This window comes from Microcaecilia unicolor, chromosome 12 (genome assembly GCF_901765095.1).
Source record: "Microcaecilia unicolor chromosome 12, aMicUni1.1, whole genome shotgun sequence".
Lineage (NCBI taxonomy): Eukaryota > Metazoa > Chordata > Amphibia > Gymnophiona > Siphonopidae > Microcaecilia > Microcaecilia unicolor.
The window spans coordinates 105,838,655-105,909,652 of NC_044042.1; the positions used below are offsets into that span (position 1 = coordinate 105,838,655).

At 44.3% G+C, this 70,998-nt stretch overlaps 1 protein-coding gene across 1 annotated transcript; it reads left to right on the forward strand.

Moving 5' to 3' along the window:
* Nucleotides 1-23,408: 23,408 nt before the first annotated feature.
* On the forward strand, nucleotides 23,409-60,423 carry COL1A1 (collagen type I alpha 1 chain). Its single transcript, XM_030220859.1, has 51 exons — nucleotides 23,409-23,619; nucleotides 25,741-25,935; nucleotides 26,915-26,946; nucleotides 27,056-27,091; nucleotides 27,211-27,285; nucleotides 27,402-27,467; nucleotides 28,263-28,307; nucleotides 28,634-28,687; nucleotides 28,979-29,032; nucleotides 30,025-30,078; nucleotides 31,550-31,603; nucleotides 31,735-31,788; nucleotides 31,911-31,955; nucleotides 32,455-32,508; nucleotides 32,866-32,910; nucleotides 33,539-33,592; nucleotides 35,926-36,024; nucleotides 36,122-36,166; nucleotides 36,274-36,372; nucleotides 39,040-39,093; nucleotides 39,205-39,312; nucleotides 39,527-39,580; nucleotides 41,226-41,324; nucleotides 41,734-41,787; nucleotides 41,897-41,995; nucleotides 42,736-42,789; nucleotides 44,598-44,651; nucleotides 44,739-44,792; nucleotides 44,910-44,963; nucleotides 45,850-45,894; nucleotides 46,011-46,109; nucleotides 46,696-46,803; nucleotides 47,128-47,235; nucleotides 48,173-48,226; nucleotides 48,331-48,384; nucleotides 51,156-51,263; nucleotides 51,376-51,429; nucleotides 53,257-53,310; nucleotides 53,731-53,892; nucleotides 54,433-54,540; nucleotides 54,901-55,008; nucleotides 55,264-55,317; nucleotides 55,426-55,533; nucleotides 55,913-55,966; nucleotides 56,084-56,191; nucleotides 56,763-56,816; nucleotides 57,036-57,143; nucleotides 57,245-57,527; nucleotides 57,823-58,013; nucleotides 58,112-58,354; nucleotides 58,858-60,423. The coding sequence occupies exons 1-51, from the start codon at nucleotides 23,538-23,540 to the stop codon at nucleotides 59,002-59,004; spliced, it is 4,338 nt and encodes a 1,445-aa protein (XP_030076719.1). The 5' UTR covers nucleotides 23,409-23,537; the 3' UTR covers nucleotides 59,005-60,423.
* The last annotated feature ends 10,575 nt before the right edge of the window (nucleotides 60,424-70,998 follow it).

Consider the following 70,998-nt stretch of genomic DNA (forward strand, 5'->3'; position numbering starts at 1 on the left):
CATAAGTTACAGAATACTAGTTCTTATGCTCATCATTGGCACCACTAATTGGAAATTGCGTGTATAAGTGCTAGGCGGTATTCTATAACATACACAGCAACATCCCTTAGCACGTAAGTGCAATTTAAGGGGCAACAACATGAGTGGGGCATGTCACGGTCGTGTCTCAGAATATTTTACAGGCCGACCAAAACTGAAATTGCAGCCAAAATTCCTCACCTGGTTTCGGCCGAAACCAAAAGTGAAAATTCCAGTTTGGTTGTGAAAAATGTGCACCAGCATCCCTCATGCTAAACACACAGGGGCCGAAATCCAGGCCACGGGAGACAGCTTCGCTAACTCCTGCAGTGAGGCACTGAATTCCTGGGAGTTTTGGCCACTACGAACATAGCCGGTTAAGCCGAAATTCATCGGCTGACTGGCTAAATTATAGTGGTCAAAGATGGATCTGATATTTATGTGGATCTATCTGGCTGCTAAACTTAGCAGGTCAGCCGATGAATATTGGTGCTAACCGGCTACGTCGCGTGACATAGCTGGTGACCAGGATAGCCGCTATATGCTAATGTTCAGCCAAGATAGGTGGCTATTTAACCAGTCAGGAGCCGTTTCTGCCAGTTAAATAGCACTGAATATTGGGGGTGGGGGGGGGGGGGGGGGGGACAGTATCCAAGCCGGAACATAATAATTTAAATTATGAAAGACTGTATTTTTACCTCCAAGCAAAATAACCACCCCACACATGGACCACAGCTAATAAAATCTGAAAGTTAAAGCCACAGCGCTTTTATGACTGACTGACTTTGTGCCACACTCGAATGACAGCGAACACCATAACTCCACAAAGATTCCTAAGGAACTTATCATCCCAAATGTACAGATTTAAATTCCTGCTAAAATATTGTAGCACGTCTTATATTCCGCCAGAACCGATATACTCATATCACCCCTCTCCTCAGGTCACTTCATTGGCTTCCAATCAGATACCGCATTCAGTTCAAGCTTCTCCTTCTTACCTACAAATGCATTCAGTCTGCTGCCCCTCACTACCTCTCTACCCTCATCTCCCCTTATGTTCCCACCCAAAACCTCCGTTCACAGGACAAATCCCTCCTCTCAGTACCCTTCTCCACCACTGCCAACTCCAGGCTCCGCCCATTCTGCCTCGCCTCACCCTATGCCTGGAACAACCTTCCTGAGCCCCTTCCCTGCCCATCTTCAAGTCTTTGCTTAAAGCCCACCTCTTCAATGCTGCGTTCGGCACCTAACTCTTACCGTTCAGTAAATCCAGACTGCCCCAATTTGACAGCCCCTCTCGGACTGACTGTTCACTTGTCTTTTAGATTGTAAGCTCATTGAGCAGGGACTGTCCCTATATGTTAAATTGTACAGCGCTGCGTAACCCTAGTAGCACTTTAGAAATGTTAAGTAGCAGTAGTAGTATATAAATTATTGTGAAAGATCATAACTGCATTACTTTCAATCACAGTAGAAAAGGAATACGAAGAGAAGGCCACCCCTCTCCTGGGGCGACCTTACATTCCCTGGTGGTCTAGTGGTGCAATCAGGGCAGGAGCGATGCCCCAGTCATGGCAGCCATTTTGAGAGCAGAGCCCGAGTGGGCAGGAGTAACTGGAGATCACTCCTTGCTCCTGACCACTCGGGCTCTGCTCTCAAAATGGCTGCCATGACTGGGGCATCGCTCCTGCCCTGATTGCACCACTAGACCACCCAGGACTGTAAGATAGGTCGGGGGGAGGGGAGAGGGAGACAAACAGGACTAAGCACAAATATTTGGCTTCCACCGAAAACACATGGTTATTTTTGGCAAAAACATGGCCGAAAATCAAAATAACCTTTTGGCCAAAAATGGAACCAGGCAGAAACAGGATTTGGGGCCGGTTTCGATGCTGTAACCGACACTCAAACCGAAACTCAGTCAGCCTCTAGTGCACTTCAGGGCAAGATTAGGTGTCAACAGTGGCAACTGCCATTAACTTGACCTAACTGTTGGCATCTAACTTCAGTCTTGCCAATGCCCACTTACAGTAGTATTTTATAATGGAATCTTGGCACCATGAAGCCATTATACATTGTCACTAAGTGCATGGCATTAGGGCACCTAAATCTTGGTGCCAATTTATAGAATTGCCACTTATGTGCAATATATGCACGTAAAACACCTTTGATAAAATAAACTCAGGGACTCAGACACAACTTTAGTACAGACTTGTTTTGGGTGCAGTTTCAGTGAAGCATGGACAGAGTTATGATTTATGCATATATATTATAAAATACCCATGCTCACATGTGCTTTACACTTACTCCTGAGAAGGGGTCAATCTCTGCAGCTTCATTATAGGCATAAATTCCAGCAGGATTTGTGCTCTGTATTTTCCAAAAAGATGGCCGGCCATCTTTTTTTTGATAATACGGTTGGGGCCGTCCAAATGTCAGAGATGGCCGGGTTTGAGATGGCCGGCCTCGGTTTTTGCCATAATGGAAACCGAAGCCGGCCATCTCAAACCCAGCCAAATCCAAAGCATTTGGTCATGGGAGGGGCCAGGATTCGTAGAGCACTGGTCCCCCTGACATGCCAGGACAGCAACCGGGCACCCTAGGGGGCACTTCTAAAAATGTTTTAAAAATACACAAATAGCTCCCAGGTGCATAGCTCCCTTACCTTGGGTGCTGAGCCCCCCAAACCCACTCCCCACAACTATATACCACTACCATAGCCCTAAGGGGTGAAGGGGGGCACCTACATGTAGGTACAGTGGGTTTTGGAAGGCTCCCATTTACCACCACAAGTGTAACAGGTAGGGGGGATGGGCCTGGGTCCGCCTGCCTGAAGTCCACTGCACCCACTAACAAGTGCTCCAGGGACCTGTATACTGCTGCGATGGACCTGAGTATGACATTTGAGGCTGGCATAGAGGCTGGCAAAAAAAGTTTTAAAGTTGTTTTTTTGAGGGTGGGAGGGGGTTAATGACCACTGGGGAAGACAGAGGAGGTGATCCCCGATTCTCTCCGGTGGTCATCTGGTCAGTTCGGGCACTTTTTTGGGACTTGGACCTGAAAAAAAAGGGACCAAGTGAAGCCGGCGAAATGCTCGTCAAGGCTGGCTTTCGGGCGAAGCTGACCATCTCAACGCATGCCCCCGTCCCGCCTTCGCTACCGTGCCGACACGCCCCCTTGAACTTTCACCGGCCCCACGATGGAACGCAGTTGAAGCCGGCCAAAATCGGCTTTCGATTATGCCGATTTGGCCGACTTCAGATCGCCGGCCATCTCCCAATTTGTGTCGGAAGATGGCCGGCGATCTCTTTCAGAAATAAGCTGGATAGACTTCAAAGCGAAGGAATGCCTTGATGGTTAGAACAATGGGCTGAGATCCGGGACACACCTGAATGTAGACCACTTCAATAGCCTTCAGGCTTGGTACAGTAGGTATTTTCTTGTCCCTGGAAAGCTCACAGTTTAAAAAAAGAATCACAAACAGCTAAAGTGGGATTTGAACCTGGTGCTAAATCATTAACCACTAACTCTTCAGATCCAGTGTAAGTCTGTTAGAAATGTTCATTGTTACTGAAGCTGACATAGAGCCTGGTATCCATTCTCAATTTCACTTTCAGGGGAAAGAGAGGGAATTGCCTAGTCCTTCCGGTGGTGCTCAATCAGAGCACCTTTCTGTAACCTGGATGTACCAAGCACCAGGTCTAAATAACAGCATTCATCTTTTCAGACATGGGCACCTCATCCCCTTATAAGATAAGAGATGGACATCCATATTTTGGCTTCTCCCTAGTCCCATACCAAGCATGCCCAGACCAAGTCCCTTTGTTATATGGGCGTAATGCAGTTTTGCACATCCATATCATTGCTTTTTAAAAGCAGAAATTGGACATTTAAATGTCGGGATTTAGACATCCATAACAAGAATAACGTTTCTAAAATGACCACCGTGGAGGAGCATAATCGAACGAAAACGTCTATCTCCATGGGCGTTTATCTCCGAGAACGGGTCCGTGAAGGGGCGGACCGAACCGTATTTTCGAAAAAAAAAATAGATGTCCATGTTTTATTCGACAATTTGTGAGCTGGGCGTTTTTGTTTTTCAGTGATAATGGAAAATGAAAGCGCCCAGCTCAAAAATGAATAAATCCAAGGCATTTGTTCGTGAGAGGGGCCAGGATTCGTAGTGCACTGGTCCCCCTCACATGCCAGGACACCAACCAGGCACCCTAGGGGGCACTTTTACAAAAACAAAAAAAAAAAGGTAAAAGAGCTCCCAGGTGCATAGCACCCTTCCCTTGTGTGTTGAGCCCCCCAAATCCCCCTCAAAACCCACTGCCCACAAGTCTACACCATTACTATAGCCCTAAAGGGTGAAGGGGGGCACCTACATGTGGGTACAGTGGGTTTGGGGGGTGGTTTGGAGGGCTCCCATTTACCAGCACAAGTGTAACAGGTGGGGGGGGGGGGGGGATGGGCCTGGGTCTACCTGCCTGAAGTCCACTGCACCCCCTAACAACTGCTCCAGGGATTCTGCATACTGCTGCCAGGGAGGTGGGTATGACATTTGAGGGTGAAAATAAAAAGCTGTGAAACATCATTTTTTGTGGTGGGAGGGGGTTAATGACCACTGGGAGAGTCAGGGGAGGTCATCCCCGATTCCCTCTGGTGGTAATCTGGTCATTTAGGGCACTTTTTGGGGCCTTATTCGTGAAAAAACAGAGTCCAGGAAAAGTGCCCTAAATTCTAGCTACAAACGCATACTTTTTTTCCATTATCGGCGAAAGGCGCCCATCTCTGTTCGGGTGATAACCATGCCCCAGTCCCGCCTTCACCATGCCTCCGACACGCCCCCATCAACTTTGTACGCTTCCGCGATGGAGTGCAGTTGAAAACGTCCAAGTTCGGCTTTCGATTATACCGCATTATTCGTTTTTGTGAGATAAACGTCCATCGCCCGATTTAGGTCGGAACTTGGGCGTTTTTCTCGTTCGATTATAAGCAGGATAGGCACCTATATGGATCTTTATAAAATACGTATCCTGTTGTAAAATTATTCTCTGTGTATCTGTGCACCTCTTTCTCATGCATCTGTATCCCCAGAAAATTTTATAAGCGTATCTATCTATCGATCCAGTGGTGTAGTGAGGGAGGATGGAACCCAGGGGTGGAAGGACAATGGCACACCCCCTACCCCCAGCGATGGAAGAGTCTCTTAACTCTACTCCCCCCCCCCCCCCCCCCACACCCGTACCTTTTAAATCTTATTCTTCACTGGCAGCAAGCAAGCAGTGGCGTTCCTAGGCTGCTTGACACCCGAGGCGGATCGCCGATGCGCCCCCCCCCCGGGTGCAGTGCGGCCCCCTCCGGTGAAATTCCCCCCCCCCCACCAATGAAATTACCCCCCCCCCCCCCCACCGGTGAAATTACACCCTCCCCCCCGGGGTGCATTTTTACCAGCTGGGGGGGTGCCGCGCGCTTGTTGGCCGAGTCTGCTCGTTCCCTCCCTGCTGCTCCCTCTGCCCCGGAACAGGAAGTAACCTGTTCCACGCAGAGGGAGCAGCAGGGAGGGAACGAGCGGACTCGGCCAACAGGCGTGCGGCACCCCCCCAGCGGCGTGCACCCAGGGCGGACCGCCCCCCTCCCTTGGTACGCCACTGCAAGCAAGGACTCCTTACCTGCTGTTTGCACTGGCTCGAGCCTTCCCTCTGACATAAATAGCAGCTCCTGTGAACAGGAACTTACATCAGAGAGAGGGCTTAGGGCAACACAAGCAACGGGTAGGAGTCCCTGCTCATTGCCGGTGAAGAATAGGATTTAAAAGGTAACGGGGGGTTACTGCCCAATTGGTACCTATCTCTCTGTCTAAATATCCTTCTGTTCTGAAAGGACGGACTCCACCTTAATCGGGATGGAACCAGGCTGCTGACACTAATATTTAAAAAGGAGATAGATAAGCTTTTAAACTAAAATGGAGCGGGAGAAACAGAGGCATAGCCAGACACCCAATTTTGGGTGGGCCTGGGCCCAAGATGGGTGGGCAGAAGAACTCCGCCTTGTCCCACAAGTGACTTGGTCTCTCCCTCTCTCGCCTGCATACCATATGGAGGGGCATAATGGAACAGAAACGCCTATCTCCATGGGCGTTAATCTCCGAGAACGGGTCCGTGAAGGGGCGGACCGAACCGTATTATCGATAAAAAATAGACGCCCATGTTTTATTCGCCAATGTGTGAGCTGGGCGTTTTTGCTTTTCAGCGATAATGGAAAAGGAAAGTGCCCAGCTCAAAAACGAATAAATCCAAGGCATTTGTTCGTGGGAGGGGCCAGGATTCGTAGTGCACTGGTCCCCCTCACATGCCAGGACACCAACCGGGCACCCTAGGGGGCACTTTTACAAAAACAAAAAAACAGGTAAAAGAGCTCCCAGGTGCATAGCACCCTTCCATTGTGTGTTGAGCCCCCCAAATCCCCCTCAAAACCCACTGCCCACAAGTCTACACCATTACTATAGCCCTAAGGGGTGAAGAGGGGCACCTACATGTGGGTACAGTGGGTTTGGGGGGGTTGGACGACTAATAAGCATTAAGCAGCACAATTGTAACAGGTAGGGGGGATGGGCCTGGGTCCACCTGCCTGACGTCCACTGCACCCCCTAACAACTGCTCCAGGGACCTGCATACTGCTGCCTGGGAGGAGGGTATGACATTTGAGGGTGAAAATAAAAAGTTGTGAAACATCATTTTTTTGTGGTGGGAGGGGGTTAGTGACCACTGGGGGAGTCAGGGGAGGTCATCCCCGATTCCCTCTGGGGGTAATCTGGTCATTTAGGGCACTTTTTGGGGCCTTATTCGTGAAAAAACAGGGTCCAGGAAAAGTGCCCTAAATTCTAGCTACAAACGCTTCCATTATCGGCGAAGGGCGCCCATCTCTGTTCGGGTGATAACCACGCCCCAGTTCCGCCTTCGACACGCCTTCGACACGCCCCCGTCCACTTTGTCCGCATCCGCGACGGAGTGCAGTTGAAAGCGTCCCAAATTCGGCTTTTGATTATACCGCGTTATTCGTTTTTGTGAGATAAACGCCCATCTCCCGATTTAGGTCGGAACTTGGGCGTTTTTCTCGTTCGATTATAAGCTGGATGGTCTCTCAAACATCCTCCCCCCCCCCTCGCATACCTTTTAAATAGATTTTCACCGGCAGCGAGCAGCAACTAATACACACTACTCATGTTGGCCTTACAGCATGTATCAGTCATTACTTGCTGCAGGTGAAGATCTATTTACAAGGTATGCAGGAGGGACAGTTGTTGGAAGTTTTCGACTGGTGGGGCTTGGGAAGAATGTCTGCCAGCCACATCATAAGTGTACTGCTACTGAATGGGCCTGAGCTCACCTGGGCCCACCCTTGGCTACGCCACTGGGGAGAAAGCTGACAGTCGCCCAGGGGCATGGCTCAGTGTGGATTATCCTTGAAGGATACTACTGAAACAGGACATTTAGGGAATCCCAATAGAGAGGTTTCAACAATGGTGACAGAAAGCCAGGAGTGTTTAAGGAGAGAGCAAAGTAAAGGATGCAAATTATCCCCATCAGCTTCTAAGCAGCTTGTAAATGCAAGGAAAAACCACAATTTGAAGTCTGTATACAAATGCTAGAAGCCTAAAAAATAAGATGGGAGAGGTACTATTACTACTACTATTACTACTCATCATTTCTATAGCGCTACTAGACGTACGCAGCGCTGTACACTTGAACATGAAGAGACAGTCCCTGCTTGACAGAGCTTAAAATCTAATTAGGACAGACAAACAGGACAAATAAAGGATAAGGACAAAGAGTAGCAAGATTCCAGAACCCCAAAGAGTAGTAACATTCCGGAATCCCAAAGACTACTACTGCTACTACTTATCATTTCTAAAGCGCTACTAGACGTATGCAGCACTGTACACTTGAACATGAAGAGACAGTCCCTGCTCGACAGAGCTTACAATCTAATTAGGACAGACAAACAGGTCAAACAAGAGATAAGGGAATATTAAAGTGAGGATGATAAAATAAGGGTTCTGAACAAGTGAATAAGGGTTAGGAGTTAAAAGCAGCATCAAAAAGGTGGGATTTTAGCTTAGATTTGAAGACGGCCAGAGATGGAGCTTGACGTACCGGCTCAGGAAGTCTATTCCAGGCATATCATGCAGCAAGATAAAAGGAACGGAGTCTGGAGTTAGCGGTGGAGGAGAAGGGTGCAGATAAGAGAGATTTACCCAGTGAATTGAGTTCCCGGGGATGAATGTAGGGAGAGATGAGAGTGGAGAGATACTGAGGAGCTGCAGAGTGAATGCACTTATAGGTCAATAAGAGGAGTTTGAACTGTATGCGGAAACGGATAGGAAGCCAGTGAAGTGACTTGAGGAGAGGGCTAATATGAGCATAATGACACTGGCGGAATATTAGTCGTGCAGCAGAATTTTGAACAGATTGAAGAGGAGAGAGATGGCTAAGTGGGAGACCTGTGAGAAGCAAGTTGCAATAGTCTAAGTGAGAGATGATAAGAGTGTGGATGAGGGTTCTGGTAGTGTGCTCAGAAAGGAAAGGGCGAATTTTGCTGATATTATAGAGAAAGAAACAACAGGTTTTAGCAGTCTGCTGAATATGTGCAGAGAAGGAGAGGGAGGAGTCGAAGATGACCCCAAGGTCAGGGCCGTGCCGATGCGGTAAGCGGGGTAAGCACCACAGGAGGGCGCCCACCTCTGGAGGGCGCCGCCGCAGTGCTTACCCTCGCCCCGCGCCACCGAGGCCTTTAAATCTTTTACTTGCAGTCGCAGCAGCGTCAGAAGAAGGCGGACACTGAGGGAACCAAGAGCGCGAAGGGAAGGGAGACGTCGGCAGCGCTCCACTTTCACAGACGCTACTGCGACAGCAAGTAAAAGATTTAAAGGCCCCCAGGGCACGCAGCGATCATCTTCACGGGGGGGAGAGGGGCGCCAACAGTTCGTCTGCGGGGGGGGGGGCAGCATAGACCCTTGGCACGGGCCTGGCCAAGGTTACGAGCTGATGAGACAGGAAGGATGAGAGTGTTATCCACAGAAATAGAGAATGGGGGAGGAGGAAAGGTTGGTTTAGGGGGAAAGATAAGAAGCTCAGTCTTGGTCATGTTTAGTTTCAGATGGCGCTGAGACATCCAAGCAGCAATGTCAGACAGGCAGGCTGATACTTTGGCCTGGATTCCTGCTGAGATTTCTGGTGTGGTGAGGTAGATCTGGGAGTCATCAGCGTAAAGATGATACTGAAAACCATGGGATGAGAACAGAGTATCAAGGGAAGAAGTATAGATGGAGAAAAGAAGAGGTCCCAGGACAGATGCCTGAGGACCACCAACTGACAGTGGGATAGAAGTAGAGGAGGATCCACCAGAGTATACACTAAAAGTACACTGGGAGAGATAAGATGAAAACCAGGAAAGAACAGAGCCCTGAAATTCAAGTGAGGACAGCGTATCAAGGCTGTGATCAACAGTGTCAAAAGCAACAGATAGATCGAGAAGGATGAGGATAGAATAGAGACCTTTGGATCTGGCCAGGAACAGGTCATTGGAGACTTTAGCAAGCGCTGTTTCAGTTCAATGAAGGGGATGAAAGCCAGATTGAAGTGGATCAAGAATAGCTTGAGATGAAAGAAAGTCAAGGCAACGGAACAGCACATTCAAGTATCTTGGATAGGAAAGGGAGGAGGGAGGAGGGAGATGGGGCAATAGTTGGAAGGACAGGTAGGGTCCAATGAAGGTTTTTTAAGGAGTGGTGTGACTATGGCATGTTTGAAGGCATCAGGAACAGTCTAAGTGGAAAGTGAAAGATTGAGGATATGACAGATAAAAGGGATGACAGTAGCAGAGATAGTGTTAAGTAGATGGGTGGGAAGGCACTTTGAGGAGAGAGTTCAGTGTGGCAAAGGGACGTTGAGGGTTTGAGCCAAGAGAATTTGTCAACTGGATGTAATAGTCCTGTTTGGCAAGTAAAAGAGCAGACTGGAAGGAGGTCAGCAATAATTTGAAATGTATGAAGTCAGCATGGGCACGAGATTTTAGCCAGAGGCATTCGGCAGAGCGGGCACAGGAATGTAGGTAGTGGATTCTAGAGGTCAGCCAAGGCTGGGGTTTGGTTCGTTTCACAGGATGGGGAATGGGAGGAGCGAGAGTATCCAGAGCAGTATTATAGGAAGAGACAGCCTCATTGACAGTCTTGGATAACATAGTGGTAGAGAAGAGATTTGAAACACTGGAGGACAGAGTAGAAGGGTCAATAGCCTGAAGATTCCTAAATGTATTGGTTAAGATTGGACGGGACTTGGGAGGAGGGTATTTAAGTGTGAAAGTTATCAGATGATGGTCAGAGAGGGGAAGGGTTGAGGCACAGAAACTGGAGAGTGAGCATTTTGAAGTAGATATAATAGGCACCTAAGAGACCTAGTGGAAGAACAAATGGCTAGAAATGTAAGAAGGGGAGACAAAAACTTCTTCAGGTATATTAGTGAAAGGAGAAAGACAAAAAAGGGAATTGTAAGACTAAAAGATACAGCGAAACGCTATGTAGATAATGATGAAGAAAAAGCCAATTTGCTAAATAGATACTTTTGTTCTGTTTTCACTGAAGAAAATCCTGGAGAAGGACCGCGAGGGACTGGCAAAAGTACACCTGAGAATGGAGTGGATAAAGCACCGATCACAGAAGAAAGTGTGTATCAACAACTTGGAAAGCTAAAGGTGGACAAAGCCATGGGACCGGACGGGATCCACCCCAGAATACTGAGGGAGCTCAGAGAGGTTCTGGCGGGTCCTCTTAAAGATTTGTTTAATAAATCCTTGGAGACGGGAGAGGTTCCGAGGAATTGGAGAATGGCGGAGGTGGTCCCTCTTCACAAAAGTGGTGATAGGGAAGAAGCTGGAAACTACAGGCCGGTAAGCCTCACTTCGGTTATTGGAAAAGTAATGGAAGCCATGCTGAAGGAAAGGATAGTGAATTTCCTGGAAGCCAATAAGTTGCAAGATCCGAGACAACATGGTTTCACCAAAGGGAAATCGTGCCAAACAAATCTCATTGATTTCTTTGACTGGGTGACAGGAGAATTAAATCAAGGACGTGCTATGGACGTAATCTACTTAGATTTCAGCAAGGCTTTTGACACAGTTCCCCACAGGAGGCTCTTGAATAAACTAGATGGGCTGAAGATAGGACCCGAAGTGGTAAACTGGATTAGGAACTGGTTGACGGGCAGACGCCAGAGGGTGGTGGTGAATGGAGTTCGCTCGGAGGAGGGAAAGGTGAGTAGTGGAGTGCCTCAGGGATCGGTGCTGGGGCCGATTCTGTTCAATATATTTGTGAGTGACATTACCGAAGGGTTACAAGGTAAAGTTTGCCTTTTTGCGGATGACACCAAGATTTGCAACAGAGTGGACACCCTGGAGGGAGTGGAAAACATGAAAAAAGATCTGAAGAAGCTGGAAGAATGGTCTAACGTTTGGCAATTAAAATTCAATGCGAAGAAATGCAAAGTGATGCACTTAGGGAGTAGAAATCCAAGGGAGACGTATGTGTTAGGCAGGGAGAGTCTGATAGGCACGGACGGGGAGAGGGATCTTGGGTTGATAGTATCTGAGGACCTGAAGGCGACGAAACAGTGCGACAAGGCGGTGGCCGTAGCTAGAAGATTGCTAGGCTGTATAGAGAGAGGTGTGACCAGCAGAAAAAAGGAGGTTTTAATGCCCTGTATAAGATGTTGGTGAGGCCCCACCTGGAGTATTGTGTTCAGTTTTGGAGGCCGTACCTTGCGAAGGATGTTAAAAAAATGGAAGTGGTGCAAAGAAAAGCTACGAGAATGGTATGGGATTTGCGTTCCAAGACGTATGAAGAGAGACTTGCTGACCTGAACATGTATACCCTGGAGGAAAGGAGGAACAGGGATGATATGATACAGACGTTCAAATATTTGAAAGGTATTAATCCGCAAACGAATCTTTTCCGGAGATGGGAAGGCGGTAAAATGAGAGGACATGAAATGAGATTGAAGGGGGGCAGACTCAGGAAAGATGTCAGGAAGTATTTTTTCACGGAGACGGTGGTGGATGCTTGGAATGCCCTCCCGCGGGAGGTGGAGGAGATGAAAACGGTAACAGAATTCAAACATGCGTGGGATATGGATAAAGGAATCCTGTGCCGAAGGAATGGATCCTCAGAACCTTAGCTAAAATTGGGTGCCAGAGCTGGTGATGGGAGACGGGACTGGTGGTTGGGAGGCGGGGAATACTGCTGGGCAGACTTCTACGGTCTGTGCCCTGAAAAAGACAGGTACAAATCAAGGTAAGGTTTACACATATGAGTTTATCTTGTTGGGCAGACTGGATGGACCGTGTAGGTCTTTTTCTGCCGTCATCTACTATGTTACTATGTATCAGGGTACAAATTACATCACAATGTTAGAGAGACTCGAACTGGAGGGAGATTGCACTATATGTTAAAGAGGGAATTGAGTCAAACAAATAAACATTCTACATGAAACAGATGTGAAATTCCACGTATGAAGGGGAGAAAGAATAGACAGATGGAGAAATTAGGAAAGTTGGTAAATAGGGCAACACTGTCGTAACGGAGGATTTCAATTACCCCAATATTGACTGGATGAATGTTGCATCAGATAGCACTAGGGAGATAAAATTCATAGGCATAATAAATTACTACTTCTTGGAGCAACTAACAAGTGGAGGAACTAATTTAGATCCAGTCCTTAGTGGAATGCAGGACATAGTATGAGAGGTAACGATGATGGATCTTCTGGGAAACAGTGATCATAACATGATCAAGTTTGAGCTAATATCTGAAGTGAAATCACTAAAGAAACCTACTGTAGCAGCATTCAATTTTCAACAAAATAGTTTTCTTTCAAATGCAATAGTTAATTCCATAATAAATTCAGCAACTTATCTTATCTTCCCTATCCCAATACAGCATTTTGTACTTATCCTGTACCGGAATTGGCGAATGCCTTCACAGTAATATGTAAGCCACATTGAGCCTGCAAATATGTGGGAAAATGTGGGATACAAACGTAACAAATGAAATAAATAAAAGGGCGACTATTATAAAATTAAGAAAATGGTTAACAAGAAGCTAAAACGATCAGATGCAAAGGTTAGGAATTTAAATCAGGCATGGACATTGTTTAAAAACACCATTGTGGAAGCCCAGACCAGATGTATTCCATGTGTTAACAAAGGTGGAAAGAAGGGCAAACGACAGTCAGTGTGGTTAAAAGGTGAAGTGAAAGAGGCTATTAGAGCCAAAAGAACATCCTTCAAAGAATGGAAAAAGGATCTGAATGAAGAGAATAAGAAGCACTGGCAAGTTAAAAGCAAAGCATTGGTAAAGAAGTTGAAAAAAGAATATGAAAAGAAATTTTCTACAGAGGCAAAAACTCATAGTAACAACTTTTTCAGGTATATCAGAAGCAGAAAGCCTGTGAGGGAATCCATGGGACCATTAGATCATGAAGAAGAAAAAAGGACACTCGGGGATGACAAGACATAGTGGAGATAGCTGAATGAATTCTTTGCTTTGGTCTTTATGGATGAAGCTGTAAGAGAAATGGTTTTCAAGGCTGACGATGTGGAGGAAGAAAGAAATCTTGATGAACCTGGAAGACGTGGAGGGGCATAATCGAACGTGAACGCCTATCTCCATGGTCTTCTATGTCCGAAAACGGGTACGTGAAGAGGCAGGACAGACCGTATTTTCGAAAAAATGGACGTTTTTCAGCTGGGCGTTTGTTTTTTTTAGCGATAATGGAAACTAAAAACGCCCAGCTCAAAAACGTCCTAATCCGAGCCATTTGGTCATGGGAGGGGCCACAATTCGTAGTACACTCGCCCCCCTGACATGCCAGGACACCAACTGGGCACCCTAGAGGTCAGTGCGGTGGACTTCAGACAAAGCTCCCACATGCATAGCTCCCTTACCACGGGTGCTGAGCACCCAACCCCCCTCCCCCAAAACCCACTACTCACAAATGTACAACACTACCATAGCTTTTAGGGGTGAAGGGGGCACCTACATGTGGGTACAGTGGGTTTTGCAGGCCTCCCATTTACCAGCACAAGGGAATGGGCCTGGGTCCGCCTGGCTGAAGTGTACTGCGGTACCCACTAAAAGTGCTCCAGGGACCTGCATACACGCAGGCCTCTAGGACTAGTTGCTGCTATATAACATTGGCACAGCAGTTGACACCTGAAGACTAATCTCTCCGAAAACGTCCTTTATTGGAATAAGCATGCTTACTCACTGTTAACTGCAGATCAGAGGTTGTGCCCCACTGGCAACGAGTCTCCCTGGTACTGAGATGAGCAGTAGGTCAGAGCTGGCAGAATGCTGTACAATGCCCTCTTTCAGCCACATTCAAGGTAAGAACTAAGTTCTGTAACTTGGCTAACACGTGAAAGGGATCTAAAACTGGCTTACAAAAATGGCCACTACCTCATGGACTACTGGAAACAAAACAGGGCACACTTTGACCCAGTAAGCAGGGGGAAAAGCACCATGGGAGTAGAGCCTACCAACTACCAACATCGTGAGCATTTGCCACAAGCTAGTGGAATCACGGAGACCAATACCCTACACCCACCACAATGCATTGCTGATGTGACTCTTCAGTGCTCATAACAGAAAAGGTGTCACACTCACCCGAGAGCCACATCAGAACCAGGGAAAGGCTGTCACAGGATAGAACACATTCTGCTGTCATAGAGGTGGGTACGGCATTTGAGGCTGGCATAGAGGCTGGAAAAAAAGTTTGTAAAGTGCGTATTTTTTGGTTAGTGACCACTGGGGGAGTCCGGGGAGGTCATCCCCGATTCCCTCCAGTGGTCATCTGGTCAGTTAGGGCACTTTTTTGGGACCTGTTCGTGGAAAAAAAAGGGTCCAAAAAAAGTGACCCAAAATCGCGGTATAAACGCCCATCTCTCCTCAGCCGATAACCATGCCCCAGTTCTGCCTTCACCACGCCTCCAACACGTCCCCATCAACTTTACCCATTTCTGCGACGGATTGCAGTTGGAAACGCCCATAATCGGCTTTCGATTATACCGATTTGGGCGCCCACGGGAGAAAGACGCCCATCTCCCGATTTGGGTCGCAATATAGGCGTTTTTCTCTTTCGATTATATGCTGGATACTGAGCCAAATCGACAAATTAAAAAGTAGCAAATCATCTGAACCAGATGGTATGCACACTCATGAAATTGCTGATCTGCTGTTAATGATCTGTAATCTGTAGTACATGAAGATTGGAGTGCGTCCAATGTAACGATGTTTTTAAAGGGTTCTAGGAGTGATCTAGGAAATTACAGTAAGCCTGACTTGCGTGCTGGGCAAAATAGTGGAAACTATTATAAAGAATAAAATTAGGGAACACATAGACAAACATGGTTTAATGGGAGAGTCAGTATGAGTTCAGCCAAGGGAAGTCTTGCCTCACCAATTTGCTTCATTTCTTTGAAGGTGTGAATAAACACGTGGATAAAAGTGAGCCGATCGATGTAGTTTATCTATATTTTCAGAAAACATTTGAAAAAGTTCATCAAGAGAGTCTCCTGAGAAAATTAAAAGTCATGGGATAGGAGGCAATGTTCTGCTGTGGATTAGAAATTATTTATTAGACAGAAAACAGAGGGTAGGGTTAAATGGCCATTTTTCTAAATGGAGGAGGGTGAATAGTGGAGTGCCACAGGAATCTGTACTGGGAATGGTGTTAGTTAACATATTTGTAAATGATCTGGAAATTGGAACAATGAGTAAGGTGATTAAACTTGCAGATGACACAAAACTATTCAAAGCTGCTAAAACACATGCGGATTGTGATAAGTTGCAGGAAGACCTTAGGAAATTGGAAGCACCCAAGAAAATACGTCGGAAGCATTGTAGAAAATACATTGGAATCTTCTGCCCAGTGTACGATGACGATCAAAAAAGCAAGCAAGATGTTAGGAATTATTAGGAAAGGGTTGATAAATAAGACCAAGAATATTATAATGCTTCTGTATCACTTTGTGGTGTGACCACACCTTGAGTACTGCATTCAGTTCTGGTCACTGTATCTCAAAAAAGATATAGCGGAATTAGAAAAGGTTCAAAGAAGAGCGACCAAAGTGGCAAAGGGGATGGAACTGCTCTCGTATGAGGAAAAGCTAAAGAGTTTAGGCCTCTTCTCTTCAGTTTAGAAAAGGGACAACTGGGAATATGACTGAGGTCTACAAAATCCTGAGTGTTGTAGAATGGGTAAAAGTGAATTAATCTTTTACTATTTCAAAAAGTACAAAGACTAGGGGGACGCTCAATGAAATTACGTGAAAATATTTTAAAACAAATAGAAGGAAATATTTTTTCACTCAAAGAATAGTTAAACCCTCGAACTCACTGATGGAGGATGTGGTATCAGCGGTTAGCAAATCTGGATTTTAAAAAGGTTTGGACACGTTCCTGCAGGAATGGTCCATAGTCTTTTATTGAGATAGACACAGGGGAAGCCATTGCTTGCCATGGGATTGGTAGCACGGAATGTTGCTACTAATTGGGATTCTGGAATGTTTCTCCCAGGTACTTGTGACCTGGATTGGCCACTGCTAGAAGCAGGATACTGGGCTAGATGGGCCATTGGATTGAGCCAGTATGGCTATTCTTATGCTCTTATTTATCTATCTATCTATCTATCTATCTATCTATCTATCTATCTATCTATCTATCTTTTGTCATCATGCCTCCCTTCTCTGGGGCAGGTGAGATATCGGTCAGCGCTGGGCGGTCCCAAGACACGACTCCACTCCTTCTATCTTGGTGAGGTTCATTTATTAACTCAAAATCAGGTCCATTCATAAACTCAAGTATTTTACATTTATGCCTGGGTGTAGTCTTTCAAAGCCCTGAGCATTCAGTCACTAAGTTCATATAGGCCCCGCCTAGGGCAGCCTTAGCAAAATGGCTTAATTCAGCCTCCTTTTGTCCTGGTTGCTTAATCCACCCCAAAAAGTTATAGAATTCTTGGAGGGAAATTGATTCATAGGTACAAAGCAGGATCCTGTATTGGCCCCCCCGCAGTCATTAGTATGGTGAAATAAATCCCTACGCAGCCAAAGTTCAGTTATCCCTCAGAATATAGTCCTTCTGGAGATGAAGTTCATTCATAACCAACAGTTCATCGCTTTCAGCTCAAATCCCTTTTCCTTCACCCCCTATATGAGTAGAGGTTGAAGGGACCCCCCCTTACTATACCAGCACAAACGCCCGGCATCCACCCACCTGGGTCAGATTTGAACCATTCAGTGTGTGTCTTTCCCTCAGGAACAGTTCTCTCAATGAGCCCAGCACTGGCTCTAACCTTTCAAATTCCAAATCTTACACTTCTGAGCCAGGTTAAAAAGCAGGGCTGCTGTAAACCCTCTCAGTTTTTCCCCTTTTACCTTGGCTAGTGCAGGTATATCTATAAGCTCAGGCTCAGCCGCTTCACCTCCCTAAGGGCTGCCAGTCCACGGGTTCTTCCCTTTGTGTCTCCTCCAGCTGCCTCAAATCCCCCTGATTAGCCCTCATGAACCAGCCAGCACTCTCCCCACCAGGAGTCTGGGAATATCTCTCCTGGCAGGGTCAGGTGTTCTATCCCGGGGCATCTGGGAACTGTAGTCTTCCTCCCTCTCAAGGGAAATGGGAGTTCTATTCCTCTGGTGAGGGGCGGGTAATCTACCTCAGGGAAGCTGGGATTTGTAGTAAACCTTGCCCTTCTGTCTCCTCTCCCTAGCCATTTTCCTGCCTATTTCCCTAGGCTCCTCACATTATCTATCTCACATTATACATGGGCAAATATTCAGCGAATGGCAGTCATCAATTTTTTAACTACTACTGGCTTTATGTGGATATTCGATGCCAAGTGATGTCTGGGTCTGGGCACAGGCACTGAATATCTGGGTATGTGGGGATAGATGGCACTTTTTCAGTTAAGGGCCAATATTTAGCCCTTAAGCAGAAGTGAAACTAGACAAAGATAGGACTGTGTTTTATGTGGTCCAATTTGTCTGGTTATCTTATCCGCTTAAGTGCTGAATATTGCCACTTAACCTCATAACTGCTAACTCTGCTCTGATTCTGTCCCCGGACCACCCACAATATGGCCCTTTTCAGTTTATTTATTTATCAAATTTATATCCCACTCCATCCACAGTTCTGGGATTAGGTGGTTAGAGGAGATAGTCAGCGATAGTATTCAGTTAGGTGCCACTGAATATCCCCAGATGGGCTCCCACCCCCACTTTCCTGTATAGAATCTAGCAGAACTGGGATTATGTGCAATTGGACACAAGCCACAGAACTGGTGTAAACTCCAGAGATAGGCATGCAAGTTTATTTATTTATTTAGATTTTGCTCACACCTTTCTCAGTAGTAGCTCAAGGTGAGTTACATTCAGGTACACTGGATATTTCTCTGTCCCAGGAGGGCTCACAATCTAAGTTTGTACCTGAGGCAATGGAGGGTTAAATGACTTACTACTACTTAACATTTCTAGAGCGCTACTAGGGTTATGCAGCGCTGTACAGTTTAACAAAGAAGGACAGTCCCTGCTCGAAGGAGTTTACAATCTAAAGGACAAAATGTCAAGTTGGGGCAGTCAAGATTTCCTGAATAGAGGTGTAGTGGTTAGGTGCCGAAGGTGACATTGAAGAGGTGGGCTTTGAGCAAGGATTTGAAGATGGGCAGGGAGGGGGCTTGGCGTATGGGCTTAGGGAGTTTATTCCAAGCATGGGGTGAGGCGAGGCAGAAAGGGCCGAGCCTGGAGTTGGCGGTGGTGGAAAAGGGTACTAAAAGGAGGGATTTGTCTTGAGAGCAGAGGTTACAGGTAGGAACGTAAGGGGAGATGAGGTTAGAGAGGAACAGCAGTGGGATTTGAACCAGCCACCTCTGGATTGCAAGACCAGTGCTCTAACCACTAGGCTACTCCTCCACTCCAAGTTACCATATTCTATAAGTTACACATGGAAGTTTGGGTCCTGCCCTTGCCCCACCTAGACATCCATCTGTCAAATATATGCAGATATTTATGGAATCACTTTTTTAGTCCTTCATAAGTCTAACATTTGTGGGGGTCCATGAAATATACAATGTAAAATCCAACACTAATGACGTGTCCTGAATAACAACAGCTCACTCGTTGATACTATAGTTGACCTCAGCGGTAGCTCATTTCACACTGATCACTCAATCTGTTAACTTTTTACTTTTACTAGCAGTGTTTATGAAAAATTATATTTACTCTGTTTCCAATTCTGTTTCGTTTCATGTGGCTCCCCAACAATCATTTATCAAACATTAGATTAATATCGGGACCCAACGCCAACATGGGCCATGTTTTGCCGGTGGCTGCATCAGGGTGCGGTCCCCTCAAGTTTGGGTCCAAAACATCTAGTTCGTGTGTTAAAAAAATCAATAAGGAGGCAAGTGAATGTGTATACACCGGCATTCCATGAGTGCTACTACTACTACTACTATTTAGCATTTCTATAGCGCTACAAAGCATACGCAGCGCTGCACAAACATAGAAGAAAGACAGTCCCTGCTCAAGGAGCTTACAATCTAGTAGACAAAAAATAAAGCAAACAAATCAATTAATGTGTAGAGGAAAGAGGAGAGGAGGGTAGGTGGAGGCGTGTGGATATGCATGTGTATATACCGGTATTCTATAAGCACAAGTGCACATATGAATGCGGGAGGTGGTGGAGATGAAAACGGTAACGGAATTCAAACATGCGTGGGATATGCATAAAGGAATCCTGTGCAGAAGGAATGGATCCTCAGAAGCTTAGCCGAAATTGGGTGGCGGAGCAGGTGGGGGGAAGAGGGGTTGGTGGTTGGGAGGCGAAGATAGTGGAGGGCAGACTTATACGGTCTGTGCCAGAGCCGGTGATGGGAGGCGGGACTGGTGGTTGGGAGGCGGGAAATACTGCTGGGCAGACTTGTACGGTCTGTGCCCTGAACAAGGCAGGTACAAATCAAGGTAAGGTATACACATATGTTTGTCTTGTTGGGCAGACTGGATGGACCATGCAGGTCTTTTTCTGCCGTCATTCTAATCATTTTGTACAGTATGGGTATTTTGCTGGTGCCTCAATGTTAGTACCTTCTGAATAGAGTTTACTCTGTCTTAGCTAAAGCTATGAACTGGCGTGTGAAAAGCTTGCAGCTGTAGCTTTAATCTGGTTTTACTTCACATGCATTGTATAAAACTAAATCTTACAAAAAAGGTAGGTACAATAAATCATTACATCCTCAGGCAATAATGTAACCTTTTTCATCCTTTAATATAGATAAAGTTTAGCTACACTTTCCTTCCAGGCAGCAGTCAATGTCTGGGTCAGAAAGGGATTTTCCCCTTCAATGTTACAAGGGATTTTCCTAGTGATGTGGCCTTGAATGGATTTGAATAAAAGATACATGTACATAAGTACATAAGTAATGCCATACTGGGAAAAGACCAAGGGTCCATCGAGCTCAGCATCCTGTCTACGACAGGTGCCCTTGGCCTGGATTGGCCGCTGTCGTGGACAGGATGCTGGGCTCGATGGACCCTTGGTCTTTTCCCAGTATGGCATTACTTATGTACTTATGTACATGTATCTTTTATTCAAATCCATGCTCTGGCTCCAGGTGAATCTGGGAAAAGCTAATTCAGATAACTAAATACCATTTTTCTTTTTGTTTGACCTAAAACAGTTTGGGAAGGAAGTGTGAGTCGGAAAGTTTTTTTTTTTCCCCTAACATCAGTAAGATGTGTTGAGCTTGTTCGGTTTCTGCTCCATATTCAGAAAGAAAAACACAAATGTAAGATTTCATAATAGGGACCCAGTTTTTTCAAAGAACTGCCTCCTTCCCTCCGCAAAAATGCAGCATCAGCTTTTCCAAATAGTCTGAAACAAGAATTCCCCTCTAGGTTTTATAATACATGTATAAAATGGGGGGGGGGGGGGGGGGGGGGGGGGGGAGGGGGAGAAGAGGGTGCTTGCACTGTCATGTCAATTCTGATTTTAAGAAAATATAGTTTAGAAGGGGAAAAGGAACTCCAGTTTTCAGAAGTATTGCTGTCATGGAGTTTTCTTTCAATAAGATTCCTCAATTATCTTCTCCAAAATGTCTAAAATCTGTATATTCAGCTCAGGAAGTTCTTTATTCATTCTTTGCTTTTTTTTTTTTCTTTTTTTTAAAGGGAGCTGATGGTTTTACCAGTTTTTCTGTCTTTCCCTGGCCTTCTTAATCAATTACTTAAGAAATAAAAAAGCATTCCTGACATGGTCTCAGTGCAAATCTGAAAATGGTGAGGTGGCAGGCTTTTATGCATGCATATGGATGTCTAAAATTACATTCTTTTCTTTGCTGTCATACAGAAAAAGTTGAAGAGGCATCTTTAAATTGGCTAGCTCCCAGCTTTTTCGAGTCAGAAGGGAAAGCCACGATTGGATCGCTTCCTCTTGCAACGTGTCTCGGGCTCATAGATACAGTTTTGAGCTGTGGCCAAATCTAGATTTTTTTTTCCTGAAGAGCAGACCTGTACTTTGGCGGAGCTGCCTTTTTACGTTTAATTACAGCCCCGTGCAAAGCAGAGGTCAGAATCCGATTTCTTTCTGCCCTCCTCTCCAACGTGTCCTGGTCTCCCCCTCCCCCCCCTCCAAAAATAAAAAATAAAGACTTTCAAAGAAAATTAAATTAATACCTTTTGTTGGGACTCTTTTTTTTCTCTAGAGAGACAGAAAGAAAAAATGTCTTTGTGGTACCTGAGTGATGAGAATGCAAGTTCTTGGGACACTGTTTGTGTGTGTGTGTGTGTGTGTGTGTGTGTGTGTGTGTGTGTGTGTGTGTGTGTGTGTGTGTGTGTGTGTGTGTGTGTTTTAAAGGCACTTCAAAATTTTAAGCTACAGAAGAGGTGGAAATTATGCTCAAGGAAAATGTTGCATTTCTGCTTATCTGTAATGGTTAGAACCTTCAGTTCTAAGAAACAATACATATAGATAGATAGATACACTGAATTCTTTATTGTAAAAAAAAATAATTGTAAATTCTGCATTGTATGGATACTCTAAAAATGCACTGTACCATTTTTTTCCTTTACAAAAGAACCAGCAGTCTGCCATTGTCTGGTAAATATGTATTACTGGTTGTAATTATAGACTCCATAAATTGCATAGTATATGTGTATTATTGTCACTGCTTCCCCCCCCCCCCCCCCCCCCTTTCCAACGTGGCTCTTTTTTTTATATAGAGAACTAGGGACTGTTGCCAAATTTGGGGAAAATTGCAAGAATGAAAATGGATTGTTATAGCCCCCCCCCCCCCCAAGTTTCAATCAAACTCTGCAGGTTTAATATGCATTGTTATGGGATTTATTTGACAAAGATTCCATTCTATTTATTTTCCTTTTTGGATGAACGATAGAGTATTTTTTATATAGATTAGCTATCCCAGTTTTTATATATTGAAAATAATTCGGTTATAAGGGTAGGTTCCCAATGTTCCCGAATTTTGTAAGGTAGGATACAACCTGCAGAATTTCTAAAGAATCAAATGATAAAACATTGGGGATTTCATAACAGAAAAATCGGATGCCCTCAGTCGCAAAACGTTTAGCAACGAACGTTCGTTTGTTTCACACATAAATGCAATTGTTGTAATGCCGCATTCAAAGGTACAGATTGCAATCTAATCACTTTATATATATATATTTTTTTTTTTGCTACACAAAACAAAGATTTAGAGTGACGCACTAAAATTAAAATATTACACTTAACACATTAGACATTCTGGAGTTCCTTAAAAGCAACATTCAGCATTAAAAATATACATTACGCGCCTAAAATAACGTTTATTTCACATTTATTCCAGATTTAGGCGGCGCTGGAATTCAACCTGTTGTATATGCGTCCATAGATACGCTCGGTCTCTCAGCTATACGTATAGAAGATTTACTCCCGCAATCGAGACCTCGACCTTAAACTTCATAGAAGTAACCCCCCGAGTCCCTTTCTGTGACTTTAAAACATCGTGCTGTGTCTTTCAATGAATTCTAAGCCATTCTGCATACTTTCCTGCAGCACCATCAGAGAGGTTCAAGTCGTAGACTGGTCCTCTCTCCATGTGACTTGACAGGAGTTTAGATGAAAGGGGGGGGGGGCTGACTTTTCCCTCCAACTCTCTGCATAGGACTTTGCAGCTGGGGTTACCTGATTGGCTGAGGGGATGGTCCAGCTCCCTTCCACTCTGAGAAGCAGGCTGGTGTGGTCCCCACCTCTCTGGGGTGCAGGATCGTATAAAAGAGCTGCCCAGACGGTGCAGAGTCAGTAGGAAGTTTCTGCTGGGGTCTGGATTGAAAGTACACCGCTGGATGATCCCGTGCATGACTGGACTCTAAGAGAACCAAGGGGCCCAAAGAGTCTACATGCCTAGTAACTAGACATGTTCAGCTTTGTGGATACTCGGTTTCTGCTCTTGCTAGCAGCCACAGTCCTACTGGTTAGAGGTCAAGAGGAGGAGGAAGGTAAGACCAAGCTGTTTTCTTCACCTTTCAAGCCTGCTATATTAACCATTATCTGTGATTTAAAGTAATAACAACAACACACAGCCTGAAGGTGCCTGGGACGTTCATATATATTAAGGTGCATATTTTAGGATGGTCTAAGAAAAAACCAGCAAAGTTTCTGGGGAGTTGTCTTTGCAAAGCTTATAGCCTCAGATTTATGCAAGGGAGTCAGGTTTACATACTTGCAGAAGGACGTAAGTGTGTGTGAAAAGTGGCAATAGAGGAGGGTGGGGGGGAAGGAAACCTTACTTGCCAAAATGTATTTGGAGTGAGAATTTGCAACTCAACTTTGATGACGGTTGTAAGATGAAAAAAAAATATCATTTTCTCTTTAAGCAAACCATAGTTAGTAACTGCAAAACAATGGGAAAAGGGGGGGGGGGGACGATTAGAAAGACAGTTAGCCAACAGCAAAGAAAAATGGGTGTGTTGCTCTCTTCAACGTGCCCCCTTGGGGCTTCCAACAAGTTACATCAACTAGAAACTCTCAGATATCTTTGCCGGATTCTGGAGGGGCGGGGATTAGAAGAGGGGGCGGGGAGATGAAGGGGGGGGGGGGGTGCTGGGAGCCAGAAATGAATGCCAGGATGACACACGCATGTATCATTACAAAAAAACACTAGGGGGGGGGAGTAAGATATTGCTATAGACTCTTCAAGATAATAAAAGCCAAGAAAAGGGGGGCAGCAGGGGGTCAGGGGCTGAGGCTTCCTTCTTCTATTGGAAGACATCTGCTAAAGCCATTAGAAAAGAAAAAGAAGAGTCTCAGATGATTTGCTGGAAAAACACGAAGTAATACAGTTTAATAGACTATAAAGTACAAGAGTCTAGACTTCACCAGACACGATGGTTGCTAAAAAGCTTCATTGGCGTTTATGCCTAGTATTTGTGATTAGTTAGACAATAGCGCCACCTAGAGGAGAAAAGGGAGACGGCGCTGATTTGTTCTTTTTAATCCTCTGATGACCTCATGCGCAATTTAAATCCTGTTTCAAGATACTTTGTTTAAAGTATGATTTATTTTTTGAAACTGCTGATGGTTCCAAGCCTTCTAAAGCCATAAGGCAATGTTTTAAAAAGTTTCCTTTGACTAAATTCATTGCGCTGTTTATAATACTTTTTCACTTTACTGAAAACTAGAAGTTATTTCTACTCCTCAATTATAATTAAATATTTTTACCAGGTGGTGGCATCTTTTTGCTTTGATAATCTGAGTAGCAATATAGAAAAGGACATTTGTGCTTTTTAACATTTATGATAACAGAATTCAATCCATCATTATAAAATGGGCTTCAATCACGCAGTTAAATATTTTTTCTCTACTGTATTCTAAAAATAATGTTTCTATATTTTGAGTTATAGGGGCATTTTAAATACTAGGTATATGTTTCTAGTGTACATGTGCTCAGAAAACGTTGATACATTTTTTCCTGTGCAACATTGCTTAAAGAGGATAGATTAAATGGATTCTGGACCATCCCACCTAAGCTGGTCCCATCCTGGACAACCTTGGGTCCCTACCATGCCACTTTTATCTGTTCTGTAGGGCTCCCTTTGGTTTCCCTGAGAATTCCTCCTACCCACTAGCTCATACATGGACTTCAGCTCACAACTATAAATCTCAAATTCCTTTCCAAATCAGAGCACTGCAGCAAAACCCCTCCTTCCACCCTGTCCCCTTCACCTATATGCATTCCATCTGTAAAGGCTGTAGGATTTATTGAGCTTTATTATGGCTTGTGCTTACTAATGACAACTGGCTGGAAGTCTTGTCTAAATTCCAAGTCACTGGAGAGATTGGTAGTGGAGCTTGCTGGCAACTTTTCCTCTGTCCGAGATCTTTGTTGATTAGAAACAGATTGACCGCAGAGATTCTGGGAATTATTCTGGCTGCTTTTTAAAGCGGAGGCGGAAAAAGCAGCTCTGAGGCTTGGATATGGGAAAAAATCCGCTGCTCCCCTTCAGCACATCATTCATGTTTTGCCTCTGCAGCTAGGGAGCAGTGTTTTACAGGTGGGGCAACGTGTCAGGGGAGCTCACAGCCTGCACATCTGCTCCTCACCTTCTCTTCTTCTCTAGTTGAAATAGGAGACGAATGCAACTATAACGGCCAGATCCACCCTCATAGGGACGTATGGAAAGCTGATCTCTGTCAGGTCTGTGTGTGCGACAATGGCAAAGTCATCTGCGATGAGTTGATCTGTGAGGAAAACCTGGACTGCCCCAATCCTGAACTACCTGATGGAGAATGCTGCCCCTCCTGCCCAAGCTCTGGTACTGTAACAGTCTGGGGTTGAGGGATGGGGGGGGGGGGGGAGGAATGCAGAAGATGTGGAAGCTAGCGCTGCATCAGGGGCCCAGGGCACTTGTTTTTTTCAAGTGCACTGGGGCGACTAGATGCCTTTCTGTAGGAGATACAGATCCTATTAATTGGTTAAAAATTGTATCTTTGGTTTCTCTTTTAAGAGGTTTATAAATGTTGATGTCCTGCCATTGCATAGTGGTTTACAATCGATAGATAACGTAATAAATAATGCAAATTCAAGCAACTCAACCACAGCTAGCGCTGGGCATTTCAGGACTAAGGTCCAGGCTTGCCCTCTCTTATCCCCACAAATTCTCTGCCTCATATCTGTGCACCAGAGTCTCTTTGGTGTTCACCAATACTGTAAGGCTACTGCCCTCTACCAGACAGACTGACTCAAGATCCAGCCCTTCCAGCATCTAAGAAGTCTCCCCTTGAAGAAACATCTGGATATTTTTATTAAGGGGCCCTTTTACTAAAATGTACTGCATAATAACAGAATTAGCTCACGCTAATGGCTAATGTCCGTTAGCACACACTCTTAGCTTTTAAATTTCTGTTCTGTGAGCTTTGTTTTAAACTACTCTAGGTCCCTATAGACACAGAACATGATGGCAGATATGACCATAAGACCCTTCGAGTTGGCCTAATTAGTGTGCCCAGTGGAAAAAAATCCAGTTATGTAATTTCCTCATTTCTAGTTTTGATCCTTTAAAATATATTTTCTGCCTTTCAAACTATGCAGATGGTTCAGTGGTACTGTCTTTGTCACACCAGCAGGGGGCGGGTGAGACATGTTGCATGATGGTTTTGGTGAAGATATGGGATAAAGACAAATGCTAGATTTTTCAATGCCTTTTCCTATTTGGAAGCCAAGCACAAGACAAGTTTATCATTAGAAAAGTCTGATAAAGGCTAATCTTAAATGTTTACTTATTTTGTCCACAGATGCTCAATTTTCAGAAGCAACTGGAGTTCAGGTACATGAACTAATGTATTTTGAAGTCCGTTCTTTAGTTTAATGTTCCTTTAGAAATATTTGTATTTTGAAAGTGGCATTTTAATTCATTATTTTCCATCTGTCTACAGGGTCCCAAGGGAGAGACTGGCCCCAGGGGAGAAAGGGTAGGTATCTGTTCAGACCTGTTCCCATCAAGCCATGTCTGGGTCAACTGCTGCTCCGTTAATAATATTCCTTGTGAGGCCTGGTGTTTGATAGGCATGTGCTGTCTTCTCCTTTTCAGGGACCAGCTGGCCCACCTGGTAGAGATGGCAACCCTGGATTGCCTGGCCCCCCTGGCCCTTCCGGCTTTGGCGGAGTGAGTTCTGTTTTACAATCATCTTCAAACAAACAGAAAGCAGACTCTTTTCTTCTGTCTTGTCTGGTCGATCAGAAATTCTCCATTGTAACCAAAGTTTTTTCTGTGCTCTACAGAACTTCGCTCCTCAATATGGCTTTGACGGTGAAAAATCTGGTGGCGTCTCCATTCCTGGCCCTATGGTAAGCTTTTCTGCCCTCTTCAGAGGTAGCATAGGAACTGGTGTGGGAAAGAGTCTGATAAAATGGAGAGGAAGGAAGTAGATTTGCACCCGGGAGAGCTGGAGGGAAGACATTCCATCTTGATCTTAGTGGTCTTGACATCACCAGCCACAGGAACTTCAATGATTTTAATCATTTAATAAATTAAGCTTTTCCTGGACATGACAAGACAAAATGTTTTCAGAAATCTCTGTACCAATGCGTTGTAAACTCAAGAGATCACTGAAGGCAAAGGAGGAGGCTTTGTGCAAACCCTAGGCCTTGGTGAAGAAGCAAGCAAGAGCATAGCTGAGGAAAAGTATCATAGAGTTCTTTGCAAGCTTTGTGCTTTCACCCACTCAGTAGTAATTAAGTCCTCAGGACCTTGGTACTGAATGGTAAGGTCATATGAAAGTATATATTGTATATATAGTTAGGCTTTCAGAGGAAGCAAAGTGGCTGTTACATGATAGATAGACCTGGAGAGTAAGCAAGATGCCAGCTGCCTAGTAGTTAAGCTTTCAGAGGAAACTAAGTGGCTGCTCTCTGGTAGCAAAGGAAATGGCTTCTGTGCAGTAACTAGGCCTTCAGAGGAGATGAGGTGGTTACTTTCTGACAGCTAGGCCTGAATACTAAACAAGATGGCTGCTGCTCAGTCCCAGAGAAGAAACAAGATAGCTGCTGCCTGATAGCTACAGTAAGCCTGGGCAATAAATCAGAATACTGTTGCATAGTATACAGTAAGTCTAAGTGCACCTATTATTTCTTATTTTTCAGGGTCCCATGGGTCCCCGTGGTCCTCCTGGCCCTGCTGGTGCACCTGTAAGTAATTTCTTGTCTTCTGCATAAGTAACTCACACATCATTCTGTCTGTAAAAGCTTTTCAAAAACTCATTATTCCATGAATAAATAAATATTAGTTAAACCTGATGGAAATATAGAAGACCTACCAATTTGACTGTAACTAATATTTGTTATGCAATTGTATATGTAAATGATTGTTTTAAAGGGAGTGTGAGTCAGTGGAGCATAGACCTATGGGTAATACCCTGCAGAGGCAAAAACAGCAACTTCCTGTGCATCCAATGTATAATGTACCCAAGGCATCATCGTTAACTTTGTTTTTTCCTCTCTCCTCGATTCTTTAGGGACCTCACGGCTTCCAAGGTCCACCTGGTGAGCCTGGCGAGGCTGGCTCTGCTGTAAGTAATCTCCAAGATTTTCTCCATCTTCCCTGCACTTAGCTGAATCGCATCCACAGTGGTGTGCGGCAGGGTCCCTGTACAAAATGGCTTCCTTTCCCTAGCATCCGCCACTCCTCCAAGCGTGGCTCCCTGTGGATTTCCAGCCCCAGGCTAGAAACTCTCAGGGGCCCAGAGGTTCATTAGTATATGATCTCAAATTTCAGGATTCTTAGGTCTTCATGAAGAGCCTCACCGTTTGTCTGAAAGCACCCTTCACCTTTAATATAAACATGCTTTTCTTTGTTCTAGGGTCCCTTGGGTCCCCGTGGTCCCCCTGGTCTACCCGGCAAGAATGGAGATGATGTAAGTAAGCTGTGAAAGCTAGAAATGCCTCATTAAACATGTGCACCTGCAGGCAGGACACTTATGCAGCAGAGTAATAGAGGTAGAAGATACTTGCCGCAGTAATTCAAAGACACTTGTATGGTTAGTTCCATAACTGGGCCCCGTGTACGAGCTTGTTGGGCACTTATATTCCTTTATAGAATACTCGCATAACCAGATGTCAACATGGCTTAGGCCAACCATAGAGCTGGTACACATGTGAGTGCCTTAAGCGTCACAGCCACCCACCTAACATAGGATTCTGTAAGTTGGAGCCCCGCCTTTGCTGTTCCCATGCCCCGCCTCTGTGCACGCCCACCTTGCAAATACATGCCATGTAAATTAAGTGAGTTTTTGCAAAAGAGCTCTTAGGCCGCGTGCTGCATGTGTACGTACGCACATTCGCAAAATGGCTCGTATTGCAAAAATTGATGCATATAATGTGCACAGAAATGTGAACCCCTGGTTTATAGAACTGCCCTTTACTGATGACTGCTGAACGTATAAGCACCTTATCCATGAATTTTAAGCAATTCTCTCTGACCACTGTGGCGCTGTCCATCTAGAGTGAGGGCTTTTCATCCAGCTACTATCTCTACGGCTATGCAGTTTATATTAGGGCAGAAAAGATGCTGTCCTAGCTTCCACCCCTTTGCGGTAGAAGTTGGTGCTGGTGAGTGCTCTGGTCAATGTTCTAAAATCCAGTGCATGCCTCAGGGTTTAATATTGGCCCATTGTCTTCATAAACCCTACAGATACAGGGTAGAAGTAGACTATGTGATACTTTTTGTCCTACAATGAGCATAGAAAATGCAGAAAAACAATAACCCAAGGAGAAGGTTCTCAAGAGTTGTAGTCAGCCAAGAATTAGCCGTTTTAAAAGAAAGCATGCTCAGTTTTAAGCAATGAGGTTTGGCTTCTCTTTCTCAAGAGCAAAGGCTAAAGCAAAGATTAATCTCTTTCTTCAAAAGGGTGAAGCTGGAAAACCCGGCCGTCCTGGTGAGCGTGGTGCCCCTGGTCCTCAGGTGAGTTGCCTCTTATTGTCCCTCTCAGAGGTCTAGCTTCCAGGGGTGATGCTGGGTGAAGGACAATGGGTGTGTCAATGGGGAAGTTAGGGGAGGCATAGACGGAAATTAGAAACCTAGGCCTTGGATGATAGTAAGCAATCTGAAATGAGACTGCTCATTTTCAGACACACATATCAAGGGTCAATATCACAGTTGCCTGTGTTGTAGCACAGTTCATTCTGCTTCTCCCGTTTCCCTCCAAGAAGTTAGAGTTATTCATAGCAAACATTATAGCAGCAAGCTAAGAACCAGGGAATCTATGGTTCAAATCCCACTGCTGCTCCTTGTGACTTCGGGCAGGTCACTTTTCCCTCCATTGCCTCAGGTTCAAACTTAGGGGTCCTTTTATTAAAGCTTAGCCTGTGCTAAGAGCCATGTGGCCCATGTGCAATACCACTTAAATCCTTATATCGAAAACGATTTCTCAATAATTGATGATCTAACATATGTTACATTTCAATCTATCACCATAATTTATTCTTCCTTATCATGCATGTATGCACCTTAATGCAATACCAAATGTAATTCTGTTTCCGGAAATGGCAATCGCCACTACGGCAAATGTAAGCCACATTGAGCCTGCAAATTGGTGGGAAAATGTGAGATACAAATGCTACATATAAATAATAAATAAAAATAGGTATAAATACAAATACTCATAACTGTTAGCGCACACTAAGTTTTAGTAAAAGGGCCCCTTAGATTATAAGCCCCCTGAGGAAGGGACCCACCAATTTACCTGCATTTCGAACTCACCTTCAACTCAGATTTGGAAAGGATAATTAAAACTATGCAGCCTCCACAGAAAAGAATCCCGATCCATCTGTTTACTTCCAATTAACTTTATACTTCCCATACCTCTATGCCAGGGGATCTCAACCCAGTTCTTGGGACACAACCAACCAGCCAGGTTTTCAGGATACCCACAATGAATATGCATGGGGTAGATTTGTATGCAAACATATCTGATGCATATTCATTGTGGTTATCCCGAAAACCTGGCTGGCTGAGTGTGCCCCGAGGACTGGATTGGAACCACTGCTCCTTGCCAGTCTGCATTGTCATTTCCTCATTATGAGGAAGGTTCCTGTCTCTACGTAAGAGTGGAGGAGTAGCATAGTGGTTAGAGCAGTGGGCTTGATATCCTGCGGAATGTGGTTCAACTCCTACCACTGCTCCAGTCACTCTTTCTCCGCTCCTCAGGCACAAAATTAGAGTATGAGGTCTCCAGAAACAAGGAAATACCCAATGTACCTGAATATAACTCACCTAATGTCCAACATGTGAACAAAATAAATAAATTAGGCCTTTTGTTCTTTGTAGTCATTATTAAGCCCCCTGTTTCCTCTTTTGGGTAACTGATTTCCTGTTTCCTCTCTAACTTTAATTGGTCTTAAAATTCCTCTCTTTTCCTTCCCTTCTTTTTTAGGGAGCTCGAGGTCAACCTGGAACTGCTGGTCTCCCCGGCCTGAAGGGCCACAGAGTAAGTTTTCATAATAGTTTTAATGCAAGCTTGAACAGACAACAATATGCAAGCTTTGGGTGGAATGGCAGACATCTTGTTTTCTCATCCTAATGGTGGAAGCTAACCTCTTTCTTGTCTCTCCTTTGTAGGGTTTCAATGGTCTTGATGGTGCAAAGGGTGATGCTGGTCCAGCTGGACCTAAGGTACAGTAATGCATTTTTGTTAGGGGTGGGGCATTTCCACTTGGATCACAACTAATATATGTTTCCTCTGCATCATGGAGAAATACATTGACCCTCACTGCTTTTCTGTTCTTTGTATTCAGGGTGAGGGTGGTAGCCCTGGTGAGAATGGCGCTCCCGGACAAGTGGTGAGTAATTTAGCTTTGTCAGGGACTACTGGAAAAGGAGTGGTTCTGGGGAGCAAGAGCAGAGCGGCAAAGGAAGATGATATGGCATCAGCTTTAAGACAATGAGAAAACAGAGATGATAAGATGTGCGTGTGTGTTGTGTGGGAATGTTTTGTATATGTGCATACAGAGAGCATGAGAGAAAGAGGTTTGGTGTCAGACTGAGCTACAAAATAGTCTGCAAAAGTTTGGTCTTAGAGCCAGCAGCGAAGTTAGGGGTCAATATTTGGGTGGGTGAGGGCTGGGGCAGGGTAACTTACTACTACTACTACTTGACATTTCTAAAGCGCTACTAGGGTTACGCAGCGCTGTACAATTTAACATAGAAGGACAGTCCCTGCTCAAAGGAGCTTACAATCTAAAAGACAAATGTACAGTCAGTCAAATAGGGGCAGTCTAGAGGTTTGGCCTTTGTCTACTATCCAATTATTGTTAAGCCTTCTTCCTGTCTACTCTGTAGGGTCCTCGTGGTCTTCCTGGTGAGAGAGGCCGTCCTGGTCCCTCTGGCCCTGCTGTGAGTATTGACATCATCATACTGACATTTTCCTTCCGGGTCAGCACCGGTCATGGCCTGAACTCATCCAGCACAACTCCAGTGCTCAACTGCATTTTTCTAAACATTTCTTAATGCTGTAAAGTTATGTATGTATTTATTAAGATTTATTTACCACTTTTTGAAGAAATTCTCCCTAAATGTACAGCAAAAGTAAGACAATTACAGCTGTAAAAATATTCCATAACAGTAAACATAGTATGGTACTTAAAACGTCAACACAACACACATCAAAACATCTCTGTAAGACAGCATAGGATATGAGAAAATGGTTCTGCTGGTTCTGAGACTAACCTCAGTGTCTCCTCTTCCCTCTAGGGTGGTCGCGGTAATGATGGTGCTCCCGGTGCTGCTGGACCCACAGTAAGTATCTCTCCGTGACGCCTTTCTACATTCTGTTAACCTACAATGCCCTCCGCATTCTAGCTTAACTCTTTAAAGTCAGTGCTTCCCTGAGTGAGTGGCAAACACAGATGGAAGTTTTCAACATTTTCCAGGAGATATTTTAACATGGGATTTTAAAGAAATGGCTGCTTGGTGGTGGGGGGAAGGGTAGGACAGAGAGAAGACAAATTCAAGAGAAATAGTGAAAGATGTAAACAGTCATAAGGAAAAATGAACTATTCTCCAGGGAATATTGCTTGAAGCAAAGGCAGGCAGGAGCCAGGAACAAGGAGATTTGGGTGAAGGTGGGGATGTCCCAGTTGGTGTAGGGGAGACACTATGGCAAAAATTGGTTACCTGTATATTAAGTGAAGGCCCTGAACACCTTTGATGTCGTCATCATCATAGACCTGCCCCATCCCCTCCTTCTCTAACCTTTACTTCATTAGTTTACATATTTGATCAATCACCTTTTGATGTTAGTACCGAAGGCTCTTGTGAGTCTCTTTGGAAACTAAGGATTTGCTTTCATTCTGTTTTCACACTGTTCATTTAGAAATGACTAGTCTAATATTTTTGTGATTATTAAATGTCTTTTTTCCTTTAGGGACCCACTGGCCCAACTGGACCCTCTGGCTTCCCTGGCGCTGTTGGTCCTAAGGTGAGTGCGTTTCCGAAGTTTTAACTACATAGGATCCAAGAAACACTGACGCTCTCTTTTCGTAGTAGCTGCCATTCCAGTGGGGAAAACTCTTATCTTCACAATGTCAGTGCACCTCATTCCTGTTCTGCAGTACCTACTGCTAATCCAGTACTGAGATCCCTCCTCCCTCCCACCCACATACATTTCAATCATCGTATGAAGCATCTCCTCATATTACTGCACTGGGTCCTCTCTCCCAGCTGTCCGCATACCTCAGTTCTCCTCTGATGCTCTAACTCTGTACCTCCACACAGCTCAGCTGGTGCACCTAAATCTTGACCTGAGAGTGTCGGCATTGTGATCCCACATAGAGGCCCTACCAGTGCACCTCATTCCTACAGGGTGTTACCAATGAAGTTAGTCTTACAGGACACCACCTAAGTCCTTTCTGTCTTCAGAATACATCTATCAATACATCTCCTACCCAGAGGGCTGATTATATTATTCTTAGGATTTATTTACCGCCTTTTAGCAGGTTACTTCCATTCCAGTGCCGATATCCTGTCTTAGATGTCTCTTGAGCAAACTCCTGCATGATATACTGAAACTATCCTTCTGAGCATTCTTTAATAAAATGTGTTAAACTGAAATAGCTGGATAATGATGGCCATGTATTGGACTAATGAGTACTTTAAGATCCTGTCCCTCAGTAATCTGAAAGCACAAATTAGCCTAAGAAAAAGATAATTCAACCACTGATCATTTAACAGATTCATTTTTGGTGAGCCAATGATCTTTTCTGCCCTTTGAAGTTTATACTTTGTTACTATGGGGCTCATTTTCAAAGCACTTAAACTTACAAAGTTCCATAGGTTACCACGGGGCTCATTTTCGAAAGAGAAAAACGCCCAAAAAGTGTCATAAAGCAGCATTTGGATAGATTTCTTCTCAAAATGCCCAAATCAGTATTTTCAAAACCAGTTTTGCAAATGGTTCTCTATGCAATTCGTCTGCAGTGCATCCAGCTTACAAGGGGGTGTGTCAGTGGCGTTTCGAAGGCGGGATTAAGGCGGGTTTAGGGCGTGCCTAACACTTGGATGTTTTACAGCCGTAATGGGACAAAACCAAAACGCCCAGGATGCAAACGTCAACGTTTTGGTCTAGACCTGTTTTTCTAATGAATAAGACACAAAAGGTGCCCTAAATGACCGAATAACCACCGCAGGGATTCAGGGATGACCCCTCTTATTCCCCTACTGGTCACTGACCTCCTCCCACCCTCAACAAATGTGAGTAAAAATAGTATTCACCAGCCTCTATGATGGCCTCAGATGTTGTAGCCAGGTCCATTAGAGCAGCATGCAGGTACCTGGAGTAGTGGAGCAATGCATTGTAGACAGCTGGACCCAGGCCCTACCTGTTACACTTGTAGTAGAAACTGCGAGCCCTCCAAAACTCACTAAAACCCCACTGTACCTACATATAGGTGTCTCCTTCACCCATAAGGGCTATTGTAGTGGTGTACATTTGGGGGTAGTGGGTTCTGGGTGGGTTTTGGAGGGTTCAGTAGGCAAGATAAGGGAGCAATGGTGAGATGTGTATCTGAGAGCATTTATAAGTTCACTGTAGTGCCCCCTAGAGCACCCCCTTGCTCTCCTGGGATGTCTGGGGGACCAGTCTGCTAAAAATGCTGGCTCCTCCTATATTCCAATGGCTTGATTTTCTGCATATTTAACTTCTGCATTTTATTTTGAAAAATGGCCTAAAAAGATAAACGCACAAAGCACAAAACCTTGTTCGAAATGGTAATTGGGGGGGGGGGGAAATAGACGTTTTTCATTTTTTTGAAAATGGTTATTCGGATTTGGGATGTTTAGTGCAAAATGTCCAGTGTAACTTAGACGTCCATGTAACTTTGTAGATCTAAGTGCTTTGAGAATAAGTCTTTGTGCGATGTGAGTGAGAGACTTCTGTAAGACCAAACTCATTTCATTACTAACCAATGGCCACAGTCAGGTTTCATTGCAAGGTCGCTGACTGCTTCCTCCTCCATCACTGCGCCACATGGCCACCATTTCCATTTGCAGTGGACAATATGGGGGTCTTTCTTCCCTTCCTCATAGAATGTTCTTTCCGAGAATCTAGAATTATTTATGGAAATCCCTTGTCCCACTTATCCTGCTACTTATGAGCCCTGTTCAACTCTTGCATTGCCCTATTTTACTGGATTGCAAAGCCTGCCTATTCAAAGTGTCTTTCGCAGAGATCCAGCCCAGTCAAACCAAAGACATGTAGGCTTCTTTGAAGACATCATACTCATATTTGCCTTTCTTCTTCCTCTTCATGCATAGGGTGATGCTGGTCCCCAAGGATCTCGTGGTTCTGAAGGTCCTCAGGGTATCCGTGGTGAGCCTGGTGCCCCTGGTCCTGCTGGTGCTGCTGGTCCCTCTGTAAGTTAAGCCTATATTTCCTACTTGACTTTGTGTACTAAGTAAATAGAAGTAAAACAACTGTACTGAACAATGTTTTTCTTCTCCTCTACTCTAGGGTAACCCTGGAACTGATGGTCAACCTGGTGGAAAAGGTCCTGGTGTAAGTATTTCCCATATAACTATGGCTAAGTTTACTTCCCCAGCAGTGGGTAATTGTTTAAACCAAGGAAGCCTGGTTCCTTATAGTCTCCCTTTTTTCTGCTATAGGGTGCCCCTGGCATTTCTGGCGCTCCTGGTTTCCCTGGTGCTCGAGGTGCTCCTGGACCCCAAGGCCCTTCTGGCGCTCCCGGTCCCAAGGGTAACAATGTAAGTGATGTAAAAAAAAACAAAAGATCTTTTCTGGTAGTGGATGCTCAGCTGTCTCTCAGCAATTCCGATAGAGTAAGGATGTGCATTAGTGCCTTGATACCCCAACACTTCACATAGTTGTCCTCTGAACTCAGTGGCGCTGTAGGAGTGATATTCTATGGTTTTTTGCACTTGGGGCAACGGATACACATGGTTTGCCTTGTGTCTGCCAACACACCTCACTATGGTAGGGTACAGACATGAATCTGAATACCCATAATGCTGGAGGTATGAGAGGCAGCTCTCATACCCACACCTACATATGTCCAAATTTCCCCAAAGTTCCCCCTCCCCCATAGGCACCAATATCTCAAAATTATTGGGAAGTGTAAACACAATACAAATTACCTCTCTCTAGACCCTTGCTCAATATTACAATCAAATTACAGTGGCTTCCCATCAAAGCGAGAATCACCTTCAAATTATGTACCTTTATCTTTCAATCCTAAAGGAAGTATTTTTTCATGGAGAGAGTGGTAAATACTTTGGAATTCAAAAATGCGTGGGATAAACATAAATGAATCCTGTTCTGAAGGAATGGATCCTCAGAAGCTTAGCGGAGATTGGGTGGCAGCACTGGTGGTTGGGAGGCGGGGATAGTACTGGGCAGACTTCTACGGTCTGTGCCCTGAAAATGGCAGATACAAATCAAGGTCAGGTATACATATAAAGTAGCACATATGAGTTTATCTTCTGGGCAGACTGGATGGACCGTACAGGTTACTATCCTGCTTATTTTTGAAGGAGAAGGCCGGCCATCTTCCGACACAAATTGGGAGATGGCTGGCCTTCTCCTGAGGCTGGCCAAATCGGTATAATCGAAAGCCGATTTTGGCTGGGTTCAACTGCTTTCCGTTGCAGGGCTGGCCAAAGTTAAAGGGGGCGTGTCGGAAGTGTACTGAAGGCGGGACGGGGGCGTGGTTAAGAGATGGCCGACCTCGGCCGATAATGGAAAAAAGAAGGCCAGCTCTGACGAGCATTTGGCCGACTTTACTTGGTCCTTTTTTGTTCACGACCAAGGCTCAAAAATGTGCCCTAAATGACCAGATGACCACCGGAGGGAATCGGGGATGACCTCCCCTTACTCCCCCAGTGGTCACCAACCCCCTCCCACCCAAAAAAAAAATTAAAAACATTTTATTGCTAGCCTCTATGCCAGCCTCAAATGTCATACCCAACTCCATGACAGCAGTATGCAGGTCCCTGGAGCAGTTTTTAGTGGGTACTGCAGTGCACTTCAGGCAGGCGGACCCAGGCCCATCTCCCCTACCTGTTATACTTGTGATGGTAAATGGGAGCCCTCCAAAACCCACCAGATACCCACATCTAGGTGCCCCCCTTCACCCGTAAGGGCTATGGTAGTGATGTACAGTTGTGGGGAGTGGGTTTTGGGTGGGTTCAGCACACAAGGTAAGGTAGCTATGTACCTGGGATCAATTTGTGAAGTCCAGTGCATTGCCCCCTAGGGTGCCTGGTTGGTGTCCTGGCATGTGAGGGGGACCAGTGCACTACAAATGCTGGCTCCTCCCATGACCAAATGCAATGGATTTGGCCGGGTTTGAGATGGCTGCCATTAGTTTCCATTATTGGCGAAAACCAATGGCGGCCATCTCTAACGCCATCGATCTCTAAGGGCAGGCCAAATGTTGAGATTTGGCCGGCCCCGACCATATTATCGGAACGAAAGAGGGCCGGCCATCTTGTTTCGATAATACAGTCGGGTACGCCGCTTGACGGGGCTGGCGTTAGAGATGGCCGGCCCTGTTTGATTATGCCCCTCCACGTATATGGCACAGCCCCAGAAATGCTAAATATGAGGCAAGAAACTATCTCAAACTACACCTCCCAAATTGCAAAAAAGTGATCTACAAAACTGTCCACTTTGCAGACTTCACTTACCTAGGAACCAAATGGTGGAACTCCTTACCACCCAAAATAAGAAATATATACAGGAATATACTAGATTCCGCAAAATCCTCAAATCATTCCTATTCAAAGAAACCCTCACAAAGAACAACCATATCTCAAACAATTAAATATTACTTGAATTGGTTATTATTCTATTTACCATTAACCTTCTCTTTGCTTCATGTACAATTTCTCATTCATAATAGATTTTCTAAATGTTAAACATCCGTAGTTATCCCAGTACGTTTATGATACTGTATTGTAAAATTGGATTCTTACAACAAATTACTTTCTTATGCATTATTCTTTGTTATGTATCCTATACTGTTTATCGTAAACTTGTTTGGGATAATGTGGGATGTAAATGTCACAAATAAATAAATATTGGGGGTATTCTGTACTCACTGGCTCCTATTCCTCCCCCAATCCCGCTCAATCAATTCAAATAGTACTGAAATATAAATTTCATTAGAAAACATGTTATGAACGTAACGTTCTCCAACTATAATGCTTTCCAAAATACATTTGTTGAATAAAGTGGAAGCTAATGGAGCTGGTGTGATATATATTTTTTGCAAGTAACCCGAAGTGCTTAGATCATTTATCTCCCATTATCAAAATAAGTTGGCTGTGACGAGCATAAGAGTGAAAGTCACTGGGACAACTGGTGATGCCACATTTAAATAGACTTTTCTTTTGTCTTCTTCTCACATTTAGGGTGAACCTGGAGCCCAAGGACACAAGGGTGAGCCTGGAGCTAAAGGAGAACATGTAAGTGTCACATTGTAACGATACCAGTCTATGAAAGCTTTACCAGAATTTTTGCCAGTGATCGGCTACTAATGCCGTGTTTCTTACTTTTTTCTCCCTTACCGCACTCAGGGCCCTGCTGGTGTTCAAGGTCCTGCCGGACCCCATGGTGAAGAAGGCAAGAGAGGTTCCCGTGGTGAGGCTGGCCCTGCTGGCCCTCCCGGTCCTGCTGGTGAGCGTGTAAGTAGCCCTTTGGTTCTTCTAGTTGCCAGGGTTCCATAAACTGCTGGAGACCTCATAATGTGCTGCAAAACATGTAGGGAGAATTTGTTTGTAAAGTCAAAATTCACAAGTGGAGGAGGGATGATCGAAATCATTAAGATTTATGGCTGTCTTGGGGTAACACAAAACTGCTGATTTTCTTCTTTAACTCTTCTCTTCTCTTCAATCACAGGGTGGTCCCGGTGGCCGTGGTTTCCCTGGATCTGATGGTGCTGCTGGCCCTAAGGTAGGTCTCTAGTGCCTTTAGATTAGACCACAAGAAAATTGATGGCGTGGTCACAGCAGTCTTGTTTTCTGCGAGCCCTCAGGAACTCAGCTTTCACAACTATCAGGCACTGCAACCTCAGGATCTTTGAGACCCTCTTGGGAAAAGCAAGATGGAGGGGAGAGGATCAGTTTTTATCTACAACATGGGAAGCTCTAAGTGATAGTGCAGATCAGTGTTAGCTTAGCGGGGTTTAAAAACGGTTTGGATGGCAGTCCATAGACTGTTATTAAAATGGACTTGGGGAAAATCCACTGCTTATTTCTAGGATAAGCAGTATAAAATGTATTGTACTTTTTGGAAAATCTTGCCAGATACTTGTGACCTGGATTGGCCACTGTTGGAAACAGGATGCTGGGCTTGATGGACCTTCGGTCTGTCCCAGTGTGGCAACACTTACGTACTTAGGATTCTGAATGGAATCTTGCTACTCTTTGGGGTTCTACATGGAATGTTGCTTCACTTTGAAATTCTGTATGGAATCTTGTTATTCTTTAGAATTCTAGAATCTTGCTATTCTTTGGGGTTCTACATGGAATGTTGCTACTATTTGGGTTTCTGCCAGATACTTGTGACCTGGATTGGCCACTGTTGGAAACAGGATGCTGGGCTTGATGGACCTTCTGTCTGTCCCAGTATGCACTTATGTAGTCAAGGATGCCAATTCTTGGTTTGGCCTCTTGAAATTCAAGGGGGTCTTTGTATTTCTGCTGATCTTTCTTGATCCCAGTCACATTCTGTGTGCTTGCCTTAGATATGGTGATATAATGCAGTGCCCCAGTGTAAGCGGTGGTGTCTGAGTATGAGCAGGTAGAAGGTATATTATGTGACATAAAAACATACCAGCCCATGATAAAGACTGGTGTTACAGTAGTAATTTATGTTACCTAAAGGCAGACCATCTATCCACATTGCATGGATATGGCCACATGTGGGAGATCTCTTCTTAATGAAATCACTTTTTGTTCGCTTTCATTGGTAATTTTCATCCTGAGTGGCTGGAATCCAACACCCACCATTGTAATAATCTAGACAGAAAGATGAAACCTGAATACCGGCCTCCTATTTCCCTGTTGCTTTGCTGAATGATAGGTATCCTATCATCACCCTCCTACTGGCTCTGACCTGGTCAGTTTCTGGGAGCTGCAGCCTGCTGGTTTCCAACTGTCCATCCCACGATCATACTTCTTCTCTTTGCTTTAGTTTTGTCATTTCACTTCCTCCCCTTGCCCCTGCTCTTGAGGGAATGAAGGATGGCTTGTTTGCTGCCAATTCCTATGTGTAACCCTGGGTCATGATGCTGTCTAACCCCTCTATTAACCTTGGTGTGATCGTAGGGCACACAGTGAATGTGTAGACCTATTATCAAAGTATAACTGGATGCTGTGTGCTTGAATTGATGTAGGTCACTTGAGCAGTGTCACCACAGTACCATCCTGGGACCATATATTCTAGTGCAAGCAATGATTTCTAGCCCTTATGTGCCTTCACTATGACCCCCAGTGCAAAACCCAGCAACTTAGTGTACCATGGCCGCTGAGCATGAACTCTGTACCTGTCCTCTAACTTTGTGCAAGCTGACCTTCCGTGTTCTCTCCTTCCCTAGGGTGGACCTGGTGAGCGTGGTGGAGTTGGCCCTGTTGGTGCTAAGGGATCTCCTGGTGAAGCCGGTCGCCCCGGTGAACCCGGCCTTCCTGGTGCCAAGGTGAGCGCAAACTGTTTCTGAAGCTGCAAGGTACAGCCACGGGTAGTGTGGCGGATGCAGATCTGGTAATGATCTAAAAACAGACAGGACAGAGTGGAAGCCCAACTGTGAAAGAAAACAGCTGCCATGTATGAATAGGCAGACAAATGCTAGATACAAATTATTGTATTGTAGTATAATAGATGACTCTTGAAACTTCTTACTGAATTTATCCCAGCTCCTGAAGTTCTTATTATATCATCACAGAACAACAAATTAATATGAACTTGAATATAGTCCTTCCATTTCCTCCCCATCCAGTAAATTCCTGCTCATTTGATATTGTATTGAAGTTACCTATATATATCGCTGGCTGTGTGTTCCTTTCACTGACAACATGCCTTGACCTTTTTTTATTCTTGCCTTATAGGGTTTGACTGGTAGCCCTGGTGGTCCTGGTCCTGATGGCAAGACTGGCCCTACTGTAAGTAGCCTCCCTGTCCATAAAGCACTTCTTTTTTGATTATGAACTGTTTTCTGCCTCAGAAGTCCGATAGGTAACTTATATGTGTCTTTCCTTTTAACATCAACAGGGTGCTCCTGGACAAGATGGCCGTCCTGGTCCCCCTGGTCCAGCTGGTACCAGAGGTCAAGCTGGTGTAATGGGTTTCCCTGGCCCCAAGGGTCCTGCTGTGAGTACATCTCTCAGAATTATCTTTCAGATAGAGTAGGCCTTGCCAATGTGGTTCAAACACAATTTAGCGTTGCTAGATGTCTCAGTTCTAATAGCATATAGGTTTCTGTGGCCAAGCTCTGTCCTTTGTCAGATCAGCTGTTTGGTAAAAGTGTTTTAGAGAAGCTCCATGGATTTCCCATGGGGCAATCAACACCTGTAATTCAGGTCAATAAAAAGTGCTGTCGCAGATCTGTGAAAAAAGAGAGAGTCTTACGAGCTGTTAGGCATTCTGGAAGATATGACCTATTTAATTTATGTACAATGCATCATTGCTCTGGGGTCCTCTTAAAATACTCCATTCCCCAGGCCAAACCACCAGATGTTTTGGTTGAGCCATTATCCTATAATTCTGTAGTAGGCCCGTTCCTAATGGTACTGGGGATAGAGGGTAGTGTAGTAGTTACAGGATTGGCCTGTGATTCAGAAGTCCTGGGAATATGAATTTAAGGCTCCCTGCTGCTGATCTGTGTAATCTTGAGCAACTCTTCAGATTTCAAATCCCTGGCCAGGCTCTCAGTTTACCCCTCACACTGGGCCTCTAAAGGCACTTCACTTTATCCACAGCCCAAAGAAACCAAATGCAGGAAAAGGTAGGAAGCCAACCCTTTCCCTGGAGAGGTAGCTGAAGGCGAAGCAGCACGATGGCAGTTTTCTGGACTTAACTGATTGGTATTTATTATTATTTTTGTGATTTAGGGTGAAGCTGGTAAAAATGGCGAGAGAGGCGCTCCTGGCCCTTCTGGTCCAACTGTGAGTATTCTTTACCTACTTAATAGCATCTGACCCTCTGACTTATAATCTGGTGTAAAATTATGATATATATATATATATATAGGAACGGATTTTTTTGTTTCTTTCTTGAAGATTCTCTGTGTTAGTTCTGATAGTTTACCTACCCTCTATACATACTGATAAGGCCAAGATGTACTTATTAATTAATTTAAATTAATTTAGCCTAATGGTTAGTACAGCGGCCTGATAACCAGGGTAACCAGGTTCAATTCCCACTACATTCCTTGTGACTCTGGGCAAGTTGTTTAAACTTTCATTTCCATAGGTACAAAATAAGTACCTGTATATAATGTGTAAACCTCTTTGATTGTGACCACAGATAAGCGGTATACCAAATCTCATCCCCTTTCCTTAATTTATTAAAGGTTATTTTACTCACTCATAGATGGAAAGGTCTCTAGAAGAAGACCAACAGAATGACATTTCAGAGTAAAAAATGATGCATGACCCATATAGTAGTGAACAATGCAAATAAGTAAACATATGAAATAGCAAAACATAACCAATCAACCAATAAAAAATGCCTGATAGGCCACAATTAATTGACACTAACCAAGAATAATAGAGAATAATATTTAATAAAAATGCAGACCGTAAGCATTAAGAACCCAATATTCAAGCCAGAAAAGTTTTATTTGGCGTGTTTCCATGGCGGTTTGTTCCGCATCAAGTTGATGGTTCACCGTTAGAACAGCGGACTGATAACTCTCAGAGTTGAAATAATTTTGTTGTTCTGTTGAATCGACCCCTGAGGCAGGTGTTGTTTAATGCCGAAACACGGCCCATGTCGGGTCATTAATAAAGCACACTTATACCTTTTCTTGACAGTCCGTTGTGCTTCTTTTTCTGGCTTGCTTTGTTGTGTACTTTGACCCACTACATTGTTTGTTGAACCCAATATTCACCCAGGTGCTGAACATATAAACGAACATGTCTATAAATTAGCCATAGAACTTTAGGCACTTTTTCAGCAATCCTGTCCACTTAAGTCTTAGATGACCGAAATGTATCCATTTAAAAGGGTGAAACATTGAAATGAATGTACTTATGCTTTGGAGTCTTGAGTTCACAATTTAGTGAAAGGGAGAGCTGATCTGAAATGAAACGCCCAGTACTGATGAGTGGAGCTCCACTGTAGAGGCGTTTAAATCAAGTGATGTGAGAAAATAAATAAGATTTTGGCAGTGCCTTTTCCAGCTAAGGGAATTCCCAGGCCCAACTGCAAATTCGGGAGAGCTGGATGTTCAGAATCTGTTAAAAGTGCCCTGAAACTCACCGTACTCCGTAAAATCTAATCATACGAAGACAAATTTTTAAAGAACGTCTCCGCTGCTAGACGTAATATACGAACCTTTCTGAATGAGTTCTGTAGCTGAACAGTGTAGATTCAGCATGAAGGCTTAATATTACTACCTCATTTTTTAAGATCTTTTGCTTTTTTGCTTTTGGAGGGAGGGGAGGGGTGTCTTCATGTTACCCTACATTATTTGCCATCTGGTGCCCATGAGGCTCCCATTATTTTCTCTCTACCTCTCTTCTATTGTCTATGTCAAATAGGCCAACATTCTATGTGGCCTCCTAGAAGATTGATATTACTCGACAAATTGTTCTTCCAGGATGGCCCAGTAAAGGGCACCAGGCTCTGAGTTCTACTTTAGACATAGCATAACTTGGAAATCATCCTGGCTTTCTGTCTAGCTGCATTAGTAATCCTTATAATCTATTGGAAGAATATTTGATATCTCTTCTCTGTTGTTTCTCTGCAGGGAGCTCCTGGTAAAGATGGTGAGGCTGGCGCTCAAGGTCCTTCTGGTCCTGCTGTAAGTACGGACTTCTGTTTGACATGATGGAATGTAGTTGATAACATGAGATCTGATTGGATTCAATTCATATGTTTCCTTTGGCAGGGTCCTGCTGGTGAGAGAGGTGAACCCGGACCCAGCGGTGGCCCTGGATTCCAGGTAAGTCAGAAGACAAAATAGCTAGTACAAGAAACATGACATATCAGCAGATTTTTCTCACTTAAATATTAACTCTGTAACTCAACTTTTCTCTTCCATTTTTTTCTCTTCTGATAGGGTCTGCCTGGACCTTCCGGCCCTGCTGGTGAATCTGGCAAACCCGGTGAACAGGTGAGTGCCAAGGCAGCTTTGTACAGATTACTGTCGAAGCCAGGAATCTGAGAGAGCAGGTTAGTTAGCGACTGCAAAAGACTTCTCAACATGGAGGGAAACTGTAAAAATATATATGAGGTCCATAGTAACTTATGCCTTCCCCACAGCCTAGAAATACTAGGGTAGGAACTGTAGCAAATTGAACTCGTGGGAATATTGTTGTTGAGAAGCCATCAATATGAGAAATGAGGTAGACTACTTATGTGCTCCTTGCTTGGGGTCTACGCCTACTAATGAGATCTGACAGCTGACATGAATGCTCTCAGCAATGAAAGTAGTGGATCAAGGCCTTTGTAAGGGAGAAAGATCTTGTGTTTTTCAGCCAATAAAGTTACTCAGAATCAAAAAGAACATTCTATTTGGCCTACAGTAAAGCATAATGATAACCTTTAGCTAGCCAAATACCATCTCTACTCTATTACTCCACTGTAATGCCTATTTCTATTCATCCTTTATAAATGCTACTGCTTTGATACTATGTGAATTGAGGTGTATTAATTCTCATAACAAATATAAACATAAACCCTCCTCTTTGCCCTTCCTATTTCCCCAGGAGCTTCTTTCCTGCCTCAACATTTCTCCTTCCTCCTCTTCCATCTTTGATCCTCTCGGTTCTTGCTTTCTTTCTCCATGTAGTTCCCCCTGCTCTCCCCAAGCCCATCTTTCTCTCTGTCCTCTCTTCCCACTCCCATCCTGTATTCTCATAACCTTGTGGCTTTCTCTTGTTTTCTAAATCCATTCTCCTTGCTCAGACACTCTTGTTCGGGGGAAAGGTTTTGCTGTGAAATTTATGAATCTCTTCTTCTTCTTTAACGTAGTATCTCTTCCTGCATTTCCATAACAGGGTGCTCCTGGTGATGCTGGTGGCCCAGGTCCTGCTGGTGCAAGAGTAAGTAAACACCACTCATATATACATCGTTTCTCTTTGTGCATATGGCTAGTTTGTGAGTCTGCCTCCAACCCTGATCGCTCATAACCAGCTTCCTTCTATTTCCACCTCTTCAGGGCGAGAGAGGTTTCCCTGGTGAACGTGGTACTCAAGGACCTCCTGGCCCCCAGGGTCCTCGCGGCTCTAATGGATCTCCTGGTAATGATGGTGCTAAGGTATGGGCTTTTCCCACTTTCTCCCATCTTTTCCTTCACTGAATTGAGTTAGTGAGAGGTAGACAGAAGGGTGAGCAAATGTCATTAGTTGTCTTGTGACTGCTTCTATATCTGGTAATGATGGAAATTTAGCATCCTGTGAAATGGAGGACAACAGCAGCTCTGAATAGAGTTTACAGGAAGAGATGTAGCTGAGGTTACCAAGTCTGCTTTTTGGACTTTGATCCTTGTGATTTTACTTGGGAATGGTGCTCAAAGCTCCCCCTTATCCCATGGAGGATCCATGTCTGACTCAGAAGGTGGGGGTGGGGGCAGCAGATATCTAACCAATTGTCACAGCACTGCAAGCAGGATCTCCATACAATATGAGACTTTCACCAATGGTCTCCAGCGGCTTTAAGTGACCTGAATTAGAAAGAGAGATTTGTGGATCAGTGGTGAATTTTGGTTCTGTGTATTGAGGAGAGTAGGAGGAGAGTTGCTGACATACAATAACCTCTAAAGTATATCATATTTTGAGCATCACTGCTGTCTCCCAGGGTTCTCTGGGTTTCAACCCTTTTCTTTCTTCAATGTCTCAATTTAGGGTGAAGCTGGTGCTCCTGGTGCCCCTGGTGGACAAGGTCCTTCTGGTCTGCAGGGAATGCCCGGTGAACGTGGTACCGCTGGCCTGCCTGGTGCAAAGGGTGACAGAGTAAGTATCCCAAAACAAGTCTAGGCCTTAGAAGAAAACATAGTATAAAGCTTTAGTCAACGAACGTCGCCTTCCTGCCCTCTGTGCAAGACTAATTCTAGGCAAATTATCCAGCCTTCTCCCTGCCATTCTCTCTCCTGCTTTCTCATCTTCCACATTTCTGTCCACAACTACACTAGCATACACATAACCGCACAAATGCATGCCCACAACAGTCCCTCGCAGCCTTGCTCCCCATGTGAAGCACCAGCAGATGTTGCGCATTGCTCCATGTTCTCGGACTTTTTCAGAACCATTGACCACTATGTCTGTTGTCCTCCCCAGGGTGATCATGGTGCAAAGGGTGGTGATGGAGGTCCTGGCAAAGATGGCGCAAGAGGTCTGACCGGTCCTATTGGTCCACCTGGCCCATCTGGTGCTCCTGGTGATAAGGTAAGAGTGACACCAGGACCAATGTTCCCTCTAAGGAGTGGCCTGATGCATGCAAATTTGTTTTGTGTGAGCAACAAGTTTTAGAAAACCAGCGATTTTTGAACACCAGTGTTAGTAATGCATTTCACAAGGCCAGAAGTGACAACAGCATAGACCGTTTCGTATAGGGCAATTTTTTTGAAACTCATTTAAATCGGGTTGGCAGTTGATTTAGTTTAATTCATTTTTATTTAATTTTTATAGTTTAATTTTCTTCGAAAGTCGGGTCGGTATTTTTGTGAACGACCACGTAAAATTTGTGAGCAATGCTCCTAAAATGTACCAGCGATTGCTTGTGCAGTACATTGATCAGGACTCTGCTTCCTGATGAACTGGCAGATGGAGTAGAACTTGCAGGCAATAAGTTCAAAGACAATAGCTCAGGTTCTTCCTCATGTTAACTCTGGATGGTCCCATGTTATTAGAAAGCACTGTCCTTAGATTTTAGCCCTGTCTTGATGTCACCTCCCTCCCCCAGAGTTAAAACCCACAATCCCACTGGAGGAAGTGGACTTCTGAAAGTTCAGCCAATACCAAGATCTTGTGGAAGAACCTAACTTCACTTCCTCAGTTCGGTTGTGTAACAGATTTTTTGACCAGCGACCTGTTCTTTGCCTGGCCCACAACGAATGTATCCTCTCGGCGTTGGAACATGGGACTAAGAGAAAGACTCTCGGGTTCCAGTTCTGAATCTGTTACCTACTCACTGCCTATAACTAAGCAGCAACAGCAAGAAATGTTCAGTGGACTAAGCTGATGTGAGAGCTACCCGGCCCTTTGGAAATAACAACTTAGACATCTTGGGGGTCCCCTTTGGAGGAAAAGTGCTCTGTAATAGATATAATTGTTCTGAGATTCAGTGAATATGAGTAGTGATGCATTTCTTTTCTTTGCTTAGGGTGAAGCTGGTCCCTCTGGACCTGCTGGTCCCACCGGTGCCCGTGGTGCCCCTGTAAGTCACCCTTCCTTGACATTACAAACCTTTACCCTTTTTGCCTCTTTGTGGGGGTGATTCTTTACTGATTGCACTCACTTTTCTTTTTCATCCTGCTTTAGGGTGAGCGTGGTGAACATGGTCCTCCTGGCCCTGCTGGATTTGCTGGTCCTCCTGTGAGTACTGAAATCTTGTATCGGAAATGTTCAAAAGCACACCTGTGCACACTGTCCCAGCAGTAGCCTTTAGGAGACGTGGCTGGGTGTGACATGAATTCCCAGGATTTTTGGGTGGCCTCCTAGCAAACTCATAATGAAGACACAGTAGCTGGTTCAGATGGGGTCTTTTAATAGCCACCAACAATTGGACACTGGAGGCCAATTCTATAATTTGGTGCCAATATATAAGTTCCCATAAGATGCCTATAACGGAAAGTAGACAGCTACCTTCCAATGTGCCCATCTATTTTTTTATTTAGCTCCTTTTCTCTGGAATTCTTTACCCCTTGCTCTGAAAGCTAAACTGTCTCCTCAAAGCCCATTTATTTTCTCAGGCATTTCCATAAGTTTCTTTCTTGAAGATTCATTTTTAGGTGACAGGTAGTCTCTCTGTTCCCCTGCCCATCTTGAATCTATCTCCCTTTTTCTCTCTACCCTATGGCCTTTATTGGCATACCTTTCCTTTTGTTTTTATTTTTTCTGTTGTACACCGCTTTGATTTGTTGTGAAAAGCGGTATATCAAGATCCAGATAAACACACGTGAACATAAACATTTACCTCTTCCGTGCGAGCACTTGAAACTTACAGTGTTCTAAGTGGCACATGTAAGTGTGAATCCCTGTTTACTAAGCCACGTTATAGGTGCGTCAGCATTTTTAACGCGCATTAACTGTGTACGTGCCTACAATATCCCTATAGGCGCCTACATGGTAGTCACGCGTGCTAATTGTAGGTGCGTTAAAAATGCTAACGCGCCTTATTTAAACAGGACCCTTATAATGGGCTCATTTTCAAAGCACTTAGCCTTACAAAGCTCCATAGGGTACTATGAAATTTTGTAGGAGTATGTGAGCACCAGTATTCTGGTCACGTTCCTGGTGCCACCTTCCTTACACAATCACTTCTCTGATATCTGAATTGGCAACAAATCTATCAGGGGTTCAGTGATCAGAAGGTTATCTGCTACTTAGAATTGGTGGTCATGTAAGAATTACTAGGAACTGGTGGACACATTAGCTTTTGTACTTGATAACGCACCTTAGCATGAGGTATCTGCTACCCATTGGCCTGATTGGTCTCTTAAGGACCAATCCCCCTGCCCTGCCAGATCTTTGCCTGCAGCTGCTTGAGAACCTGTGGAAAGGCCATTGTCCAGCCTATTATTAACAATGGAATCTTAGATCAAAGTGCTTGATCTTCTGATTGTTCAGTTTCACAATTGGCCTTTTAATCAAATGTATTGATAGACTTGTTTACCGACAATTACTTGATTATATGGAGGTTTCTGGTGCACTGAGTCCTTGACAGTCTGGATTTGAAAGGTGTCATGGAAGCAAAATAGTTCTGGTCTGTTTGTTAAATAACATCAGGATTAGTTTGGATAAAGGCAATGATGCTTTTCTTATTATATTAGACCTGTCTGAATCATTTGATGCAATGAGCCATCAGTTATTGTTAAGACTGACTGATTTGAGTCTTGGGGGACTTGTGCTAGCTTGGGGGGGGGGGGGTCTTCCTTTCTAACAGATAGATCCCAAACAGTCCATTGGGATGATCAGAACTTGGATACCACCTTTCTCACCTGTTGACTTCTACAGGGGTAGTTCGACCTCCACTATTTTTTAATCTATACCAAAGTCCCGTGGTTTGTATAATAGAAACATTTGACCTCTCTTGTCACCTTTATGCTGATGACATCGCTGCATTAACATCTTTGCACATGTGTTTGCATGACCCCCCCCCCCCCCCCCCCAATCTATTGCTGCCTTTCCCGTGACTGAAAACTTGCTTGTGAAGAGCTTGGGTGTTTGTTTAGATAAAGACTTGTCTTTCAATGGTCAGATTACACCCATAATTTGTATCTTGTTTTCTAGTTTAGGACTGCACCGTTGTTCCCTTTTGTTATTGGAAGTTAAGAATTTAGCCATCTTGCTCTATTCTTTTGTCGCTGCAAGGCTAATCTATTGTAAAGCCCTTTATTGCGGCCTTCAAAAATATCAATTAAAAAGACCACGGTTAGTCCAGATTAAGGCCATTCATTCTTTGTTGATCAAAAACCACAGGCTCATATTGTCCCCCCTTCCCTGTCTTGGCAGAACTGCATTGGTTGCCTATTGAATTTTAAGTTGCTTTGTCTGTTTTTTGTGCCTTACGTTTGGGTGCTTCCAAATATTTGAAAGATCTATTCATGATTTACGAGCCATCAAGGAGACTGTGTTCCTCTCAAAAAGCATATTAAATGTACCTAGAGAAATTAAACTACAGTCTACCTGCTTGCGTATGCTTACGGTGATGGGTCCAAAATTATGCAATTCCATTCCTTCGGAATCGTGGGTTGCAAAGTGTTATTCAGCATTTATGAATGAATTTGAAAACACAGTTATATAGCAAGGTTTTTGATCTATGAGAATTTGGCTGTAGTGTCTTCTGTTAACTAGGGTTAAAGTTGTGGCATTTGATCATTTAAATATAATTCTTACTTATGCTACTCTGGAGCAAGATTTGCACATTAGGTTGGAACTACTCTTGGGTGGGGGAATGAATTAATGTGGTTCATTGGAATTATTGTTACTTCTGTAACATGCCTCGAGCTAATTGGTGAGATGTGTCATCAAATCTAGTAAAGTAAAGTAAATATCCACACTCTCCATTACCTGGTCTGGATTCTATTTTGTCTTTTCTCCAACACATAGATTCTCCTACTTATCTCCATGATTCTTTCCTGTAGGGTGCTGATGGTCAACCTGGTGCCAAAGGTGAAGCTGGAGATCATGGTGCTAAAGGTGATGCTGGAGTCCCTGGTCCTGCCGGCCCAACTGGAGCCGCCGGCCCATCTGTGAGTAATTCCTGCGCTATCTTCTTCTTGCTGTGTGGATTATTCTCAGTATACCTTGGAGTTAAATGTGAGCTCACATTTCCTGTTTCTTTGTTTTTTCAAATCTTTCTAGGGTCCTATTGGTGCCCCTGGTTCCAAAGGTGAACGTGGAAATGCTGGACCCCCTGTGAGTAAAAAGATGGTTCTTAGGCACCTCTTGAAACTTTGGACAAACTAAAATAGAAATATGAAGCTACCTGAGTGAAAGAGAATATTGTTAATGTCGTTTCCCAGTATAGCTGCAGAAAGTTGCAAGAAATCAACCAGTCGATAGTAGGGGAGGGTACCAATTGGCTGGTTTTCTTGGATTCCTAGGAAAGAAAGACTTTATAAAGATAGTAGGCAGCCATATTTTGACCCTGAAGTTCAAACAGGAGACAGGCTAAAAAAAAGCCAAAGGGGAATTTTTAAATCTCAGGTGGAAAATGTAGGACCAGAGGTATAAACCATCAAGCACATGTTCCCTTTTGAAAAGGCAGAGTTGGCCATGCTTAAAATCACACATGGGGATTTTGAATTGAAATCATTGTGCGTTGTCTGTTGGCTTTGTCCTCCTTCTGCCCCACCCTTGGTGATGGATAATTTGAGCCACAGAAGGGGAGGGCACTTGTCAGATTTTACTCAGCTAACTGCTTAAGTTAACTAAGTAAAATCTTTTGAAATCTACACCTCCTAAGCAGGCATTTTTCAGATTTAATATTTATTAGGCTTAAGCCTCTATTCCCATCAAAATGTTGCTTTTTGAAATCTTAATGACTGAAGTTGTGAAAACGAGTTATTTTAAACTGATGTGTAACTGACATCAGATGTCTATGTAGCTATGCAAGCCCTATGTTCTTTCCAGTTGTAATGTTATATTTGTTGAAAAGCAAAATTTGCCAGTCAGCTAGAATACCAGGTCTTCAGGGTAAATTTAGAACAGGCTGCCTAACTTGTGCAGTCAAGGTGTGTCTACATTTTGCCAGTTTCCAAACAGGAAGTGCTTGTATGCTTTCCCTTTGAAATGAACCTGCTAATCGGGTTGCTCCAATTTCCTGACTTATTTTGCATACATGCATGCATATTATGTAAAGTGTTTGCACATAAACACCATCCCCATCTCCAAGAATAGCTCAGAAAAGTTGGGGCACACTCATACCTTTACTTACATCTAGTCTGGGCAATTTGTTTTTTAAAGCCATTTATACAAAGATATGGCCTTTTTAATTAGCCCCAGCATGGGCACCCAGACCATTCATTGCCTTTTTAACTGTAGGACTCCAAGCAACACCAGCCAGGAAAAGCATGAAGTTGTTTGCTAGCAGAAGGCAGTGATAAACCTCTTCAGTAGTCACTGGGGCCATAATCTAGCCCATGATCCCCCCAAAACAGATCAGATGGAGAAATGAGATGTACCATGGGGAGGGTACGCAGTCCCAAGCTAGCAGGTAGAAACCGACACGTCTGACTTGATTATCAGGAACAGAAAAACAGGGAGAGGGTTAATATCTAGTCTCAGCTCATCTGGCCAGAGAGAAAAGACAGACTGAGAAAAGACTGCTACCATGAGTGTTCAGAAAAAGTTTCAGAGGAGCAAGGAATACCTAAACGTAGTCACTAAAATCCAGGGGAAGTGGGCAAATGGCCTCTCTTGTACCTCTTGTGGGTACCCATGATTGGCGTTTACTAGATTTTGAGAAGCAGCAGGTGTGGGGCTCAACTAGTGTTGGCTGAAGACATTGTCCACACACATGTATCTCATACAAACACAACAGAACTAGGAATTGTGAAGCACATATCACACAATAATGTCCCCTATGTTGTGCATGCATCAGATTGCTTTTCTGTCCACCCTTCCTGATCAGGGTCACCTACTATCCTGCTGGCCTCTGCTTTCCAATAAGGTCATTGCAGAAGGAACAGTTCCTGCAGTTGATGTTATAAGCAATCAAGTCCATTTTCTTTTTTTCTTCAGGGCGCTACTGGCTTCCCCGGTGCTGTTGGAAGAGTTGGCCCCCCTGGTCCTTCTGTAAGTACTTCAGGGGTTTTGTGTGTTTGTTTGATTTCTTTTTTGCTTTTTGTAAATTTTGTGCATACCAGTTGGGGGGGAGATAGTAAAGTAAAGGCCAAACCTGCAGGACTCTGAACCCAGGGGAAAGGAAGCAATGAACCACTGAGAAGTATTCAGGCATGGTCTTTGATCTCCTATTAGCTTAACCTGCTATCCCAGCCCGAGATCTAGTGGTTTACAGCTGGCAGGCTGCAGATAGATGAATGACTTGAGAAACCCTTCACATATAATGTGACTGGATTTCTGTTAATTCCTTTGTGTCAATTAGCCCTCAGCCCTATCCCCACAACATGAGGCCTGTGTAGGTGTGTTTACCAGCATCAATCTCCTTATATTTCCTGTGCTCTCAAATCATTTGTTTGCTTCTCTCTTTCCAAGGGTAATGCTGGTCCCCCAGGTCCACCTGGTCCCGGTGGAAAGGAAGGTCAAAAGGGAGGTCGTGGTGAGACTGGTCCTGCTGGTCGCCCTGGTGAGCCTGGACCTGGTGGTGCACCTGGACCATCTGGCGAGAAAGGTTCTCCTGGTTCTGATGGCCCTTCTGTAAGTACCTGTCAGTCTCTGCTGAATGCCATCACTCTCTGACAAAAACCCAGTGGGCTGTTTAGAGTTCTGTTCTGTGGGAAGAATCATGGGAAGGATCTGTTCAGGGATTCACCTGTACAGATGAGTGTAGACCATTGGCCCAGAAGACAGGTTTATGCCCTCCCCCCCCCCCCCCCCCCCCATCTATACAGCTTACAACAGGAAAAAAAAACCCCAAACCTTCTGTCAAGAAGTCACAAGCCCAATCCCTCTTTGTTTAATAACTGAAGAGAAGTACACAGAGATAGCCCTTGTACAACTCGGAGACAACATGGCATAGTAACTGAAGAGCTATCTGCAGCAAAAGACTTTACCACAAATCTAAAATAAATTCCTAAGAATAAAGGCAAAGAGTATTGTACCTCACTCCACACATCTTGATGCAGCACGATTTGGATGGGATGTAGAGAATGGACACTGTTGTTATCATGCACAAGAACCAAAGCAGACACCTTGCTTCTATGAGCCTTGTTTCTGACCTACCTTTCTTGTTTCCAGGGTGCTCCTGGTATCCCAGGTCCTCAGGGTATTGCTGGACAGCGTGGTGTTGTTGGTCTGCCCGGACAGAGAGGTGAAAGAGGTTTCTCTGGTCTCCCAGGCCCAACTGTGAGTAGCACCTAGAATTCTTAGCTTTGAGCCAGAAATCATGCAATAACTGAATGGGTTAAATGTGATGGTCATAAAAATGTATGGTTGCACTGTAAGGCATCTGTGTAATTTACTAAGAAAGCAAGAGAGAAATAAGCTAAAAAGAAGAGCAGAATGAAATGGAGATACTCCATTATGCACCTGTGACCAGTGATAGGGGGTTGGGAGGAGAGATTGTACACAGCAGGAATCAAGATACTGAGACCTGAACTTAGGTGGATTTCAGTGAGAAAGGTGACCTCTGTCTGTCTTGAGCCCTGTTACCCAGTTCTTTCTGTCCTCTTCTTTGGTGTGACATGCCCTTTTTTCCTTGTATAGGGTGAACCTGGCAAACAAGGTCCTGGTGGTCCCAGTGGAGAGCGTGGTCCCCCTGGTCCCATTGGCCCACCTGGCCTGGCTGGTCCTTCTGGCGAGGCTGGACGTGAGGTGAGTAGCCCATATCACGCAATCACATCAACAAATGCTAAAAATCGAACTCCACCAAACATTTGGCTCTGATCTCTTCAAGACTCTGCTGAACTCAGATGCTCATCAGATTGGCTACTGCCAAGTCAAGCCAATAGACCCACTCTATGGAAACTAATAATTAAGCAATCTTGTTCACCAATAATGCTTAGCAAAAGAGACCCATTTGCAATTTTTACTTACTGAACCCCATTCTATGTGTCCGTCTGCCTCTAGGGTTCTCCTGGTTCTGAAGGTGCTCCTGGCCGAGATGGTTCTGCTGGACCTAAGGTGAGCTTGACCTGAAACGTGTCACTGGTTTATGACTGAACTTTTGACTCTGTAATTGTGTGGATCTCCATAATTCATTCTGAAATGTCTTGTATTTGTTTTAAATAGGGTGATCGTGGTGAGAACGGCCCAGCTGGTTCTCCTGGTGCTCCTGGTGCCCCTGGTGCTCCTGGCTCAGTCGGTCCTGCTGGCAAGAATGGAGATCGTGGTGAGACTGTAAGTATATTTCTTTGAAAACCAAGAAATTCCTGAAACCAAAGTACGAACACTGCCTTTTTCACAACCTTTGTTGGAAAGAGTGAAGGGAGAATGACAGAATAGTCTTGAAACATCCCAGTTAAGTGACCCATCAAGGGTAATTTAATTAAAGATAAACTCAAAGGCTGTATGGTCTTCTAATACCCAAATTTCCTCATGCACCTGGTAATTGCTGAAGTCTTTGGGGGTGTAAGAAGAGGGCTTGCTAGTCTGCAGTGGGGTTAAAAAATTTGGGGGGACTATTTTGTTTCAACTAATGAAAAGGTCATGATATTTACTAACAGTAGCCATCAGTGGTATAAACATCCAATGATTGTATCTTTCTCTTTTTTTCTAGGGTCCTGCTGGTCCTGCTGGCCCTGCTGGTCCTGCTGGTGTTCGTGGCCCTGCTGTAAGTTCCTTGTTCAGATGTTCGTTGTTTGAAGCAAAAGCACAAATTAATTTTAAAATGTTGTTTTGAGAATTTTTTGGTCAAGTGCTAAGAAGATATTTTTCTTCCTTTATTCAGGGTTCTCAAGGTGCTCGTGGTGACAAGGGTGAACAGGGTGAACAGGGTGAAAGAGGCATGAAGGGTCACAGAGGCTTCAACGGTGGTCAGGGTCCACCTGGTCCTCCTGTAAGTAAAAGTTACACCTTTGTCAAGCGTGGGGCTTTGAAAACACGAGCACCTTAAACCAAGGTTTAAAAATCAGATTTAGATCTTACTCTACTATGTAAAGTAACGAGTCTTGGGCCGTTTCATTTGAGGTGGGCCTGTGATACAGCAGACACTGGGCCTTCAATACAGTGGCTCATTCAGTAGCTTGGAGAGACTGATCTCGGCCAATACCTCTGGAAGAAGCAGGGATGGTCCTAATGTACTCTATTTTGAGAAGGTTTTAGGCCCAATGAGAAAGACAAGCCTCACATCTACTGTAGATGACGACCTTTGTGTTTTTCTAAATGAACTTAGTGTGAGCTTGTCAGCCAGTACCTTCCACAATCTTCATTAGCATCTGGGAACCTCTTTTCAACGGTTCTGAGGAAGACACAGATTAGGTGGAAACCATATTAACCCAGGCCTCCCTTATGGGTGTCTCTAAGTCAAACATTAAAGACTTTTGCTGTAACACTTGGAACCCCACACCTGTTTGCTTTTACTGACCTCCCTTTACCTCTCTCAATGACCTGTTGCTTATTTATTGTAGGGATCTTCTGGTGAACAAGGTCCTTCTGGAGCTTCTGGTCCTGCTGGTCCAAGAGTAAGTACAATGCATTCAACAGTTCTGTCTTCAGTCTCCAACCATATTCATAAACAGATAGATTGTACTTATAGACAGGTTAATAGAGAATATTGTTTTTTCAAATTACATGTCTTTATGTGTTTTAGAAACTAAATATTGTTTAGAAATTACTTGTTCCTCTTTCTATGAAGCACAAACGACTTCTTTACTGATTACACATCCTTTTGTGTTTTCTAGGGTCCCCCTGGTTCTGCTGGTGTCTCTGGCAAAGATGGACACAGTGGTCTGCCTGGTCCTATTGGCCCACCTGGCCCACGTGGTCGTAATGGAGATTCTGGTCCAGCTGTGAGTAACAAGATACATTTTTATTCTTGGTGCTCTCACTAATTGTATTTTATATAGGCAATGAATAACCTTCCATTCACATCTATGCTTTCCTCCAACAGGGACCCCCTGGTCCTCCTGGTTTGCCCGGACCTCCTGGCCCACCCAGCGGTGGCTTCGACTTCCAGTTCCTCCCTCAGCCTCCTCAAGAGAAATCCCATGATGGCGGCCGTTACTACAGAGCTGATGACGCCAACGTCATGCGCGACCGTGATCTGGAAGTTGACACCACCCTGAAGACCCTGAGCGTGCAGATCGAGAACATCCGCAGCCCCGAAGGTACCAGGAAGAACCCTGCCCGCAGTTGCCGTGACCTGAAGATGTGCCACTCTGACTGGAAGAGCGGTAAGCCTGCTATTCCTTCTCTATGATTCCCTTTTCCACTGGGTGTGCTGGTTCTAAATGAACGTGCAGTAATGAACATTAGTGTTCAAGATCTAGTGAGTAATCACTATGGTGATTTTTGTACCACAGTTTAGTAAATGTCTCAAATCATTCAATTAACCTTTCTGCTGTATAACACAGGTGATCAATGGGAAGTTCTACCCTAGGCTACAAGCTGACAGTTTTCTTTTTCAACCCTGCACAACCTGCTTCTCAAAACTTATCCTGGATCTCTCTCCTTGGCCTTCCTTTTCAGGCAACTACTGGATTGATCCTAACCAGGGCTGCAATCTGGATGCCATCAAGGTTTATTGTAACATGGAGACTGGTGAGACCTGCGTCTACCCAACCCAGGCTAGCATTGCACAAAAGAACTGGTATATCAGCAAGAACCCCAAGGATAAGAAATATGTGTGGTTTGGCGAGGCAATGAGTGATGGATTCCAGGTGAGTGGGAGAATGAGGTTCTTTGCATGCATTTTATCCACACTAGGAATGAGGATTTGTTAGCTAAACTATGTGTTTTGTCTCTGACCTTGTGGCAGTTCGAATATGGTGGTGAGGGATCCAACCCAGCTGATGTTGCCATCCAACTGACCTTCCTGCGTCTCATGTCCACTGAAGCCTCCCAGAACATCACCTACCATTGCAAGAACAGCATTGCCTACATGGACCAGGAGACTGGCAACCTGAAGAAGGCCCTGCTCCTGCAAGGCTCCAATGAGATTGAGATCAGAGCAGAAGGCAACAGCCGCTTCACCTATTCTGTCACAGAAGATGGCTGCACGGTAAATCTCTTTCCCATAATCCCCTATCCCGGCCTGGTCACATGCTGCTCAGTAATTCCTAGGACGTAATGAGTGATAACAGACACTCCTGGGATATGGCTTTTGCGATTAGCTGGAAGCAATATGAAGCTAACTAGAAGTCAAATATATTTCCTTCTAAGATGGATAGTTACAGTGTAATAGCTAGCCTCAATCTGCTGAGCCACACTGCTGAGTGTTATTAATAGGATGGTAATGTCATTGAAACTTCTAAAAGTGAATGTGTCAGCCTTGGAATGAGGATGAGATGGAACTTCACCACTCTAGGACACTTGGAGCCTTACGACGATTTCAGGTTCTCATAACTTTCCAAAAATATATCTTTTTAGCCTTAATAGGTGCACTTCGAAGCTTAGAAGGTGTGTGTGTATGTCCATATTTATGTATCTGGATTTAAATATCTGTGCCAACCTTTCTAACTTTGGTTTTTTTTGTTTCATTCCTTTCATCCTCTCCGCCTGCAGCAACACACCGGTACTTGGGGCAAGACCGTTATTGCATACACAACAACGAAAAACCAACGCCTTCCCATCATCGATATCGCCCCCATGGACATTGGCGCACCCGACCAGGAATTTGGCTTCGACGTTGGCCCAGTCTGCTTCTCCTAAACCCCACCTCCAGAAAAAGAGAATTTCACATGGACTTGAATTTGTCTTTCTATCCATCATCTCTAAAACTTTTTTTGTTTCCGTTAAAGTATTAAAAAGCCCCTTTGCAAAAAACAGCCCCATTTAAAAAGAGGAAGTCCAGGAATGGGGTCCACTTGCTTGACCTTTCACCCCTTGAAGACAGATTTGGGGGGGTTCTCGGAACCAACCTCTCCCCAAAAATGTACAAAGGAACACTTTGAAAATTCATTGTTCCTGTGGGGACAAGACATTGATGCTTTGCTCGTCAAAAGTGTTGAAAGTTACCCCACCAAAACCAAATCCTGGAGTTGGAAAAATAATTAACTTATAAGTCACACAGTGCTGGGGTTGTGCCTTGGTTGTTCTTTTTAAGTATCACTGAAAGGAAGACGTGACATGCCAAAGTCGTTGTAAATGTACCTTTTTTTTCAACATTTTTTTTGTTCAGGTGGCAAAAATAAATATGAAAAATGAAACGTGTGTTGGTATTTGTTGTCCTCATGTTATAACAACAATTTAAAAAATATGCAAATGTCTTTTGGGGGGGGGGGCGAGGATTTTTTTTTCCCAATTTGGTGAGTCAGCAAAGAAGTTTTCTCTGTCACGCTGAGCAGTACAAACAGAAAGAAAAAGGGACAATGCGTTTTTTAAGGTCAACGTTCAGACCACGAGCCAAAAAAGTAAAAGACGAGGAAATGAGACCCAGTTTTTTGATCTGTGTTACGTCTTTGGAAAGCTACCTCACTCATCCTGCTTCCAAAATCAAAGCTGAGAGTCAATGCATTGTTTCCTTTTTTTTTTATTTTCTATCCCCAGGTTTTGAGTTTCAAACTTTGATGAAAGATGCTAAGTGACTTTATCTTCTGAAGTGGGAAAGCTTTGATGTCTAGTTCAGGTCCTGTAGAGGGAACGCATTGGCCTGTGCGTTGTGCTCACTGATTTCCAGTGAAGCTGCAGGGCTCATTGGTGCTATAATCCACAGGGACAAGCTCTTTGCCCAGGGGCACAAGGGAATTTTTAAAAGGTGCTATTTCTACACATTTTTTTTAAATAAAGAAGCAATTTTGAAAAAAAGAACCAAAGTGTGTACCTCTGTCTTTTTAAAGTGAAGCAGGTGGATCCTTCTGTCCCCCTCTGTCCCCTTTCTTGACTCTGCATCTCTTTCCCTCCCTCCCTCTTTATCTCAGACCTCCTTTGATGTTCCTTTCTTGCCATTCATCTCTTCCTTTCTCAGCCCTGTTCTCCGGGAGTTTCTAACCTAAAGACTGATGCTCCTCTGGGGGAGGAAGGGGTAATAGTGACCAAGGATCTGTACCTATTTTGTATATGTATAATAATTTGAGATGTTTTTAATTATTTTGACTGCTTAAATAAAGCATGTGAAATGATCCAAACTAATGCCTGGTCCTGTGGAGTCTTCTCTGGTGTGGCAGTGTTCACTCATGGGTTATGGCGATGACCTTCACTGTCTTTGGTTGAACAGACGTTGGGAGGTAGGGAGGACAGTTAGCCAGGACAGTGACGATGGCTCACTTCACTTTGCATCTGGCAATGCAGAGAGACCTGGTAGCCTTATTGGTCATGTAGAAAGATGCAGCTTTAGGTAAGAGAGGCCTTGTCATCTCAAGAGGGAGACCTGTGTGAAATCGAAAGCTTACGCCTCACAGCATCACTGGATAATATTTCTGTTGGTCCAATACAAGGTACCAAGGTCTTCACGGAATTCCGTTGATTCTTTACCCAGCCAATGTGAGAGCAGTGGGGAAAAGTGATGTCTCCTCCTCTCCAAGAAAGCAAGACAGGAAGGCACCTGAAAATGCCACACAGGCTTGATGTGGAAAAGTTTCTTCTCTGCCCCCTAGTGGAAGTCAGTGAACGTTTAGGATGCAGAGAGATGAAATATTTGTGTAACTGGATGCAGGGATTATGGGGATATCCAAGAAGTGTCCTCCCTCCCTCTACTCCCATCTCCCACCTGAGCCCTACTCGGGGCTTCTCTTAACCTTAGTTTGTAAATATTTGATTGTCCAAAATTCTCTGAAAAAATAAGATAAGTAAAAGTACCAGATTCGGAGCTCTAATAATCATGACAGCATTGAAATCACTGGCTTTTTTGTCACTTCCAAACAAATTAAAAATGTTAGAAAATCTCTAGAAACAAGGGGCAGTGGAGACTGCACTGGCACCCTCTGTGCCCTCACGGTCAGGCTGTCACCCCCTCCCGCATCCTTGGTTTTTACTAAAAGCAGAATTTTTACACACTTTATTTTTTTAAATGAGTATCTTCTTTGCAGAGAAATCACGGTAACATTTATCCTCTCAGGTGAAGTATTTCTGGCCTATATTTTTCTTTTTTTGGTTCCTGTCCTTGATCTCCATCGGAAAGTCTGCTACAGACAGAAGGCGATGGATACAAATGTCAGCTGGGTTTTAAAGCACCAAATTTCTGCAGTGTCAGAGCTACAGAGGAAAGAATCTACTGCCATGTTCTCAAATAACTCAAACTTTGGTACCAAGTTGATATTTAAGAAAGAAAACGTGTTCAGGAAATCACTAAAAACCAACCTCTTCAAAAAAGCCTACCTCAACGACCCAGAAACGCAGCATGCCTATTGATCGTACTGGACAACACACAATCTTCATCCCTTCCGACCCTCCACATATACCTCATTCGATCACTATACAACCTTGTATTTGCTATCAACCGACTGGCCAAACGCCTTGACGGTACTATGTAAGCCACATTGAGCCTGCAAATAGGTGGGAAAATGTGGGATACAAATACAACAAATAAAATATGAAAGTATATTTTTCTTCTCATAATGTTGTGTGTCTCTGACCAATAAATCCACCTGAAGGAACAGTACACAAGGGAGAGACAGGGAGAAACAGACTCGGCACCTCCTTAATCCCTCATGGGAAACATGGCGAGACATGCAAGAGACACCCAGGCAGGCGTAGCAGTGGCGTAGCCACAGGTGGGCCTGGGTGGGCCGGGGCCCACCCAACAGTAGCACATGTTCAGCAGTAGCTTTTGGGGGGGGGGGGGGAGAACACTTGTTGCCCACCCACGTCTTGCCTAGGCCCACCCAAAATCTGCTGTCTGGCTATGCCCCTGAGGCATAGACTGCACAGTTGAGAGGCACACACAGGCAATTTCAGCTGTAGAATAAAGAGCAAGAGGTCTTTCCACTAGACAAAACTAATACCTTTGTGATGATCTTTTGAGAAGGTGCCTCCTCCCTCACCCCCATCAGGTCATTGCAAATGGATCCCATTAGGAGTTGAGGTGTAGAAGCCAGGGTTAGAAGCCCTGGGTTCAATTCCCACTGCATTTCCCTGTGACCTTGAGCAAGACACTTAACCCTCTATTGCCCCCAGGTACAAAAAAAACAAACAAACAGATTGTGAGCCTTCTAGGAACAGAGAAAGTACCTGCATGTATCCCCCTAGTATGATTACCAGTAGTAACCATGCTACCTAAGTCAAAATTAAACCTGCAGTGTCACCCATGGCAGGGCTCCATTGACATCTGCTCGGGAGCAGAGGTTGTACAATGGGGGCATTTTAATACCCAGAGCCCCACCTCCTGCCTGGACTTCACCAAAGCACATAAAGCTTCAGCCAGAGCAGAGCCTCCTTCAAACTCTACCCAGGCAAGTTCTTGCTGTGGGGATCTCCTGCATCTCTGTCCTCACTCGCCCCCCTCCCTCCTTTCTTTCTCCCCTTCTCTCACACTTTTTCTCATTCATGTCAAATATGTCTCTCTTTCTCTCGTTCCTCTCTTCTCTCGTCTGTCCCCCCCCCCCTCCTCCTCCCCTCTCTGAGCAGCCTGTCTGTTTCTTACTGTTTTTGCTGCATCTCTCGCTCCCTTTGTGCATCTCAGGGAACGGATTCGGACCTCCCGTCCTGGTGGATAATACGGCTGTGTGCATCCGATCGGTCAATATGTTTAGAAATGAGGGGCTTTGGAGAAGAAAGTGACCCCTGCTGACGCTCTCGTCCAGACCCTGGTTTAAAAGGCTCCTGCAGCGAGGATTTGGATCAGGGTTTAGCCAGCATTTCGATAACACTGGAGGCTGATCAGGCATTTCATGTCAGCTTCTTGGGCACTTTCAAAATGATCAGACAAGGAAGCCTTCTTTTTTCCAAATTCGGACTGCATATTATTTTGGCTCTCCCTTTCTCTGTGACCCTGTGGACCTTCCTGCATCCACAGCAAGGAGGGTGTGCTTCTTTATTCCTTACAAAGTGAAGTTGGAAGGCGGAAGTGGCTGTATGGATAAGAATATTGGAAGGCTTTGCTGAGACAAAAACAAGCAGCTCGTTTCAGGTCCTCAGCAAGAAGGGCCCGTTGCAGATTTTAGTGCCGGTGCATCTATGGACTTGAAGTTTCCCTTGCTGGTAGAAGCTGATGTCGCTTTGGGGGAGGGGATGAAACCCTAGGACCCGGTGCAAGATATCCTCTAGGTGACCTTCAGAAAATCATTTTCAGTTTTCTAAGGAGTTACCCAGCTCTATCTCCCCCCATCCAGTGAAATTTGCAACCCCCCACAACATTTAAGAGCCCTGACAAGGCATTTTAGTGCCCCTGGCAGGTAAGCTCATTTGCCCACCTTGATTCCTCTTTTGTAGCAGTGACATAGTGGATGAGGGCACAGAAAGATCCATATGGGCCACCCAGGGTTGCCAGGAGAGTTCTACTTTCCCCGTGCCTGTCTTTTATTGGGGGGGGGGGGGGGGCAGGGGTATCTGCTCTGTAGGTTACTTTCCCTCTGGTTTCTTAGAAGTGACCCATTCTTGGTTTCCAACCTTTTTGCTCTTTAGGGATCCACGGTGTTTATCCTACACCTACACTTCATTCCAGACATCCATTACCCTTTTAATTCTACCACCCTGTACTACTACTACTATTTAGCATTTCTGTAGCGCTACAAGGCATATGCAGCGCTGCACAAACATAGAAGAAAGACAGTCCCTGCTCAAAGAGCTTACAATCTAATAGACAAAAATAAAGTAAGCAAATCAAATCAATTAATGTGTACAGGAAGGAGGAGAGGAGGGTAGGTGGAGGTGAGTGGTTACGAGTCCAAAGCAATGTTAAAGAGGTGGGCTTTCAGTCTAGATTTAAAGGTGGCCAAGGATGGGGCAAGACGTAGGGGCTCAGGAAGTTTATTCCAGGCGTAGGGTGCAGCGAGACAGAAGGCGCGAAGTCTGGAGTTGGCAGTAGTGGAGAAGGGAACAGATAAGGATTTATCCATGGAGCGGAGTGCACGGGAAGGGGTGTAGGGAAGGACGAGTGTGGAGAGATACTGGGGAGCAGCAGAGTGAGTACATTTATAGGTTTGTAGAAGAAGTTTGAACAGGATGCGAAAACGGATAGGGAGCCAGTGAAGCGACTTGAGGAGAGGGGTAGTACGAGTAAAGCGACACTGGCGGAAGACGAGACGGTAGCCTTGTATCATGTCCTCTAGTTCAGAGCTGTTCCTCATTTGGAAAAGGCTCGTTTGTTCTGTAATACCATTCAATCATCACCTCCTTCCCCTTGTTGGTCGGTCATGTCCCCTTCTATGGAGCCACCACCTTGTCATTGTTTCACTACCTCGGACACTAGTACACCAATGGGCCGATGCTCAGAACCTAACATCGCCGATTAATGCGTTGGAGTATCACCGGCGTTAATCTGCGCAGAATGTTCAGAGGGCTCTAGCTTGGGGAAAAAAATGAACGCGCCAACGATGAGCACAAATAGTATTTAAATGTAGTCAAATGGATGTTAATGAGGTCATTCCCTATTCCCTCCCCAATGCTCAGAGAAGAGCACAGAAAACAAAGCTGCCCTTACTTCTGGAAACATAACGCCAGCTCGGAGCTGGCATTAGAGGATTTCCCCATGATTTTCTCCTTAAAATATGCTAGTTTTGATTTAATTTAAAAGCAGATGGAAGCCTCTGTGCTGGGAGTGAGAAACACACGTGAGTCTGAGCAAAGCTGAAAATAAAAGCACACGGAACCTGTTTTCTGCACTTAAATATAAGCCGCCAGTGAAAAAAATTTTTGAAAGGCTTATATTTAAAGGTGCAGAGGAACGATGCCAATGTATGCTTCACTTCCAATTTTGCCTGCCGCAAGCATACAAGAGCCGCGCTTACCGCGAAACTCATGTGCGCATGCACCAGGCACGTTCCTTCCCCTTTCAGTCTCACAGAGCGCATATTACACGCATGCAATTAACGCTGAGCATCGGGAGCTATTTTTCTGTGCTATTCCCGGGTGCTGTTCACTAAAGCGCCAGATTTCTGATCGTCGGCCAGCAAGATTTCTCCCCTGGTCCTTGCATATCAGCCTCTCCCCTCATGCATATAGCTCACTTGAGTTTCTGCACCCCAAATGCAGTCTGCGCTTTCCTCATATTAAAGGGTTTCTCACTCTCTCTCCTCTTTTTCCCCTCTTGGATGGTAGGAACAGAGCTGCAGTCATGTGGTTTTTCATCTTCTTCCAGCTCACACTTGTTTTCAGTTATTTTGCACCTCAAAGGGCTTTGCACCCTGCCTGGACAGTTGCCCCCCCTCCCCCCACCAGCCCATCTAGCTGAGCTAGATTAAAAAGAAAGCATTCACTTCAAGTTACCTTTCTCTGCATCCCACTTGGAAATCTACCTAAATACCAGGATTCAGCATTTTAATATCAATTACCATTCAACAAATTATAAGCAATTGGGAGGACATACATTTAAATCCAGCTTCTTGGTGGAATACGGTTTGCTTAGCTTATGAAACAAAATTAAAGCATCTGAAAACATCTGTGGATGATTCTCTTACTAATAATTCAAACTTTAATCCTCAACGTTCCAATTATATGCAATCTGTTCTTTTTGTTGGATTCCATTCATGTACGGTATTTTCTCAATAAGTATTGTTTTTGTTTTCATCGTTCCTTGTTATATCTGTGAACCATGTATACTGAGTCATAATGTACAATCTAGATCATGCTTTTTCCCCTTTGTTTGTCAATTACATGGAGGGGCATTTTTGAAAGAAACATCTAAGTTGGAATTTGGATGTCTTTGTAAAACGTCCAAATTCGGAGGCGGGGAAAAAGGTCATTTTCGAAAAAAGATGGACGTCCATCTTTCGTTTCAAAAATACCAAGGGCGTCCTTAGAGTTGGACGTCTTTGATTTTCGGCGATTTTCGAAACCAAAGTCGTCCAAGTCTAAAACGTCCAAACGAAAGCCATTTGGACGTGGGAGGAGCCAGCATTTGTAGTACACTGGTCCCCCTGACATGCCAGGACAGCAATGGGGCACCCTAGGGGGCAATGCAGTGGACTTCATAAAATGCCCCCAGGTACATAGCTCCCTTACCTTGTGTGCTGAGCCCCCCAACCTCCCCCAACCCACTACCCCCAACTGTACACCACTACCATAGTCCATATAGGGGGCACCTATATGTGGGTACAGAGGGTTTCTGGTGGGTTTTGGAGGGCTCGCTGTTTCCTCTACAAATGTAACAGGTAGAGGTGGTATGGGCCTGGGTCCACCCACAAAAACTGCTCCAGGGACCTGCATGCGCTGTCATAGACCTAAATATGACATCTGAGGCTGGCATAGAGACTGGCACGTAATATTTTTAATGATATTTTTTGAGGGTGGGAGGGGGTTAGTGACCACTAGGGGAGTAATGGGAGGGCATCCCTGATTCACTCCAGTGGTCTTCTGGTCATTTCAGGCATCTTTTTGCGCCATATTCGTAATAAAAACAGGTCCGGGTGAAAACGTCCAAGTTTTAGTCTGGGACGTCTCTGCTTTTTTTCTATTATAGCTTAAAGACGTCCAAGTCTTAGGAATGCCCAATTCCCGCCTTCACCACACCTCCAATATGCCCCTCTCAGATTTGGACGTCCTTGCTACGGACTTCCTCTAGAGACGTCCAAAATTGGGTTTCAGTTATACCAATTTGGACGTCTCTGAGAGATAGACGTCCAAGTGCCGATTTATGTCGAAAGATGGATGTCCATCTCTTTTGAAAATGAGAATGATAGTAACATAGTAGATGATGGCAGAGTAGAGGAGTGGCCTAGTGGTTAGGGTGGTGGACTTTGGTCCTGAAGAACTGAGTTCAATTCCCACTTCAGGCACAGGCACCTTCTGTTTCTGTGAGTCTGACGTACGTGCAGGATGTCAGACTCACAGAAGCAAAAGCCTGCGCGGCCACATTTGTGATCTGCAAGGGCCGACTTCTAGTGGAATAGCAACATTCCATGTAGAATCTCAAATAGTAGCAACAGTGGAGGAGTGGCCTAGTGGTTAGGGTGGAGGACTTTGGTCCTGGGGAACTGAGTTTGATTCCCACTTCAGGCACAGGCAGCTCCTTGTGACTCTGGGCAAGTCACTTAACCCTCCATTGCCGCATTGAGCCTGCCATGAGTGGGAAAGCGCAGGGTACAAATGTAAAAAAAAAGATAAAGCCCAATTCTGTCTGCCCAACAAGATAAAGTCATTATATGTGGTATGTGATACTTCATATGTACACCTGGTCTTGATTTGTCCTTGCCATTTTCAGGGCACAGACCGTAAAAGTCTGCCCTGCACTGTCCTTGTTATAAAATAAATAAAATGTCTGAACTAAAAAAAACAAACAAACAAAAAAACATTCCTACTAGGGTGTGTATATTGGGGAGGAGGAGGGAAGGAAACCGTGTGTGTAGAATGGCATTTTCCAATCTACCTGCCCTTCATCCTTTACTGTGGCCACTTCTCTGAAGTAACTTCCTGCTTTGTCAGAGGTGTTGGAATGTAATTGTATTTTACATGCATTGCCTGTCACCTATTATTTCTCTGTGATTACTCTGTGACCTCTGATGTGAATTACTTAGAGAGGTCACACAGCTATGCAACTTCCTGTGGGGGTTAGATACAGCAGATGCAGCAGATGCAGCACATGGAGCACATGGAGCTCATGATCTCTCCTAACCTGAGAGGATCTATGGTGGTGTGAGCATCCATTACCATCTAAGCACATGGAAGGAGCTGATAATACAAATGTATAGTAATATGTATATATAAGCCTGTCTGATTATAATCTAACTACAAACTGTGAGTAAACAGATGTTTTGTTACTTCAACTTTAAAGTGACTCAGCAGTGAATCATTCAGGGGTGAATGAGAGAGAGATGAAGAAAGAAATTAACATTTCTAAAGCTGAAGCTGTGTGTACTAAAATCTGCTAATTATTTACTACAAATAATCCAACAAAAGGGTTATGGGCCCAGGGGTCAGGAATTGAAAAAGAAGAGAAATATTACCAGGCAGAAAAAAAGGCCACATTTTTCTCTTAAGTTTTAAAGGAAAGATTCAGTCTGTCTCTCTCTCCCCCCACACAGCAGACAGAAGGCTAAGAAAATGGCTGAGGGAAGAAATTCACTATTTTTCTATTCTCTCAAGGTGCCTAAATTAACTGAGTTTAATTATCGGCAGTGGGAATTAAGATTCATATGTCTCCTTCGAGCAAAAAGATTAAATATATGCTTAGACCAAGACAGAACAGCTGAAAATATGGCTGAATGGGACAATGCAAACTATTATGTGAAGTGCATGCTTTTGGAAGCTCTCTCAGAGAAACAAGCCATATTAGTGGAGGGAAAAGATACACCAAAGGACATTTTATATAAACTGAGAACTATGTATGCAACTACATATGCAAAGCAGCAACCAATTTGGCTGGCAGAGTTGAATGAAACCAAATTAAGGGATAAAAGTAAATGTAATGATCACATTATGCATCTTATGTCTTCATTTCAAAAGCTAGAACTTTCTGGAATTCCCATGTGTGATGCATTGAAAAGAGCATTTCTTTTTACCTCACTATCAAAGAAGTTTGATGTTTTTAGGTCTGTAAATGAGGCCATTGAAGGGCAATCTTTTGAACAGGCAACATCAAAACTAAGGCAGGAATGCATAATAAATGATTCTGAGGAGATGTGTTCTCAAAGTCAGTCAGAGAGAAATGAAACAAATTTCTTGGCAAAGAACAGAGGAAGGCGGAGCTATGGGAAAACTCCACCCAAGGGCAAGCTGATTTGCTACTCATGTGGAAAGGAGGGACATGTATCTAAATGGTGTAAGGAAACACAAAACACTCCCTCTAGCTCACCTAAGCCAATGGAACTAAAGAATTTTCAAACCAGGAAATGTATGAAGGACAAAGATAAACACAAGGGCTTTCTAATGACAGAAAAATCTTTGACTATGGTAAATAATAATTCAAATGAAAGTACTTGGATTTTGGATTCAGGGAGCACATGCCATTTAACCAATTGTAAGAATTTCTTTCAGGAAATGTGTCCAGAAGAAGGAATTCTTAAAACTGCAAACGCAGGGACTGCTAAGATCCAAGCAAAAGGTATTGGATTCTTAAAATGCAAAGTGTCTAATGAAGTTAAAGAAATTCCTGTAAGTGATGTCTTGTATATTCCCCAAGCAGTTTGTAATATGCTTAGTGTATCTACATTAGATAAGAAGGGATTTGTGATTCATTTTGAAAACAGTAAGTGCACAATCTCTAAAAATGATGAAGTGTATGCTGAAGCTTTTATGCATAATGATGTTTATAAACTGAGCATTTCAGGTGAAGCCTCACATATGGCGCAAGTAAGGAAGAATGATGGTAAATGTAGTCTGGAAATATGGCATCGCCGCCTGGGACATCGTGATTCTAAGGTGATCCAGGATCTTTACAGTAAGCAACTGGCCACCGGCATTCAGATAAGTGCAGATGCTGGTAAAATGGAGAAATGCATAGACTGTGTTACTCAAAAAGGTGTGAGACCCTCATTTCCTGCATACACAGGAAATAGGAGTAATAAAGTGCTGGACTTAATACACAGTGACTTATGTGGACCGTTTAATATCCCATCATTGGGAAATAACAGATTTGTGCTAATATTCTTGGATGATTTCTCTAGATATTGTGTGGCCTATTTGCTGAAAGAAAAAAGTCAAGTCACAGACATGCTGAAGAAATACGTAGCCATGGTAAGCAATAAATTTGAAAGAAAACCAAAGGTTCTTCAGACCGACAATGGTGGTGAGTTCACTTCACAAAGCATGCGCACATTTCTAGAACAAGAAGGCATTCAGCATATCACAACAGTAGCTTATACACCAGAACAAAATTCTGTTGCAGAGAGAAAATTTAGGTCACTTGTGGAAATGACCAGATGTATGCTGTCAGATAGCAATCTCCCTAAAAGACTATGGGGGGAAGCCATTCTCACAGCAGTGTACCTACAAAACAGAATGCCAACTAAAGGCGCTGAGCGCACACCACATGAGACATGGCATGGTAGGAAGCCAAACCTGTCACACATAAGAACATTTGGAAGTACAGCATATGCTCATGTACCAAAGCAAAGAAGGCATAAGCTGGATTCCACAACAGAAAGGGGCATTTTAGTTGGCTATGCTCCAGGACACAAAGGATATAGAATTTTGAATCTGAAAACTGGCATTGTTGGCATAAGACATGTTACATATTTTGATGAAAACAAAAGGGTTGATAAAGGCTGGATTATCCCAGATGAGCCTTATCATCCAGAATATGAAACTAGAACAATAATAGACATGCCAGTGTATATAAATGCCATACCAAGGCAGATGTCTGAAAGCAACTCACCTGTATCTAACGAGGAACAGGCAGAGGAAGCAGACACAGAAAGGATCATTGAAGAAGACAGTACAGTTGGAGAAGGGGAATCAATTGGAGAAGGACTCTCAGATATAGAGGATGCAGAAAGGTCAGACCAACCTGTTGTCAGACGCTCATCCAGGGAAAACAAAGGTGTTCCACCCCCAAGACTGTCTTACTTAACAAAGTCAGCAGAAGCTCAAGAGCCCTTAACATGGGATGAGATTGAGAAAATGTCAGCAGAAGAAGCTGCTGAATGGCATAAAGCTGCACAAGAAGAAATTGAT

Coding starts and splice junctions, on each gene's coding strand:
- COL1A1 (XM_030220859.1), top strand. CDS start 23,538: ATGTTCAGCTTTGTGGATACTCGGTTTCTGCTCTTGCTAGCAGCCACA. Junction 45,895..46,010: donor CAGGTCCTGCTGGTGCAAGA/GTAAGTAAACAC, acceptor CCACCTCTTCAG/GGCGAGAGAGGTTTCCCTGG. Junction 51,264..51,375: donor CTGGAGCCGCCGGCCCATCT/GTGAGTAATTCC, acceptor AAATCTTTCTAG/GGTCCTATTGGTGCCCCTGG.